This window comes from Triturus cristatus, chromosome 1_2, assembly GCF_964204655.1.
Source record: "Triturus cristatus chromosome 1_2, aTriCri1.1, whole genome shotgun sequence".
Taxonomy (NCBI): domain Eukaryota; kingdom Metazoa; phylum Chordata; class Amphibia; order Caudata; family Salamandridae; genus Triturus; species Triturus cristatus.
The window spans coordinates 1,171,521,696-1,171,593,784 of NC_140580.1; positions in this window are offsets into that span (position 1 = coordinate 1,171,521,696).

Sequence of the window (72,089 nt, forward strand, 5' to 3'; positions counted from 1 at the left end):
TACGTAACTTAATTTCTCTAAAATAAACTCTTACAGAATCACGCTAAGCGAGCGCAAACGCAAAGTTGCAAACAAGTAAGATTAGTAGTAGCGCAGAAGAGCACCTGTGTAAAAAAAAATCACAGACTTTCAAACGTAATTAACCTGGAATGTAAGCAGCAACATTCTAGCTGGTTGGAAGAAAAAAAAGATATTCGCAATATATAACACAGAGCAGAAGAACAAACACAAAGTAGTAATAATTAAATAGTTACTCACCAAGCCCCGGGACCTCCACTCCTAGCAGGTCCAGCAGGTCCTGCTCACGGTCTAGGATGTCGGACCACCAGTGCGTCAGCTGCGCCTGGGTGCGCCGGATCCCAGAGAAGCGCGACACTGCCCGGCGCACCTTCCCCCACCGCTGCCGACGCTCCCGGAGGCCGTACCCGGACCCAGGCCTGCCACCTGCTGCCAGGGTTGAGGGGAGGTGGCGCTGCACAAAGAAAATTAGTGCAGCCAACTCCACCTCCCCAAATAAGGCCCGTGCCTGCACCCCTTGTGGGCACCGCCTTCCGCAAGGCGGTCGCGGCTCTGGCTGCGACGGCGACCAGCCCTAACCTTAGACATGGTTCTGGGGTAAGAAAAGGTAATAAAATTAAAGAAGTAAAGGAAATAAATAATAGCAGGCAATAGAAAGAGAAAAAGTAGCTAAAAAACAAAAATATAAAAGCAGGAAAATAGTTTGAGAAATAATAAATAAGAATGATCAAAAAAATGTGGGTTTAAACAAAGGATTGAAAAGATGTAGGGAGGATTCAAAATCAGGCCCCAGAACCATGCAATAGAGTGAAAAACAAGATGGCTGCGCCCATTGCGACCACGTGCATAAGTTTGCGCGATATTTTCTCCCCGAGCAAGCAAAATGCAACGCGATCAAGTAAAAGCGGTTGCGAACAGGAAATATCTACCGCGAACGGGCGCGAACATGCATTGTGCGACCCGGAACAGGAAGTAAGCATCGGGCGGGACAAGTGAAAACAAGATGGCCACGCCCTTGAGCAACCGCATGGGTAAGTTGGCGACCCGCGATCACGCAAAAATTACCGCGAACAGGCGGGAAAAAAGCTTGCGCGTCTTCGCGATATTTCTCGGCGTGTTTGCGGAGATTTTTAGCATTTTCGCAATAATTTGCAAAAGTTAATTTCGCAAATTCCGCCCACCCCTATCCAAAACCACTCTTGTCCCAGGTCATTGACAAGACAGCAGCCCCCTGGTTTAAAGTGCACCCCAGCCCCGAGGGCGGTCTTTGAAGAAGGCTTTGGTTCAGTTGCCCTTCAGGCATCCTATCGACCAAGGGTTACCCCTGGGTGTATGGGGGCGAACTCATTCCCTCAGTGCTTGCCTTTCAAATGACGCATTCCCACGCGTCCAAGCTCTGCTTTACTTCCTGACAGTTGTTTCCACAGCCCCATACAAGCTACAGTCCAGCATTCAAGGCAATGTTTTGTTGTCGAGTTTCACGTGTGGTACAAAGTGCAGCACGTAATGGAAGCCACTCCGGGGTCCCCCGCGACTCGCTTTGTCAAAAGCACCACGTGCTCACAGCAGACCTGAAACAGCCCAGGATCCGTCCATCTTTGCATGAGTGTGGCTGAAATAACAACACACACTGAGGCCCTGATGCTTTCAGAAGGATGCACAGATGAGGCTGGAGACCGACGGAGGGGGGTCTAGGGCACTAGGGGGGCCCCGGGAGTTATGTCAGAGAGAAGAACAGAACCGCTGCAGAATGCACCGGCGGCACAGACCGCTCTTCCTGTGTGTGTTTCACACTGCGGTGCCAAAGCAGGCGCAGACAACACCATCATGTTTGGGAATTCACTGACCAACCGCTAAATCCACCGAAGAGGGCGAAACACAAACATCTCTCCGGAGCCAAGAGCCAGAAACGTTCCAAGACATCAAAGAATCGAGGATATTACTCGAGATGGTTCGTTCTTCCTAAAAAAAGAAAACGGGGCTTGGAGCCCCTTCCTAGACCTCAGCGGTCTAAACAACTTCCTTGAAAAAGCCATGACTGTAAGAGAAGCGCCCAAGAGACCCTGTCGCTTACACAAAAGGGCAAACATTGGTCTTGAGTAGACTGAAGGTCGCCCCCCCCCCCCGCCCCCCCACACACATCCACAAACTGTCCATTCCTGAGCTCACAGGAGATGGAGGGCAGTGCCAGCTCAAGCGGCTTCCATTTGACCCTCCCACCCCTCAGGAACTCATGAAGTGCATGGCGCCAGGGGCAGCATACCGCCAGTAGAGAGGGTGCACAATTGACCCATACTGACACACCTGGATAGTGACGATGCAATATTTCAATCAAGCTTCACAAGATCTGCAACTGACGTCAACAACTTCATCGACTCTGAACCTGGTCGTGAAAGTAAACAAATCAATAATTTGCCCTTTGACAGACATTATAATTCCAGGTGCACAAATCGCAAACCTCGAAGCGAAGATGTAGGCATCCAAGGAAAGAGGGTAAAAGCCCACGGTGCAAACATCTCTTAGATGTTGTTGAGATGTCATAACTGCAATGGAGCCCAAAACGCTCTCAGGCTACACGCGTTGTGCCAGCTACTCCCAGAAACGCGCCTCCGCGGGAGACCAATGCAGGCGAACCAAACAAGCAATGGATTCAGACTCAGGGGCACTGGGGCAAAACACTGAGACCTCTCAGCGCACTGAGACAAATGTGACATGATGGGCTAAGAGGGACAACATCTCTGCGGGTTTCCCCCGAGACCTCCTGCTCAGCCAGTTGCATCCATTACAGGTTGGGAAGCACAGCTGATGCGACTGCATCAAAGCGGACACTGGAGGTGACCACACACACGTTGTTCTGGCGCTAAGGCTAACACGACTTGTGATAAAGACCTTTCTGCCTCAGTTACAGGACCACAGAAGTTCTAATTCCCACCCACAAGGCCCTGCACCAGGAGACAAGGTGGAGTGAAGTGTCTATCCCAGGAGACGCTCTGTCTGCGCACTGGCTGGACATGGCTGTAGCGCCGGGTTGGACATGCGCGGCACACTCTCAGCAGTAAATCACAAACGGAAGCGGAACAAGGGTCTGTAATATCCTCCGACGTGGGGTAGCGGTATAGTCTACCCGCGTCGGAGGTGAGGTGCGAGCGCTGACGCATGACGTCAGGCGCTCAGTATAAATAAAGGGGCGTGGCCCGCAAACGGCAGTCGGGACCACGCTGGAAACTATGTCGTGTGTCCTGTAATTCACTGCGCGTTGCAGCGCGCTAGCCACGTGGCCTCTGGCTTATAGGCCATCACACTGGCGACGAGGGGCAGAAACGACCCCATGCTATGGTGCTGACAGCCATCTCTTCGTGCACCACTGCTGTGCCCTCGACCCTGGCTCCTTGCTGTCTCGCCTGGGTGCAGCTCGCCTGCGATGTGCCCTAGGCAGGTTGTGAGACCCCACGCTCGGCCCCTTTACTCGGGGGTGTGCCTGCTGATGGGTGTGTGCATCGCACGTGGCCGGCGGAGCCTGCAGAGGTACGCGCCCGGCACCCTGGTGAGCGGAGGACCCCGCTGCGAGGCCTAACACGACCAGGCCGCTGGAGAAGCCCTAAGGGTGTCCATCCTGACCTCAGCCAAGCGGCTGTCACTGTCCCAGGAAGGTAGGCGGCGCACGTGCTGCGGAGTGTCTTTGCGACTGCACCAAGATGGCGTCGATTCCCGCCATCGAGCCATTTGTGGTCGACGGAGCTTCCTCCTCTCTTGCCCCACGATGGAGAGACTGGACCGATCGTCTCCAGATCTACTTCGAAGGGGCGGGCATAGCCCGAGAGCGGCGCAGGGCCCTGCTCCTCCACCTGGGAGGCAAGGACATCCATCGCATTTACAAGACGTTGGTGGAAGCTACACCTAAGACCTACGTCACGCTTCTCAATGCCCTGAATGCGCACTTCGAGCCGATGGCGAACAGAGACTACGAACGGTTCATATTTCGCCAGGCCAAGCAGGAAGCAGAAGAATCGCTGGACGCATTCCATGGGCGCCTGAAGGAACTGGCCAGCATGTGTGGCTTCCGCGACGAACAGGAGGAGATCCGAGGTCAGATTATTCAAGGATGCTACTCGTCCAAACTCAGAGTCAACATTCTTCAGGAGGACGGAAAGCCCCTGGCGGACATCCTCACTCTGGGCCGGTCGAAAGAATTGTCGCAAGCCAGGGCGTCGCACATGGAGGCGGCGCTCCACCGCCCTGTCAAGACGGAGCAGGTCAATGCGGTGGACACGACCAACGTGGTAAGGCCCAAGTCTCGCCAAAACGCAGGGAGAAAGCCGCAAGACAGGAAGAAGGAATGCGGATACTGCGGAGGCATGCCATATCGCCTGCAAGACTGCCCGGCAAGAGGGAAAGGATGCAGTGCATGCGGGTGGATGAACCATTTTGCGGCAGTCTGCCGGTCCACAAAGTCACGGAAGGAGGCAGCCCAGACGGTGGCGGAAGAGCAAGATGGAGAGGACATGGATGATGACGCAGGGGACTACCCGGTCCACTACGTGTTCGCGGTAGACCAGCCACGACGGAAGAGACGACTACTCCCAAGGTGCAAGGTCAAGATCCACAACCAGGACGTGAGAGCCACCATAGACACGGGGGCGTCGATCGAGCTCATGGCGGCCAATGTGTATGAACAATTGAATCCCAGCCCCCCACTGAGCAAAGCAAGAATCAGAGTATTCGCGTATGGGCAGAAGACACCTATCCCGCTCTTGGGGTGTTTCAAGACGGAGATGTGCCACAATGACATCAAGATACCCACCACAGTGTACGTGACCCCTGAGGGAAATGGGATGCTGATCAGTGGGCAGTCAGCGGAAGAGCTGAGGCTGATATCGTTCGCCCTGGCGGTGCAAGAGGAAGAGTTAGAGGCCATCCTGGAGGAGTTCGAAGACGTCTTCAAGGGCATCGGATGCCTCAAAGGTAAAGAAGTATCCCTCCACATCGACCAGTCGGTCCAACCGGTGGCGCTGAGGCACAGGCGCATTGCATTCCATTTGCGCAAGAAGGTGGAGGACGAGCTAGAGGCACTGGAGAGGCAGGGGATTATTGAGAAGGTCAGCGGACCCACCCCGTGGGTGTCCCCGATCGTAGTGGCGAGAAAACCGAAGCAGCCGGGGCAGGTCCGCATCTGTGTGGACATGCGCCTCCCCAACGCCGCGGTGAAGAGGGAGCGTCACCTAACTCCCACCATTGACGACATCCTGGGAGAACTGAACGGCGCAAGATGGTTTTCGAAGATGGACCTTCGGTCCGGATATCACCAACTGCCGCTGCACCCAGAATCTCGCTACGTCACTACGTTCTCGACACATGTCGGCCTCAGGCGGTACCGACGCCTCAACTTCGGAATCTCAAGCGCCGCGGAGGTGTTCCAAAACGCTATCCGAGAAGTCCTCAGCGGGCTGCCAGGGGTCCTGAACGTAAGCGAATATCTCCTGGTGTACGCCTCATCGATAGAAGATCACCACCGGAGGCTGCGAGGGGTCCTCCAGAGGATCAAAGAATCCGGACTGACCCTACACAGGGAGAAGTGCCAATTCCTAAAGAAGAAGATCAGTTTCTTTGGGTACACATTCTCTGACCAAGGAGTCGCCCCGGACCCGGACAAGGTCAAAGATGTGCAGGACGCTCCAGCACCTTCCAACATCTCGGAAATCAGGAGTTTTCTGGGGATGGTGAACTTCTGCGGCCGATTTGTCCCGGACTTGTCAAACCTCACGAAGCCCCTCAGGGAACTGACAAAGTCCACCACCCCGTGGCAATGGGGACCAGAACAGGAACAAGCCTTTAAGGACACCAAGGCGGCGTTGTCGGCTGACACCACCCTATCATACTTTAATCCGGCCCGGTCCACCAATGTGGCAGTGGATGCCAGCCCATATGGGCTAGGGGCAGTGCTCGCGCAGCTGCAGGAGAATGGTGAGTGGGCCCCGATAGCCTATGCAAGCCGCTCTTTGACGGACACAGAACAGAGGTACTCGCAGATCGAGCGAGAAGCGATTGCCATCCATTGGGCCTGCCGACATTTTCACGTCTATGTGTACGGCAATCCATTCACCGTGTCCACGGACCACAAACCCCTCATCCCCCTGTTTCAGGGATCGGCGTCAAAACCCCCGCCGCGGATCGAAAAGTGGATCCTTCAGCTACAGGAGTACGACTACACAGTGGAGTACAAGCCAGGCTCCTCGAATCCCACGGACTATCTCTCGAGACATCCCAGAGTAGCCACTAAAGCGGAAGAAGAGGATACTGAAGACACGGAAGAATATGTCCGGATGGTATCAGAGAGGTCCCGGCCGTTGCCCATGAGCCTCGACACGATCGTAGCAGCCACCCAGGGGGACGAATGTCTGCAACTGGTCCTGACGGCCGTCCAGTCACATGACTGGCGCCCCATCCAGTCCTCCATGGCCAGACGAACGCTGCAAGCCAAGGCCATCCTGGAGTCGCTTATGCGGGTCAAGGATGAACTCTCGGTCGACACCAGTGGGTGTCTTCTTCGGAGCCCGCGACTGGTAATCCCCTCCCGTCTGACCCAGCAAGCGGTGGACCTGGCACACCGGGGCCATCAAGGCATGGTGAAAACAAAGAGTCGGCTGAGGGCCAAGGTATGGTTCCCGGGGATGGACCCCATGGTGGAGCGAACGGTCCGAACATGCTCCTGGTGTCAGGCGTCGGGTCAGTCGGATCACCCCCACCCCGTCATCACCGAGGAAAACCCGCAGCGACCATGGGAGAAGGTGAGCGCAGATTTTGGGCACCTCCCAGATGGGCGCTATGCCCTGGTGATCATCGACGACTACACAAAGTACCCGGAGGTCGAGGTGGTGGGAAGCCAGACCGCCGCGGAGGTCATCACAAAGTTCGAGAAGACGATCGCCACGCACGGAATATTCGAAGTGGTCAAGACAGACAACGGCCCACCCTTCCAAGGGCAAGAATTTGCGGACTATCTAAAGGAGTGGGGAATCCACCACCGGAAAGTGACCCCGCGCTGGCCTCAAGCCAATGGGGAAGCGGAGAGGTTCATGCGGACCCTCAACAAAGTGGTACGCATTGTGCACGCTGAAGGGTCGCCGCTCGAGAGGGCCATCTACAGCTTCCTGAGAGAATATAGGCTGACGCCTCACCTCACGACAGAGACAGCCCCTGGACCGGCGAGCATGGGCAGAGTAGTGCGAGACACCATCCCGCATCACCCAAGCTGGATTCTGCCTCAGATAGACGCGGGGAAGATCCTAGCCAACAGGACCCACTCCAATGAACAGGCCAGTGCCGACCGGGGAGCCCGGATGTCAAACATTCAAGTAAGAGACAGAGTCTATCTCAAGGACCGGTATCCTGGGAGCAAATTCCGGCTCCCCTTTGAACACAAACCTTGGACAGTAGTCCGCCGAACTGGAACTCTGGTCACCGCGAGGAGAGGGACCGAGGAGGTCACCAGGAACATATCGTTCTTCAAAAGAGTGCACACCGGGACCTCAGACCAGCGTCCGTCAGAACGCCAGGGCGACTGGCCGAGTCAGCCGCCAGCGGATGGAGGTCCAGAAGGGAGTCAGGGGTCCACCCCCACCGATTACGAGAGTCAACCAGACCAGAGTGCAACGTCGCCGCCAGGAACACCATGCGGGAGGTCGCCCAGCCCTCAGGAGAGATCCCCAGGGAGCGCAGCCTCGCAAGGAGTGGTCCCGACAACACCATCAGCGCGGGGACAGCAGTCCGGATACAGCCTGAGAAGAAATCCGGCGCCATCCTCCCAGCTGGCTGACTTCCTAGTGTGACGGACCTGGGACTGGAATTCCAGTGACTGGTAACAGACCTACAAGGTCAAAATGTTTATTGTTTGTTTTGATAAAGGTTAGAAGGAATGTAATATCCTCCGACGTGGGGTAGCGGTATAGTCTACCCGCGTCGGAGGTGAGGTGCGAGCGCTGACGCATGACGTCAGGCGCTCAGTATAAATAAAGGGGCGTGGCCTAGAAACGGCAGTCGGGACCAAGCTGGAAACTATGTTGTGTGTCCTGTAATTCACTGCGCGTTGCAGCGCGCTAGCCACGTGGCCTCTGGCTTATAGGCCATCACAGGGTCAAGTGCAAATGGCATCTCAACGAGGGGGAGGCCAGACTGGGACCTCCTCGCAGGGCATTGCAACCAGAAATACCCAATGTTTATGAGCAGGTGGCCATGGCCAGGGTTCCAAGGAGGGAACTGGAATGGAAAGTTCCTTATAGCCTTTCTGATCCCAAGATAAGAAAGGAGCCAGATCTAATGCTATTAATGCCCATGGGGTGCCCCTGGCAGCATTGGCTCCCGTAGTTTTAGAACATGTCGCTTGGCAGGCTGATTCAATTGATGGCAGAGCCAAGACTTTTGTCTATGAACGAAGCTTAAACTGTCCATCCACGTGGGGGTGGATTGCATCAGACAGCCTAGGTGCTGAGGACTTAGAGTTTAGGACTCTGACATTGTAGAGAGGAGGCAGCAAGATTCCTTCTATGCTCCAGGAATATCCTTGCAAATGGGCCAAGACTAACAAACTAAAGTCTTTTACACTGCGGTGGCCGGCACAGGTAAACATGGTGGGGCATTGGGGCACTGGGAAGTCGACAGATGTCGGAGTAGGAATAATAAATAAATAAATAATACTTATTCTGTCATCTGTCGGTTTCCCCTCTGCGCACCCTGCCCCGCCCCACCCTACCGCCCTTACCTGAGCTGGCTGCAGCTGCTTTTACAATGGCACCACACTCCCATTTCTTGCTCTCTTCCTTACTTGATGCTGTTAGCTAATTCGGGCCTTAAATATCTGTTCATCAAAGTACATTTAGGGGGTGTGGCTACGGAGCCGAACATGGTGGACGCGTCTTCTTAGAGCTTCGCAGATCGCTCCTTCTCAGGGCCAGAATCCTGCGCTATCCTTGACCCCAGCTGTTGTTTTGTTCTCGTGGGTCACCCGCCGCGGAGCACATCGTGACCCTGCTGACAAGGTTTGGTGGCGGTAGAGGGCTGGGAAAGCCTCGACCTGCTCCCGACCGGCGGCGGCCACACACGAAGCCAAGAGCGGAGGAGGCTGTGCTGCGGCTGTCGTTTACTTTCATCGCCGGTGAGACAGCTGCGACCGCGGTGGCCCTGTCTAGTGTGGCCCCTGGGGAGCACGAGAAGCAGGACAGATCTGGAGAACGATTGCTGCATGCAGGCTGAGCAGACGGCCGGCATTACCACCGCGGCGTCTTCGTGGTGCCAATCTCCCACCTCCCTGGGCATCGGTGCCTGCGACGTCTACGCTCCGGGCCTGGCGGGGCTCCACACGAGGCCTGGAGCTCTCAGACCGCCGCATTGCCTGGCCTGCCCCGGATACCATCAGGGACTGATCGTCCTATCTGGAGCTGCGGAGTCCACCACTGGGGGTGCACCTACGTGAGGGTGCACCAGGAGACCCGGATTGGGGGTGACTGATATCTGCACCCGGCCTGGGTCGTTGTACAGGGGAGACCGCCTTGCTGCTGAGGTGTTGGCGTCACCTGTGGCCCTGAGTCTCACCGGTGAGTGGCCCGACCTGTGTCCAGTGCCTGCTGTGCAGCGCCCCGCTGCTGCCTCCCGCGCCAGCTTCCCGGAGGAGGGGGGTGCGACGTGAGGCCTGTGAACCTGAGACTGCCCGATTGGCGGCGCATGTGTGCGGCCAGGCTGTGTCATCTGTGGTCGGCCCTCTCCCCGGGACGGGAGCTGCCCTGCTGCGCCTGGGTTTTTCTGGTGGCGGGCCCTTTTCGGCTCGCCAGAGACATCAAGGAGCTGGTCTCGTGCATCCACCGGGGGCCTCTGTGTGTGTGACTGCTGGAGACGCCGGAGCGGTGCCCTGCGATTAGATCCGGGGTGGGGTGACACTTCCCGCTGATTGCCGCACACCTTTCTCTTGCTGCCTCCCCCTTCATTCCTGCCTGTGGTGGGGGCCGACCTGTGAATTCCGAGGTGTTGTTTGTCTGCCAGGATCTCCGAAAGGTGGTTGACACTGAAGCGGAGACAAGGGTCTGCACTGTGGAGGACACTGTATCCACCCTCCAGAAGAAGGTATACAAACTGGCCATGGTCTCGCAGGAGCTGGCAGCGTGGGTTGAGGATGCGGAAGGTCGGGCACGGCGCAACAATATCCGCCTGGTGGGTTTCCCGGAGGGCTGCGAGGGGACATCGATGGAAAATTTCCTTTCGGGCTGGCTTAAGGCGCTGCTGCCCCCGGAGGATATGTCTTCTTGCTTTGTGATCGAGAGGGCCCACCGTGCTCTAACCAAGAAGTCGCCGCCCGGGGAGCGTCCAAGGCCAGTGATCGCCCGGCTCCTCAATTATGCTGATCGGGATGCCATCCTCCGCTACGCCTGGCTCCATAAAGATAAAATGACCTTTGAGTCCCATCCCAGCATGGTCTTCCCTGACTATACCAGGTTGGTCCAGCAGCAGCGCCAGTCCTTCGTGGCGGCCAAGCGACGATTACGAGAATTTAACCTATCCTACGCGCTGCTGTTCCCTGCCCGGATGAAGGTGATCTACAATGCTAAGACATTTTTCTTTGATACCCCAGAGGAGGAACTTCGTGTGGACAGATGAGAGACGCAACCTCAAACCTCACTCACCTCTCCATATAGACCCGGACTCCTCCCAGGGCTCACACCAGAGCAGGCGGCAGGGCAGAGATATGGGTACGAGGCGCAATAGATCCCGCTCCAATTGGCGTGCCCAGAGTCAGACGGGCACCAAGGATTGAGGTAGCTTTGGGCGTATAGACATATCTTATCCTGTTCTTCTTCACTAGATGGGCAAGGTCGCTGGCGGTGGCCCCATGCTGGGTTGCTTCAGATCCTATGGGTTGGGGTCTCTCCTATCAGCCCTGGAAGGTACTGGACATAGTACGCCCTAAACGTTTTGGGTAATGTTGGGTGATGTTGGGTGGGGGCGATCCATTGGAGGAACCGCTTGGGTCATCCTGTTTTGGGCCTGGGACGGGATTCCACCACGACAGATACTCCTTGTTCCTGGAAGTATGGGGGTGGGGGAGGCGGGAAGGTCTGGGGGGGCCGTTTGTTGTTAGTTTTATGTTTTACGCACCATGCACGCACTTCTATACGCCGTCATTCACACATCGGTTATCACTATACACTTTGAGGACTGGGAATGGCCCACACAGCGGGTGATTCTCTGTTGGGGGAACTCAACATTCTTGCCTGGAATGTGTGGGGTTTACTGAACAAGGTCAAACGGGGGGCAGTGCTCCATCTAGCGAAGCGCTATTTGGCTGACAACCTACTGCTACAGGAGACGCATCTTCTGGGCACTAAAGCCCCTTGCCTCTCCCGTCTCCCGATATGGGTTCGCTACAGTGTACCACTCCGGTTTCACAAGGGGGACCCGTGGCACAGCAATGCTTATTCACCGCAGAGTGCCACTCCAGGTTAGAAAGCACTGGTTAGATCCGTGTGGCCATTTTACGGTGATCTCTGGCATCAAAGCTGGTGAACAGATCACATTCCGAAGTGTCTATGCCCCTCCACCGCTAGACCAGACATTTATACATAAACTAACACAGCTATGGGGAGATCTCCCGGGTGGCCTGACAATACTGGATGGTGACTGGAATGACATAATGGACGCGTGGATAGGTGGCGGACTACACCACCAGATGTACCCCCTTCTAGATCCAAACTGAACATACTAGCACATACACTGGGCTAGGCAGACTCTTGGCAGGCCTTTCACCCTTCCGAAGCCGCTTTCACATATGCATCATCAGTCCACCCCACTCTTTAATGCCTGGACTATCTGTTCCTCCCACACAGCAATATACACCGAGTGACACATGCATCCATCATGCCCCGGGGTCTTTCCGATCATTCGCTGGCCCAACTCAAGCTGCGCCTGCAGACCCGTCGAGCCCCCTATCAGTGGCGTATGTCCCCCTAGCTGCTCCGAGGCGCCAAGTATCAGGAGATGTTACATCGGGCAATTGCCGATTACCTTAGCTTTAATGTTGGAACTTCCCCATCCTCGATCATCCTCTGGTAGGCTTTCAAGTCCACAATTCGAGGGGCAGACATAAGCTATCGCACGGGGGAGAAGCAGCGCCGCCTGGCACAGATACAGGAACTGGAAGACTGACAGGTCGAATTGCAATCCCCAATGGTGGAGGGCTCTGACTCCAATGCCCGTCGTGATATGCTGCATGTTCAGCAGCAGCTCCATCAGCTGCATACTGACAGCGCCAAAGAGGCCTGGTTAGCAACCCAATATAGGATTTATCAAGGGGACGACAAGTCCAGCCAGATGCTCCACAGGCTCTGCCAGGCCAGAGCGTCCCGATGCAGGTTCCCCTATTGAGGTCCCCGGACGGTGATATGTGTGCCTCCCCCGAGACGGTGGTTTAGGACTTTGCCAATTTCTACGCGGCACTCTATGAGGAACGCGAGGTAATTGCCGAACCCCTTATAGATGACTTCTTCACAGATATCCCTCCTCGCCGCCTTTCAGATGAGCAACACGACGCCCTGGACAAACCCATTTCCCTGAATGAGCTGCGGACGGCGCTATCCAACACCCACCCAGGACGTGCACTGGGCCCAAACGGGTTCCCGTGCCACTTCATGCACCCACATATGGGGACTCTCAGACCTCATCTGCTCAAGGTGCTACACGAGGCCTCAGAGCAGTGCATTCTGCCTACAGATTGGCTACACGCTGAAATCGTAGTCTTCCTCAAGCCGGGCCGCCCTCCCGAAAATCTGGGTTCGTAGCGCCCCATTTCCTTGTTGAATTTCAAGCCTAAATTGATGGGGAAGGTCCTGGCTGACCGCCTCCGCACATGTATCCAGGATCTGGCGCATCCAGATCAGTCTGGTTTCATGCCACAACGCCCCACCAGACACAACATCAGACGTGCCTACAACTCTATGGCGGAGGCTCATCGTCTGGGGTGCCCCGCAGCGGTCTTGTTGGCAGACATAGATAAGGCGTTCGATTCGCTGAGCTGGACTTACCTTTTTAAGCTCTTAGAGGCTGTCAACCTGGGACCTCGCTTTAGGGCCTATATGAAATTATTATATACAGATCTCACCGCTTCGGTTTGTGTGGCCGAATATTGCTCGGCTCCCTTCCCCATTCGCAGGAGCACAAGACAGGGGTGCCCCCTTTCCCCGCTTTTATTCGCCTTAGCTATCGAGCCATTAGCCGCGTGGGTGCGCCTGGACTCTGTCTTCCATGGACTGGACTGGTCGCCAGAGTGCTCGGACAGGATCGCGCTATGTGCAGATGACACTCTGTTCTTCATATCAGATCCTTGGGCCTCTGGGCCACGGGTGCTCTAGATCCTGTGGATCTTTGGGAAGACTTCTGGGCTCTGCGCTAACCCGTCCAAAACTATCCTGTTCCCCATATGCAGCGAGCAGAGGAGTCAGACTTGGGCCTCGCAACTGATCGTCGCTGATGCGGGTTTCAAGTGCCTAGGGGTATATATCACGCGATGTCCTAACGAAGCTTGGTCGCGTAATATCGCTCTGCTGCTCCCCGCGACGAAACTACGGCATGGTCCCACCTGCCCCTTTCTCTATATGGCAGGTCCACCATTTTCATAATGGTGTCTTTGCCGTGCTTGCTTTATCGGCTGCAGAATTACCCATATCCTATCCCCCCGTCGTGGTTTCTCCAAATAAATGCGCTCCTGAATAGGTTCCTCTGGGAAGGGGGGGGCGGGGCGCGGTTCAGGTGGCACTTGCAACGTGTATCCAGTCTACGTACTGCGGTGGGATTGCGGCGGCTGGCGTTCGGGCATATTACTGGGCTCCACACCTCCTGGTGATCAATGAATGGTGGTTTGGCTCTCAGGTAGACCCGGTCTATGCGGTGGAAAGGCTCTTCATGGCAGATAACCCGCTGCTCCACCTCTTGTACAGCTCCTCGTCCCTGGTGGCGCTTCCCCCGGCCTGTCGGACTGTTATTCAGATATGGAGGCGGGTGGTCCGGTCTATGGGTTGGTGGGGCATGCTGACCAGTGCAACGCCCCTCTGGCAGGGCTCACACCTCCGGCCTGTTTCGACACTAGTGAGGTTCCGTAGGTGGGATGATATTGGGATATCCACATTCGGAGATATAATGCAGGGGTCCATGCTTAAGTCCTCCCAGAGGTTGCAGGAGGATTTCGACCTTCACAAATCACATGTCCATGGGTACCTACAGCTCCGTCATGCTTTGTCCCCCCTGATACGGCATCTCACGTCTTCACCCGAGTTTCACCCGTTAGAGGGTCGGTTGTTGATGGGGCATCTGGGGGCCCACAAAATCCGGCGTATTTATCAAACCCTGATTACACACTCAAAAACCACTATTCATCGGACCCGAGCGGCGTGGGAGGCGGACTTGTCCACCCTGATGGATGATGACTGGGCCGAGGCGCAGGCCAACCTCAGGTACTCCACTGTTTCCACTAGATATAGGCTGATCCAATTTAAATATCTCCACAGAATATATTACACACGCCTCCGCCTCTGGAAGATGGTGGCTATTCAGCCCCCCGCATATCTCTGCTGTGACTCGGATGAGGGGTTGTTTCTCCATACGGTGTGGAGTTGCGGGGCACTGTAACACTTCTGGTCGGGCGTTTTGTCTTGCATGGGGCGGGTATTGGCATGGGACGTTCCAGCAGACCCTAGATTGACACTCCTACACAGCACAGAAGACATTGGGGAGAGCAGATATAAAAGACACCTCCTGTTCTTGGGCCTCACATTGGCTAAGCGAGACATTGCACAGCACTGGAAGGCTACATCCCCACCCTGTATAGTGTATTGGAAAAAGGCCATGGATAGGTGCATGTCTGCCGAGATTGCGGTGTTTCAGGCAAGGGGCTGTCCACAGAAGCACGGGAAGATCTGGGCCAGGTGGGCCAAATACCGAGGCATTGACTTGTCCCTCATAACACAGCCAGTAAACCGGGACCCTCTTGAACAGCTAGTAGTGAATGACTTGCCAGTTTAATGTGATAGAGTTACACAGATGTAGACGGGAACTCATTCGATGTGTTTTTATCATGTTTTTTATGGTATGTATGGTGTGTGGTTGGGGGAGGGGCATGGGGGGCGGTTTCTGGTCTGATGTTCCGCAGACCTCTGGGGTGTAAAAGTTTCAGTACCTACAACTTTTACAATATGCCTTTCAACGGTACGTTGCTTGCCGGGCCCGGCCCATCTGGTACTACGGAAAATCAATAAAATCTGTTGTTAAAAAAAAGTACATTTATCTGCCATATCTAAATACCAAAAAAAGGCAGTAAAGCCTTCTTTAAGAAGTCCCTGAAGGCCTCTTCTGCACCTTCTCACTGGTCAGAAGTTTAGCCCTTGGTTGGGAATTAAGTACTGTTTTGGCAGCTCCAATGAAATACCCCTTCAAACCTATTCACAAATCAAAAATTCTGTATTATTTGGAAAACTGCTTTTCTATTTGTAATCACCTTGGCCAGAAAAGTGAGTGAAATGTAGTTGTTCTCCACACAAGAACCCTACCCATGTTCACTTGAGGATACAGTTATCCTCAGAACTCACCCTAAGTTCATGACCAAAGTAACGTCATCCTTTGAGTTGAATGAGCAAGTATGTCCAACACTTAGTTTACAAGCCGTCAACATCAGCGGACATAGACTACCCCTGCTAGACCTTAAGCCATGCCAGAAGTTCTACTTGGATAGAACAAGACAATCCGTAAATTTGACCATGTTATACAGCTTTTCGACGCTCTCATAAGAGTACATCCTTCTCAAAACAAGGGATCTCTAGATGGCTTGCATCTTGCATTGAGACGGCTTCTGCTAGAGCAGGTAACCAATTCCAGGCAACATGAGGATTCCTTCCCCCGCGACGTGGCAGCACACCAGCCCGCTCTGCATGAACATGTCTCAGCCTCATTTGCAAAGCAGCGAGTTGCAGTCCCACCTTCTCTTCCTCTGTGCACTGCTGCCTGGATATGCACTTGAGAGTCGAGGTGTCCCACAATCCATTTCGTGTTCTTTGACTGCTTTGTTCTCAAGCATGTAAATCTATGAGCGATCCCATGATGGTGAAGAAAAAAGTTACTTCCCAGTTGAAGTCTCAGGTCAGAGGAAGTGGGGTCTCTGTCACTCCACCTCCTTATTCCGGATTCAGGCTAGGTACTGGGATGGACAGACTGTGTGAAGTCTACAGAGATGTTTAATGTTAGTTGGGGCAGTAGAGAGACGACAATCTACCGTTACTGTACTGAGGGCTCCCAGCCTGACAAGAGGGACTCTTCAAGCAGAGTAATCTATGAAAGCTACGAACACAGGGGAACTGTGCTCACTGGTCAGGATTCTCCTAGAACATTGTTTGAGGGGAATCAGAAGAAGTAACTAGTGTTATCTCTTCACTCTTACCTCCAAGAGCTTTGAAAAGTAGAAATAAAACTACCATTATTGAGACCTGCACTCACACTCATGACCTATGACACATTGCTGTAAATCAGAAGCACCATTATGTCCCACAGACAGTTCCTGGCCTATTGAATACTGCGCCTTCCTTGATCCTTGTTCGCAGGGCACTTTAATATCTTCATCACTAGTTCATGAACTAAATGCCGACAAGATTGATGCTCATCAAGTCCAAGTGTGGGCCATGACTCAGACCATCAGCGACCTTGACGAGGATCGGACTGAGGTCGCAGGGACAGCTGATCTGGAACTTGAGATTGGCCACCTTACATCCTGGTGTCCCTTTGCTGCACACAGCTGCCATGTAACTGCGACTCCGCCCCTCATCCTGATTGGCCACCTTACACTTTTTCATCCAGTGACCACCGCCAAATCCCTGGTCTTCCATTATTGTGAGGGGCTGACTGCAATCAGAGGTGCCCCCATCAATGGACCGTCTCAATAATATTCTACGACTCAAACCAGACATCCCACAAGATATGCAAAGGCAATCAACCACATTAGCACAGTGACTGAAAAGTCCAATGTCACTGGGATTATTTTCAGAAGCATTGAGTTCTAACATCACAACTGTAGCATCAACTGATAGCCCTCACCCTCACACTCCTTTCAATAAACATGGAGATCTTGTTAAACACAATCATGTGTTGAGTTTGGTGTTAGTGGGACATTTTTTACATTTTCCAAAAAGGTAGTCGCTGAAGTCGATTTGCCTAAAGAAGCATCAAAAATCTCTCAAATTAAAGAAAGTCAGGGTCAGTTTTATGCTCCCGCCCCACTGAACTCCGCATTCAGTACCTGCTGTGGAGATCCCTCAGTTTTTTTTTTTTTTTGAAAAACCTTTATTGCACCGAAAAATTCAATACAAACATGGGCCTACAACCACCAGGGCCGGCCGCTAATATATACATGTTCAACAACATCAAGGAAGCAATGGGCCCCCTGGGGCTCAGCCGAATTGACAAAGTACTGAGTGCACCTCAGAAGTTATCCGGATACATAAATTTTTAGAAATACAAACAAAAAAGGAAAAATAAAATAACACATAAAGACAGGGCAGAAACCATCGAAAAAGAGGCGTCTAACCACGGCTGGGGGACCACACAGTACCAACTCCACCCTCGGGTGGTCAATGAGGATGATCAAGGGGGAGGTGGGGGCGACGGGAGAGCCTCAACCATCTATAGGTGAAATGCAATAGTCTGGGAACCTCAGAATCAGGGGGACAAGGCAGCATCAGATGAGTCCACGAGGGGGGGTGTGCAGATGTTGGATGTATGACGTTACAACGCACACTTTTACAACGCATGCACTTACAACGCATTTTTTACAACGCATAATCCATTACAACGCATGACATTACAACGCAGGACACTACAACGCATTTAAAAAAAATACCTTTACAACGCATTACCATTACAACGCATACTACCTTTACAACGCATACCATTACAACGCATAATATTAAATTACATTTAAGGTAAGTATTAGATAGTATAGGGGTAAAAATTACTATTCTAACTCCAGGGGGTGCATCAGTAGGGTAAGTGTTGGATAGTATAGGGGTAAAAATTACTATTCTAACTCCAGGGGGTGCATCAGTAGGGTAAGTGTTGGATAGTATAGGGGTAAAAATTACTATTCTAACTCCAGGGGGTGCATCAGTAGGGTAAGTGTTGGATAGTATAGGGGTAAAAATTACTATTCTAACTCCAGGGGGTGCAACAGTAGGGTAAGTGTTGGATAGTATAGGGGTAAAAATTACTATTCTAACTCCAGGGGGTGCATCAGTAGGGTAAGTGTTGGATAGTATAGGGGTAAAAATTACTATTCTAACTCCAGGGGGTGCAACAGTAGGGTAAGTGTTGGATAGTGTAGTGTAATATTATGCGTTGTAATGGTATGCGTTGTAATGGTAGTATGCGTTGTAATGGAATGCGTTGTAAAGGTAGTTTTTAAAAATGCGTTGTAATGGTATGCGTTGTAATGTCATGCGTTGTAATGGATTATGCGTTGTAAAAAATGCGTTGTAAAGGTAGTGCGTTGTAAAAGTTGCGTTGTAAAGGTTGTTCCCCGCAGATGTTCCCACGGTACGCGTTCCACTGTCCCCAAATTCTACCCCACGCCCCCGGCTTACCCCGGGCCACATACACAGACTTCTCTCTGCACATGCACCAGTCAATGTTCTCCTTCCATACTGACACGGTGGGAGGCCGCCGGGAGCCCCAAAGCTGTGCGATGTCCCTCTTAGCAACCATGTTCCCAAGGGCCGCCCACCGAGTCTGAGCCGCATTAATAATCGTTAGGCTCCCACACGTTCAGCACACAGCGGCGAACCTCAGGCAACAGGGCGACCCCAGTGACACATTCCATGACAGCATGCACCCGGCGCCAATACTCCGCAACCTTACGGCACTCCCAGAGAACATGGAGAAAAGTGGCGCTGAGCCCACAGCCGCGCCTACAGAGTCCGTCTTCAGAGAAACCCATCAGAACTAAAAGAGGGCCCGTCACGTAGACACGGTGGAGAATTTTAAGCTGGACAAGACGGAGACGCGCGGGTATGGCCACCTCCTTAGGGGAGGACAGCGCAGACTGCCAGTCCTCGTCGTCCAGTTCCACCCCATCCCCGATCCACGCCTCCCGCAGACGCACGAGGAGATCCGCCCGAATGTTTATTCGTTTTTTATAGATAAGGGAAATAGTACTGTCGGGCAAGTGACCGTCGAGTATGCGGTCCTCGAGTGGCGAAGACACAGGGACTGCAGTCCCCGCCCGATGGCCGAGAGCAATGCGTGGCGAACCTGAACGTACCGAAAGAACTCCCTCTCACTCAATTCGTACTCACTCTGCAGCGCCGCGAAGGATTTAACCGCACCCTTCACCCAAAGGTCACCTACTCTGCTGATGCCAATCGTGTCCCAACGCTCGAACCCCTTCGTCGTCCAGAGGCTTCCCAATCTTTCAGATGCAAACAAGGGGGTCGCGCCCGTCAAGCGATCATTCCAGCCCATGGCCACATTCGCAGCCTTCCACAAGCGTATTGCAATCTTGGTGGGACCGGTTAAGGTCCTCCCAGCCGATCGAGAGTAAAGCGCTCTGTTAAAGTTGCCGCCAGGCAACAAAAATCTATCCATTTCGAAAGCCGGATTCGGACCAGGTGAGTACGTTGCATGGTTAATAGCAGATAGCTGGGAAGCCCAATAGTACCTCCTGATGTCCGGGAGCGCGATGCCCCCGTCGTACCAGGGGAGAGTCAGCTTTGCAAGAGCAATACGTGCACGACCGCCCCAAACAAGTCTCCTTTGTAAGCTCTCCACTTCCCGGAAGTAAGCCGCCGGAATAATATCAAAGGAGTTCTGAAGTGCGTAAAGAAATCGGGGAAGAGACATCATTTTTAAAAGTGCCGCACGACCGAGGGGAGACAAGGGAAGCTTACGCCAACGGGCCACGTCTAACCTCAATCTCCGAAGTGGAGAAAGGAGATTATGCTCGTAGCGGACAGCAGGATCCAATGAGACATACACCCCCAGGTACGTAAAGCCGGAGCTGGACGCCTTAATGGGAAAACGAGAAGGCAAGAGAGGAAAGCCACCGGATATAGCATAGACACAAGATTTGGACCAGTTAATGATCAAACCAGAGTTCTTGCCGAAGGAAGTGAGGATGTCAAAGAGCACATTGAGTGACTTACGTGGTGAGGTGAGTGAGGTACAAGAGAATGTCGTCCGCGTACAACGAAACACGATCCTCGAAGCCAGGGGCCCACTGGATCCCTCTTATCGACGGTTCCCAACGGAGCCAAGCAGCGAGCGGTTCCAAAGCTAACGCGAAGAGCAGAGGAGACAACGGACACCCCTGTCTAGTGCCCCTCCCAAGAACGAAGGGCCGGGAAACCCTCCCGTTAATGACCAACTGTGCCAGCGGGGCAGCGTATAAGAGTTTAACCCAATTAATAAATCCCGCCCCGAAGCCAAACTTTGCCACGGCGGCCCAAAGATACGGCCATTCTATCGTATCAAAGGCCATCGTGGCGTCCAAGGAAACCAAGATGGCCGGCTCTGAAAGATATTCCGCCCTTGCAAGTACGCCATGTAGGCGCCGCAAGTTAAGGGCCGTATTCCGGTGCGGGATAAAACCGGATTGGTCCGGATGCACCAGATCGCAAATAACAGTAAGCAGGCGGTTCGTAAGAACCTTGGCAAGGATTTTCGGCTCTGCATTCAGCAGAGAAATAGGCCTATACGAGGCGCAACGGTCCCGAGGCTTACCGTCCTTGGGAATCACGACTATAGTGGCCAGGCGTTGGTCATCAGGGAGAGAGCCGAGTTCAAGTGACTCCGAGAACATACGACGGAGAAATGGCGCAAGTTTATCCGGTTGCAGTTTATAGAGTTCAATCGGGAGTCCGTTGGGACCCATAGCCTTGCCTGAGCGAAGGGAACGAATCGCGGTTGCAATCTCATCGACCGAAAGTGGGGCATCCATCTGCTCACGCTCCTCCACCGACAAGCAGGGCAAAGCAATATCCTTCAACAAGTGACGAGAGTCAGCCTCATCTCTAGTAGACACCGGGGAGTACACAGCACAGAAGTAGTCCGCAAAACACTCCACAATCTCACCAGGGTCAGTCACACTCACTCCCTCCGACGTCTGAAGCATGGGGACCACTCGATTCACTCTCTCCTTCTTATCAAGCCAAGCAATCAATTTACCCGCCTTATCCCCAGCATCATACAGTCTACCCTGCTGTTCCCTATACAGTGTCCGAGCAGCATCCGTAACAAGGGACTTATATTCGAACTGCTTCAAGTTGAGGGCATGGAGCCCGTCCTGAGTGACACCCGTCTCCAAGGCAGCCTCCAACCCCGATATCTCAGCCTCCAACGCAACCACCTCCCCGTTCTTAGCTTTCTTGGCCTCCACGATCAGGGATAGGGCGTGTCCTCGGAGGACCGTTTTGAAGGCCTCCCACAGGGACACTGAGGACAAGGCGGACCCCTCATTCTCCAGAAAATACTGATCAAGCGACTTAATGAGACCCTTGAGAATCTTGGGGTCACGCAAGTACCAGGGGTTAATGGGGGCGATCCGCCCGGCGGATCGCATCCCGGTATCGAAGAGGAGCCACAATGGGGAATGATCGGAAATGCCCCGGGCCAGGTGCTTAACCTCCCGGACCCGGGTTGTCTGGGCCGCGGGCATTAGAAAATAATCTAGTCTGGAGAGACTCCCGTGGGCCCCGGAGTGGAATGTGTACTGACTTTGTGTCGGATGTATCAACCTCCAGCAGTCCACCAGACCGAAAGTGTCCAAGAACCCGCCGAGCCACGCCTGGGCGGCAGAGAGGGCCCTGGGAGGGTAACGATCTAACTCGCCAGAAATCACGGAATTAAAATCCCCACCCACAATCAGGAGACTATCAGGAAGTTCAAGTAACATACGACCCACATCAGAGAAAGTGGAGGTCTGGAGGCCCGGGGGAACATAGACCGAAACCAATGAAAGAGTTTGCCCCTCCCACCGCCCAGTCAAAGACGCATAGCGCCCTCTATCATCAAGAGTAACTTTGTCAATCTCAAGTGGAAGGGAAGAGCGCAGCAAGATGCCCACCCCTCTGGAGCCAGTGGTGAAGCCAGAGTGTGCGACCAGTCGGTAGCCCCCCCTGTTCATAGCATGACATACATTTCCCACCAAGTGCGTCTCTTGAAGAAATACCACATCAGGGGCCAATCGACGCAAATATTGCAACACAACCCCACGTTTGATACGGTCCCCCAATCCGTTGACGTTCCAAGACATCAGTTTCAACCCGTCCCCCCCATCCCAACACAAGAAGCTGGAGTCCCCGGGCACGCAGCCAGACACCTGAAACTGAAGGAAAACAATAACACCGCCTTGAAAAGAAAAAACACACAACCCATCTACCACTGCCACCCTCCCACCCCCACACCATTGCCACCCCCCCCACCCTGCACCCCTGCGGACTATACAGCCCCCCCAACTTGCAGTGTGCCTGTCGCCCTAACAATCCCATGCTACAAAAAGACCCTAGAGGAGGAAAGGGACCCGTCCCCGCCCGCACCCAGACGAAACATTAATAGACAAAATATACAATTGAAGTAGAACCTGGCTGAGCACAGAAGGAAATGTCAAAGTGGAGAGCCAAGAATTATTCCTGCAGAGGCCCACCGCCCTCGGCACCGCCAGTACGCCCAGTTCGGTCTCCCGGTTCCGGCAGGGAATCCAACCAGTCACTCACTGTGTCGGGGCGTTCAAAAAAGAGAGTCCGATCTTCATATTCCACACGAAGCCTGGCAGGGAAAAGCATAGAGTATTTGATGTCCAGATCTCGAAGACGACGCTTCACCCCCTGAAAGCTCATTCTCTGTTTCTGAACGAGTTGGGTGAAGTCCGGGAAGAGGTTCTCATATTTAACTGGGCCGTGCACCCTCGAGGCCTGCAAGATCGCATCCCGGTCTCTGTAATGAAAAAGTTTTGCAATGATAGGCCTCGGGGGAGCGCCTGGTCGAGGCCTACCGCCCGGGACACGATGGGCACGCTCCACGGCGAAGAACTTGCTCAGGCCTGAAGGAGCAAGATGATTGAGGATGAGGTCCTCGACCATAAGGTCCACCGGACGATTGTTGGAAGTCTCCGGTACACCTATGACACGGATATTATTGCGCCGTGCCCGACCTTCGAAATCCTCCAGCCGCCGGGACATCGTGTCGTTTGCAGACTTTAGATCGCCAAGAGTTGCCTGGAGGTCTGGTACATCCGTGACAAGAGTGGATGTCCTCAAGGCCAGCGATTGAACCCTCTCGTTAATCTTAGAGAGATCCGCCCGGATTAACGTAACATCAATGGCAACCATGTCAATTTTACGGGCCAGAGCCTCGTACTGCTGGGCGATGGTCTCCCTTATGCCGTTGATGGCGCCCATAATGTCCTGCAGCGACAATTCCGTGGGGACAGACGGACCCCCGCCGGAGTCCTCCATGACGGCACCTGCCGGCCCGGGGGTCCCTTTACCCTGGGTATAGCGATCCATGATGTTACTCTGGACTGGTCCTCCACGCAGGGATGTCTTGGCCTTCCGTTTCTCGGGATCCCCCTTGCCCCCCATGTTGGGCGATGCTCGCCGGTGGGGTCCGCCCGGACCGATAGCAAAGGGGCACCAGCAGATCAGACACAGACTGTCCGAGAGCCCGCTCGGGAGAGTTGAGAAAAAGGCACAAATCAGTCCAGTACCAAGGCCGGAGGACGCCCCAGCCGTGCAAAGTAGCTCCTCGATCAGGACATGCAGAAGTGCAAAAGCGAAACTGAAAGTGGGTGCGCGGTCATTGGCAAGGCTCCGATGCCGTTGTTGTTCAACTACTCCCCGGCCCCACGGTTCACCAAAGCACCGGGCACAGCTTCCAGGTGGGCCTCCAAAATGCAAGACGCTGTATTTCAGGTCTCCCCAGTCCGATTTTCGTTCTGAGAAGAGTTATGGATTCAGCCAAGGTTCATCTTCCAGAATCCGTCCACAAATCCAGGATAATGTCAGGATAAGTTGCGAGGAGCGGCAAGGGTCCGTGGAGCCCTGTGCTCACGCGACCATCTTGGATGCGCGCGAAGCTCCTCCCCCCATCCCTCAGTTTCTTGAAGTGAGACCTGGGATGATATCTTTTAAATTGATGGATGTGAACCCATACTCCTTTCCTTACTTTCCTCTAGCGTGACAATCGTATATACTACAGGGGAAATACTGACAATGGACAAAAGAATCTTCTCGCCCTTGGGAGCAACTTATGCTCCTTTCTCTCTGAAATATGGACACAAAACTTGTCATGCCGCGCCTGTAAAATTGGGACGGGACGCTGCTTGCCCGCGACTTCAGGATTGACTAACTTTCTGTACAGTCCCAGATTTACAAGGACTGCTTCAGCATTTTGGGAACTTAGATGCCTCTTTCACCACTTTTAAATATTATATCCAGAGCCCTGATGAAGGTGGCTAAATTAGTCTGAGCTTCTTTTCACCAAAACGCACATCGGCGCAATTCTGATTTCTCTATCTAATTGTTTACAATTTTGTGGCCGATTACGATGCGGTCGGAAATCGTAATCAGCCGGTTGGATTAGTTTCCGACTGACCCATTATGATGGAGTCGGTTGGAAAGGAATGCAACCAGTCATTCCGACTGGCCTCGAATGGGCTCGGAGAGTCCGTCCGCCAGTCGGAATGCTTTCAGTAATCCCAAGGGCGGCTCTTTCCACCCGAGGGATTACGATGTCGGAACTTGACTTTGTCGCCCCAGCAGGTCCCCATGGGTGCACGGCCTCCAGTTGTAGGCCGAGGGAGCACCCATTGTGTCCCCCTGTTGATCCCTGCACCCCGTAGCAGGCACCATGATGTGTCTGCCACGGGGTGCAGGGATGAACTGCATCTCGAATTTTTACAATGGGTGCATGCATTCTGGTTAGAATGCATGCTCCCATTGTAAAGTATAGGAGTGCAACCGAACAGTGTTCAGTTGCATCCTAGTTAGTCGGTCGGGACCGCCGACCGGGTGTCGGTTGGTCCCTTGACCGAGACGTGTCGGGCGGAGGAAACTCCGCCCAACATCGTAATGATGCCCTTAATGTTGGTACAAAAGGGGGTGGTGATGGACGGAGCATCAGAACCAATCAAACATTCACACCCAGTCAACAGATCTGGGTTTGATCCATCACCGTTCTTTAGCCCACTCTGCCACCCCAGTTCAGAAATGGCCATATGCAAATCAGTCTGACCCTGTGCCTCATGGGAACAGTCCAGCCCGAACTGCCAAGCCATGCCTTCCCTGGACCGGAAACAAGCTTCCTAGGACCGGTTTCTGGCATTTCAGCCGTCTTCAGCCAGGCTTGCTTGAATCCAGTGGCAAAGTGAGCGAGGGACTCACGTCTGAGCATACCCTGCCAACTTATGGCGAACAAAGCGGTACAAAAGGGGGCGATGATGGACGGAGCATCAGAACCAATCAAACACTCACACCCAGTCAACAGATCTGGGTTTGATCCATCACCGTTCTTTAGCCCACTCTGCCACCCCAGTTCATACATGGCCATATGCAAATCAGTCTGACCCTGTGGCTCATGGGAACAGTCCAGCCCGAACTGCCAAGCCATGCCTTCCCTGAATCGGAAACAAGCTTCCTAGGACCGGTTTCTGGCATTTCAGCCGTCTTCAGCCAGGCTTGCTTGAATCCAGTGGCAAAGTGAGCAAGGGACTCACGTCTGAGCATACCCTCCCAACTTATGGCGAACAAAGCGGTACAAAAGGGGGTGGTGATGGACGGACCATCAGAACCAATCAAACACTCACACCCAGTCAACAGATCTGGGTTTGATCCATCATCATTCTTTAGCCCACTCTACCACCCCAGTTCAGACATGGCCATATGCAAATCAGTCTGACCCTGTGCCTCATAGGAACAGTCCAGCCCGAACTGCCAAGCCATGCCTTCCCTGGACCGGAAACAAGCTTCCTAGGACCGGTTTCTGACATTTCAGCCGTCTTCAGCCAGGCTTGCTTGAATCCAGTGGCAAAGTGTGCACATAGTTACCTTATGGTTAATACTATTTCAAACCGATATCCTCGGCAGGCACAACTTTTTAAAGAGACACCGATGAGGCGACGAGAGAGGCCAATAGCTTCTGAAGCAATCTATAATTATATATGAGTTATTAGAAAGATGTAATCTTTTGCAATATAGTGTCTAGTTCGTATCAGACTTAGGAAAACAGGTGGTATTACCTACCTAATTATGATCGCGAAGAATGTCGATTTATATTCTTATTATTATGTATTGTTTGTTGCACTGATAACGGGGCGTATTATCTTCTTCGCCACAAAGTAATTTTTGGTCTGCAAATAATAAAATAGAAATGACATAATTTCAATATGAAGATAATAACCTAATGTTGCGATAGTTGGCAAGGGTTTTTTTTAAAATACGAAATAGGGAGTACTATAGTATATGCTGGCCACTAATATGTTTACGATACAAAGGGATTCGGTAAAGCTCACCTAATGATGAAAGACCTTCATGGAGAAAGGACTTGCCTCGCCGTGCTCTCTTTTTCTACGGAACGATTTCCTCCATATGTGCGAACCGGCGTTTGATTAGGAATTTAAGTCGGTACGACGATACGTGACTCAGTCAGGTGGTTACGACGTAATGACGTAGTTACGTCTAAGGAAAACAGATCAGGTGACAAAGACCACAAAGATGCGGTTATGTATAAAGTAAAAAAACGTGAATACGGGGGCGTGACAATATATTTGAAGAAAACTTAGGAAGTATCCCGTAGGGATGGGACTTTCTTTGGAATCAAATAAAACTTTATTGTTTAAATAACGGGACTTTTTTTGGGACCAAATAAAACTTTATTGTTTAAATAACACTATTTTATCAACCCTGCATTATTTGCATATAATAAATACGTACAATGAATATCTCGTTTAGGTTTACAGCTACAACTATGTAGTATGGAAAGGAATAGAAATATCACCATGATGTTCTGTTTCGTATGGAATAAACTTTATTTATAATGGTATGGGAAGAACTGGACCTTCCAACAATGGCTATAAATACATGTAACTTCTAAAAAGATTGGAGTAGAACCGTTTACCTTTTGTCAGTTTTTCTGTTTTGCGTTTATTCAAATATTCGGCAAAAGATGCTAACTCTCTTTCAGATTCTTCCAATTTCTTTTTTCGTTTAGCATGGACCGTACTCTGAATACCCAAGAGGGAGATGTGGGGAAAACAGAGGAGGAATGGTATTGCCCACTGACTGGGAAGACTTGAAGAGAAAAATATTTTAAGAGGAAGAAAGGTGAGACAAAAGTAGGAAATGTCCCTAAAACTGATATAGAATTGTTTTAAAGTGGGAAATTTGTCATGTACTGCTTTTAAAACCTCCATGGAGAAGTTCCTTTCAGGATGTCAGAGATAGCACCCTCCGCAGCACCTAGAGTTGAGGAGGCAGTATAAAACGATACCAAGAAACGAAGCTGCGAAAACCATGCAATAAAATGACAGTCAAATCAGCTGTAGTTGATGATGTCAGATAATAATAATATTAACCCAGTATTTGTAAAGTGTGAACTAATCACCCCTAAGGGTCTCAAGGTGCTGGGGGCCATCGGGAAAATTAAGCAAGCTATTGCCCATAGTCACATGGTGCTGAGTTGAGCTGCCACCGGAGCCGAGGATCGAACCGTCAGCCCCGTGCTCCGGAGTCAGCTGTCCTGGCTGCTGCCCCACACCTGGTGTGGGCTGATGCACAGGGGATCAGAAGTTATAAGCAGTTACAGAAGGCCCTTTTAGGGTCACTGTGTGGTTTCCTTTGTTTGATCATAGTTTCCAGGATGAAAGCTTTGGTCTCTCCACAGCTTTGCACAGTACACATTTTCTTTCTTCTACCTTTCCTGTGTTGTGCATTGAGGTGCACAATTGGGAGTGCTGCATTGGGGTGCACCTCCATGGACACTCCGCTGGAGTTCGGCATTTAAGGACACTCCTTAGATGCAGCATTAGGATGCACCATCAAGAGTGTTGCATTAGGGTGTGCCTCTGTGGACTCTCTCCTGGACTTCTGCATTTAAGTACATACCTTAGTTGCAGCATTGGGATGCACTATTGAGAGGACTGCATTGGCGTACGCCTCCGCGGACTATCTGTCAGAGATCTGCATTTAATGACACACCTTAGATGCAGCATCGGGATGCATCATCAAGAGTGCTGCATTGGGGTGAGCCTCGATGGACTCTTCGCTAGAGTTCGGCATTTAAGGACACACCTCAGATGCAGCATCGGGATGCATCATCGAGAGTGCTACATCGGGGTGAGCCTCGATGGACTCTTCGTTGGAGTTCGGCATTTAAGGACACACCTCAGATGCAGCATCGGGATGCATCATCGAGAGTGCTACATCGGGGTGAGCCTCGATGGACTCTTCGTTGGAGTTCTGCATTTAAGTACATACCTTAGTTGCAGGATTGGGATGCACCATTGAGAATGCTGCATTGGGGTACACCAACGCGGACAGTCTGCCAGTGTTCTGCATTTAATGACACACCTTAGATCCAGCATCAGGCTGCATCATCGGGAATGTTGCATTGGGGTGAGCCCTGATGGACTCGTCGCTGGAGTTCTAGTTCTGCATTTAAGTACACACCTTAGATGCAGCATTGGGATGACCCATGGAGAGTGCTGCATCAGAATCCGCCTCCATGGCTTCTACTGTGGGTGAACGTTCATGACTTCTGCATTTGGTGTAGCTTGCAAGCCTCCTCTTACTCCAGAGGATGACAAGATGGATGGGATTCTTCAGCCTCTCCAGGACTCTGAGGCAGCCTTCGAATATAAGATAGATACAGTGGCGATGAAGATCAGCTTATTGAGAGAAGATCAGCACAAGCTGGGTAGGCAAATCAAGGACACTGAAGGTTCAATCACATAGCTAACTCCTGAGATTGCAATACATGAAACTGCCACGGAGGAGGGCGACCACCGTACCCTCATCAGCACCGCCTTAAACCACCGCCACCTGACCCTAACCATAGACATCCTAACCAACACCTCTTCACCCTGATCACTGCCACTCTAACTACAACACTATACATCACCACAACCCTAAACACCATCACCCTAACCACCACCACCTCTCCACCCTGACCACCACCACTCTAACCACCACTCTAAGCATCACCACAACCCTAAACACCACCACACTAATCACCACTGCCACAGCCTAACTACAACCCCCACCACCGTAGAACGAATCACCAATAAACCCTAACCACTACCATCACTACGCTACCACCACCGTTACCACCATTATAATTTAACCATCAACCTCCATTTTAACTACCGACATCCCAACAACCACCACCGTAACCACCAAAAACCTCTCCACCCTGACCACCACCACCCTAACCACCACTCTAAGCATCACCACAGCCCTAAACACCACCACCAACAACTTCACTACAACCACCACCACCCTAACCACAATCGCTAATCTACCCTCACCATCGCCATCACTACCCTACCACCACCCTTACCACCACTATACCCTAACCATCACCACCATCCTAACAACCATTATCCCAACTACCTCCACCACTCTAACCATCACCACCTCTCCACCCTGACCACCACCCTAACCACCACTCTAAGCATCAGCACAACCCAAAATACCACCACAGTAATCACCACCACCACCACCAACTTAACTACAACCACCACCACCCTAACCACAATCACCAATCTACCCCAACCACCGCCATCACTACCCTGCCACCCTTACCACCACTATACCTTAACCATCACCACCCTCCTAACAACCATCATCCCAACTACCTCCACCACCCTAACTACCACCACCTCTCCACCCAGACCACCACTCTAAGCATCACCACAACCCTAAACACCACCACACTTATCATCACCGCCACCAACCTAACTACAACCACCACCACCCTAAACACAATGGAGAGGGGATCAGCACAAGCTGGGTAGGCAAATAAAGGACACTGAAGGCTCAATCACACAGCTAACTCCTGAGATTGGAATACCTGAAACTGACACGGAGGAGGGTGACCACCGTAGCCTTATCCGCACAACTTTAAACACCACCACCACCTGACCCTAACCACAGCCCTCCTAATAACCACCTCTCCACCCTGAACACCACCACTCTATGCATCACCACAACCCAAAACACCACCACACAAATCACCAACACTTCCAACCTAACTACAAACACCACCACTATAAACACAATCACTAATCTACCATAACCACATCCATCATTACCCTATCACCACCCTTACCACCACTATACCCTGACCATCACCACAATTCTATCAACCATCATCCCAACCACCATCACCCTACCCACCAACACCTCTCCACCCTGACCACCACCACCCTAACCACCATTCTAAGTATCAACACAACCCTAAACACCCCCACACTAATCACCTCCACCAACTTAACTACAACCAACACCACCCTAAACACACTTGAGAGGAGATCAACACAAGCTGGGTAGGCAAACCAAGGACACTGAAGGCTCAGTCACACAGTTAACTGAGATTGCAAATCTGCACAAATAAGCGGGTGACCTCATGCAGCAGATATCATGATTAGAATGCTATGGATGCAGGGGGCCACTCCAGATGTAACAGTATCTACATTGTTGTCTTTCAGAGTAAACTGAGTGGCCCTAGTACAGAATGTACTTTGAAGAACTTAGTTACCACAGAGGTGGCCCCTCAATGGCCTTTCTATTTTTTTCTGGCTGATCCAGCTGCCCCCACCTGGGGCAAGAACTAGACCAGTATTTGCTTGGCTTCTTAATGACAGAGATCCTTATCTTTCAAGGAGCAAAGCGCCTGAATCCATCCTGGGTCCTGGGTTCGAAAACACTACTGTTCAGACCTGTTTAACTTATAAAGGACACAGGGAGAAACTCAGCACATCCGTGTCTGTCAAGGACGCCTCAGAGACCTTCAAATCAAATGCATGCGGCTCTTGCCTGCCATACCCCTGAGAATTGTAAAACCCACTTCTCTGAGGATGCTACTGCTATGGAAGAGTGGCTAGATGAAGGCAGGGTCCCAGCGAGGCTACTGACCCGAAATGCATAGGATTGTAAAGTCCTATCAAGAGCTCGTGGGCAAGTCCTAAGAAGCTATTTTCACTGTGACTGTGAGAAGGAGCAGAAAAAAATCTGAAAAAATAGTTACCTGGACGCTCCAGGGGGCTTCTCTCCGCACCTGCCGGTCAGCTCAGGAAGGACCTGGAAAAAGACAGAGGACAGGGTAAGTGAAGAACAGAAAGGAACAAAACATCAATACAGGAAGAGGAGGGGAGAAAACAGACGGAAGGACAGACAACAGCAACAACAATAAGACAGACTATGCTTTGAAGCAGAGAGCAAGAGAAGAAGGTGAAGCTCCTGATGACCCAACACAGGGAAGCAGGCTGGAAGCAGAGAATGATGCAAGAGGACGATGTAAGAGGATGATGTAAGAGGACGATGTAAGACTATGATCTAAGAGGACGATGTAAGAGGATGATGTAAGAGCAGCAGATTAGAGCCAAGGTAAGAGAGCCTGTCGATGCTGAGGAGCAGAGGAAACATGAGGAGACTGAATGGCAAATACCAGAAGATGATCCGGAGGAGGGCGACCACCATACTCTTATCAGCACCACCTTAAACACCACCACCACCTGACCCTCACCACAGCCATCTTAACCACCACCGCTCCACCCTGATTGTGAGAAGGTGGCCTGGTATATGATGTCAACTAATTAAAGTGGGCACCGTATACCAGTCCACATGACCCTCATGAAGTATGAGGTCATAGATAACATTTAAAAAGCTATCCCAGTGGTAGCTGTAGAGAGCAGCCTTCAGGCTTAATCTTGAAGGAATGTAAAGCAGCTTGATTTACCAGAATATCACCTCCTAAATGATTAAATGACAGGAGAACCGCACAGTGTTGTATAAAAATATGTATTTATTAACATAACACTCTCTACTAGTCTATATACGAGACTAGGGCACAAAGTACACAATACTGGATCAATAGAACATTCGTAAATAACACAATACACAGCGGGCTCCAGGAGGAGGCCAAACCATATACTAAAAAAATGGTATAACAACAACGACTTGACTAGACACAGTGCCTAGAGCACGTAGAATCGCTGGGACCCCAAGGAACCACCCAGAGGAGTGACACAGGGAGCCCCCTGAGGACGGGTGCAGTGAGGAAACAAAAACGGGTGCTCCGTACAACTCTATGGGAAAAAGTCGCCGTTGTAAAGTTACAGTTTAAGAACACTTCTATGAGGACTTCAAGCAAACCCTTTGGAACATAGAAGGTTCTAAGGACAACCCACCAGTGAGTACCGAGGTACCCGTGTTACCTATCCGCGAGGAGCCGGGTGCACAGGGGTCAAGTGGTGTCGGAAAGCTTTGTCGTTTTCAATGGAGAGTTGCAATGAAGTACTGCTGCCAGGAGGGCGAAGACTGTCCGGTGGAATCCAAGCCTTGAATCGAGGTGAGAAGAACCTGAAAGCAGAGGGGACAGAGTCTGGATCACTTCAGGTGACCAGGGGCTCAGTAGTCGAATTCCCACTGATGTTGATTGCTTCAGGAGTGAAGAAGGGTTGCTTGACTCTGCAGCCACGGGGCCCAGGAGACATTGAGGATGACCAGGATCCGGAAGTTATCTGTCCCATGAAAGATGTCGAGTGCTGAGGGGTCGATGTCCGGCTGGAACACCAACAAGCCTTGTCAAATGCAACCCATGCAGTCAGAGTAAATAGGTTACAGTGTGGACCAGCAAGGTCCAGGGGACTCCCCAAGCAATGGAGAGTCAGAGCACATCTGGAACAACCAGGTAAGCCCAAGAACAAACAAGGTGACCCTTGCCAGGACCTACAGGCCAACAGACCAGAGATCGCGAGGAGACCTCAAGCAATTTTGCAAAGTACGAGCCCAGAGGACACTCGGTTAGTGGAGGTCAGATATCTTCAGTGCAAATACTGCTCAGGGTCAGGACTACATGAAGCCCAATGCACAAGCTCGGGATTTGTCAACAAGCACATGCAATTGCAAATGTAAACAGTGCACAGGGGTTCAGGTTGCACGGTCCCCACGAGGGATACTGGTCTCAGAATCGCTGAGAGAGCAGATCTACCTCAAGGACCTTCGGGGACCCACCTCCTTTGTCGGTGAAATCTTCAGAGTCCTCAGGAGCTCAGGAGAAGCAAACCGGTCAGATGCGTTTAGGTGCCTGCTTTTGCAGGGGAGTAACTTCTTTACTCCAAGGGGAGATTCTTCAGTCGTCCAGCATCGTGCAGGCAGTCAAAGTACTTGGTTTCTTCTTAGAAGAATCTTGTCCAGGTAAAATATAAAGTCCTGTAGTCAGGTAACCCACTTTATACCCACGGGAAGGTGTTGGAAAGATTCTGTGGACCCTCCCAGGGGAGGGCCAGGACAGAGGGGTGGCTACACCCATGTCTTTTGTCCAGTTTTGCACCAGAGCAGGAGTCAATGGCTCCCAGAACTGGTTTGAACTAGACTATGCACAGGGACACCAAATGTGCCCCCCCGGTGCAGACTTTCTGGCACTCTCAGAGTGCACCCACCCAGCCCCAATACACTAAACCCTGTCTGGGAGGTGGTCACACCTCCAAGTGACAGGATGTCTATTGTCATGCCTTCCTCTGCTCGAGCTTGGCTCAGCAGCAGGGGAGCAGAATCGTGTCTGTGGCTGGCAGCGTCCATTTTATGCTGCCCGGGTCGAAAAAGCTGGTATCGGGTAGACCGGTGACCCACATATGTCCCTTTGGAAGGGTGGAATCATACCTCCCATACCAGTTGCTGTTGTGGAGGTATGATTCCAAGGTGTTTGACACCAAACACGTCATGTTTCTAAGCAGGCGTTTTAAAGTTAGCATTTACCGCGAGGTTGTAATGCACTTAAACGTATATTTGTGGCGGCATCACAGACAACCCCGGAGAATGGTTTCTGAAGGCTGCAGAGGGGCTCTGCTCTTGCAGGGGCACCCTCTCACGTAAAACCCAGCACCCTGCCTTCAGGATTGATAAGGCCTGCCATAGGGGTGACTGATAGGTTTATATGTGCAGTGATTTAGATAGATATAGTGAACCTATAACTTAAGTAAGTGGTGCAAGCACCAGCTTACACAGTCTGCTGTAGCAGGCGTGTCGTGTCAATATGAATGGTCGCTCAGGAGTGGCATAATACATGCTTCAGCCCATGGGAGGCCTCTGGGGTACCTATGCCCTAAGTACATGGTGTACCATATACTAGGGACTGATAAGGGTACCCCAGTATCCAATCTGGAGTGTACCTAAAGTACATACTTAGCAATTTAAGGGAGAAAGCAGATAGACTGGGGTCCTGAATAGCAGGATCCCAGTGAGAGTAGTCCAAAAATAGTGTGACATCAGCAAAACGCGGGGGTAACCATAAGTGTGAGAAGGTGGCCTGGTATATGCTGTCCACTAGTTCTAGTGGGCACCTTGTATCAGTCCAAACAACCCCTTATGGTGATAGGTTAAAGACAACCTTTATTGAAAGCTATCCTAGTGGTAGCTATGGAGAGCAGCCTTCAGGCTAAGTCTTGAAGGAATGTAAAGCAGCTTGTTTTACCAGTCTATAATCTCTTGAATGATCAAATGAAAAGACAACCACACCAGGTATATATTCAAAATATATGTATTTAAGATAAAACACACCCCTCTATTCTCTTTATGAGACTGGAGTTCAAAGTACTTAAGTTACAAGTCAGTATTCAACAAGTGTTTAAGCATCAGTAAAAGCACAAATATACGTTTGGGCCCTAGGGGCGTACCAAACCATATACTAAAAAAGTGGTATAAGAACCACGACTGTAATAGGCCCGAGGCCTATTGCCTCTAGAATCGCTGGGACCCCAAGGAACCGCCCAAGGTAGTGACACAGGGGACCCACGGGAGCCGTATGCAGTGTGAAAACACAACCATGGGTTCCTATTATCTTCTATGGGGAATGTCGCGGTTGGAATTTTAAAGATTAGGGACACTTCTAATCGAGTCAGGACCAAACCCTTTTAGACTTAGACAGTTCTAGGGTTAGCACCCACGAGACCACCGGAGTACTCGAGTTACCTCACCCAGGGAAGCCGGGTGCATAGGTGTCTTTTGGTGTCGGGTCGCGTCGTCGATTCCAATGGAAGCCTGCAAAGAACTGCGGCTGCCGTGAAGAGGAGAAGTGTCCGGAGAGATCCAAGCCTGGATCTAGGATGTAAGCAACCTGAAAGCAGAGGGGACAGAGTCTGGGTCACTTGCCAGTGACCTAGGGCAGGATGGACCAATGCCCATAGATGTCGGGTGCTTCAGGTGAGTTGATGGGTGTCTTGACTCTTCAACCACGAGGTCTAGGAGGTGTTGACGAAGTCCACGAGCCGGATTTGAGCTGTCCCACGAGGTCTGTCGAGTGCTGCGGTATCGGCGACCAGAAAGGACTCAATAAGCCTTGGCAACGGCAAGTCACAGGAATGCAGAGAAAGAACTGCAGTGCAGACCAGCAAGGTCTGACAGACTCACCCAGCGCGGGTAAGTAAGAGCAACCAGAAAAGCCCAAGCAGAAGTGGAGTTGCCTTCGTGGGGACCTGCTAGCCAATGGGCTAGTGATCGCGAAGGAGCCTCGAGTGGTCGCACTTGAAGCTGGCCCACGGGTCACTCATGGTGTGGAGGCCAACAATCTTCGGTACAGGAGGTGCTCAAGGCTGGGGCTACCCGGTGGAGGAGCCAAGATGGCGACCGGAGCAGACGCTTGAGCGCCCGGCTCCGTCGGCCCTTGGCCTCGGACTATTATCCTGATGCCCATCCTCGCCGATTCTCGAGGTGCAACGTGTGCGAAGACGCGCTGACCGTGCCGCCGCTTTCCCGGAGTCTAAGCCCGCCCGGATGCCGGAGTTCTGGGTGCTTTTGTTCTCTGCACTGGACCCCTGTGCCATTGTGGCCTTTGCCGGCCCCCTGGAAGCTCCGCAGTTACCAGACCCGCTAGCGCAAACCTGAGCCCCGCGGTCCCGATCTCACCTCGCACCACGGATCGTCGCCGGATGAGCCCGGGGAGGGACGGCCGGACACCTTCTGCACCCTGAGCCTGACGGGCTGGAGCTGTGGGGTGGGCCCCGGTGCGGCGGGTCTCCTGCCCCGCTCTGAGGACCGCGCTGTGGGAGGCTGCTGACCCCCTTCTTCTATTGCCTAGCCGGCGGCAAAGAGAACCCGCGGGAAGAGAAGCGACTGTCGGCCTTCCCTGTTGCGGCGCAGACCTGAGGGGAATTGACTCCTTGCCACGACCCCCCCCCCTGGCCATTACACCGTACAGCGGTAAAACATGGCGTTGATTGCCTGCTCGCGGCTGGGGGGTGATGCTCCGGTCTCGCCCGCTGTCCATTTCGCCCTCCCTCTTCCGGACACCAGCTCCACAGTGCCGTCCCGGATTGCTGCCGATGTGGGGGCCCAGCTTCCGCTGACATGCGGCTCCGTTCTGGCTGTCCTGCGGGACTTTCGACTACAAATGTGTGCTGGTCTGCAGGCGCTGAGTGAGCGGTTTGACTCCATACTGTCGGCTGCGGGTCGTGAGCGCTCTGTTTGTCATCAACAAGGCGTGGGTCTACCAGTGCTTTTGTCCTCTTGCGGGGACGCAACGGCGGTGTATGATTGTGCTACACTGGTGCCTGCATCCGGCGTTCCCGGCACCCAGGATCAACCGCTCTCCAGCTCAACTGCGGATACTTTGTTCCCCTGGTCATGGCTACCTGCTTCATTGTTGCCTGCCTCACCGCGTCCGCAAGAGTATCCTGCTGAGCGATACCTGACAGCCTCGAGGAATCGTCCGCGGTGGCCTACTGCTTCTTTTCTGTGGAACTCCTGTACTCTACTTGCCAGGTCTGGATTTTATGTGGTGCAAAGAGGGACCTCAATAGATGGTCGGCGGCCATTTCGTGATCCTACTTCACCATCTTCTCACAACCGGCCATCTTGTCTTTGTCTGCTCGGGATGCGGGGCCTTCATGTAGGGGCTGGCTTACTCCCAAGCCCCCGATCGGGCCAGGGCTAGAATGACTTATATCGCCATGGTTCATGGACGGGCTGGACTGGGACTGGAACTGTATGTATGTGTTGTGTGCACTCGTCGCGACTTGTCTTCCTTCGCCTAAATTGTTGTGACACGTTATTTTCGCACGTAGTTTTTTGGCGTAGTGGGTTCTCAGTGTGTGGAGGCCATAGCTGGCTGATGGTTTGGGGCGCTCAGGTGTTCCGTGGGCTCCTCCCCACCTTCTTTTCTGTTTTCTTATTTTCTTTACTCTATTCCTACTTTCTCTCTTGTCTATATTTCGGGTTCATTGGGCGACAGGCACTATGCTGGGGGGGGGGCAGGCCGTAGCCTCCGCATTGGTGTAGGGTGGGGGGGTAATACTCTGTTCTTAATTAGTTCTATGGGCCTTTTTCTTTTATGTCTCTGCGCTATACTTGCTTCGATTCGGGGTCCGGGTGTGGGGTGGATTGAGTGGGGGCGGCTCTGGAGGGGTGCGTAATTGCTCATGTGACTATCCTGTTATATCACTGCACCGCCTCACTGCTTGAGATTTTACTTCCATTGTTGTTTTAATGATGCTGCTGCTCTCCCGTGTGGTGAAGCTATCTGGCGGACTCGAATCTCTTTTGTTCTTATCCTTCACTGACTTTTTTCCCTGATAAAATTACCTTAAAAACTTAAAATTAACCTTCACTTCTCCTTCCCCTGGTGTCAAGGATCTCTCCAGTATATAACTCATAACTCGTTGTTAATCTTGACCGTTGAAGCACAGGGGATGTAATGTTGGTATCAGTGCTTAACCGTATCGTGGCCGGCCTGACGGTTGTAGGCCCGTATTTGTTCTATTAAGATGCACGAATAAAGGTTTTAAAAAAAAAAATAAAAAATAAAAAAAAAAAAAAAAAAGGCTGGGGCTACCCGGTCCCCAAAGTACAACTTTGAGGATGACCAGGAAGGTAGTGTTGCTGCAAAAGTTTATGGTGTCCAGGGGTCACGGTTCCACGTTACCCAAGATAGCCGCGGGCCTCACCTTTGCTGTGGACCCAGGGTAGCCTCGGGGAAGTCTGGAAATCTACCTCTGGGGATGCAGAAACTTCGGCGTCTGGCGGGAGCTTCAGAATTGCAGACCGGTCAGTTGCTTCTTTGGTGCCTGCCAAGCAGGGGAGTCACTCCTTGACCCCAAGGGAGATTTCTTCCGTCTTCTAGTCGTGATAGAAAGTCAAAGGTCCAGGATATATGTTACAGAGGTTCGTCCAGGGTAATCTAAAGTCCTAGGGACTGGATTCCAATACTTATACTAAGTTTAGGGGATGGACTAACTCTAAGGCCCCACCTATGGGTGGGCCTGGGGTGGGAGAAGTTACACCCCTTCCCCTTTGTCCAGTTCCGTGCCAGAGCAGGGGCTGAGTGCCCCTGCAACCGGTTTGAACTGGGCTATGCACAGGAACACCTTGTGTGCCCCAGGCAGTGTCTCAAAAGCATTCTCTGAATGCACCCACCCGACCCCAATACACATCTGCCTGTCTGGGGAGGTGGTTACACCTCCCTCGACAGGAAACCTATTGTCCAGGTCTCCCCTGCCGGAGTTTCAGTCAGCAGCAGGAGGCCAGACCCGTGTCTGTGGCATCCATTTTGTGATGGCAGGGCTTTGGAAAGTTTTAACCAGGTTTAGCCAGTGTGAACATGTCTCTCCCTCTAGAAGGGTGGAATGCTACCCCCGCCACCAGAACTGGCGGGGGGGGTAGTATTCCAAAGCGTTTGACACCAAACACAACATGTTTTGATGCAGCCATCCCAAAGTTTGCAGTTAAAGCGTGGTTATAATGCACTTAAGCGTATATGGTATGGCTGTATCACAGAACATTTGAGTTAATGACAAGCTCTGGACTTGTGATAAGCTGTGCACTATTCACCTGGTGTCTACTGCGACACTATATTTAAATTCCAATTGTGTTCAAGTTACTCAATTTATTTCTTGAAATGACAACATAAATTCATTCAATAGTAACAATGTCAAGCGGTGCTGCTCAATAAAGTTTTTACATGTTGAATGATATCACATACATAATACATTTGTATTACATGATCATTTGTTTTAAACAATACATTTGACAATCACTGAATTGCGCATGCCCAATGCATTTCGGAACCAAACGGTTCCTTCATCAGGGGAAAATCTGATATGAAAATAAACATATGTGTAAGAAATTGTGTATCCGGTGGCTCAAAACCATTGATTATGGATGAATTCTATTTAAATGTACTCAATCCTACCTGTGATGGGTTTCTGTTTGGTTTGGAAGAGGGAGCCCCGGAGATGCCGCGCTTCAGGTAAGTCTCTTTACTTTTAATTATTTAACATGCAGGGTATTATTTAAAAGGAGGGTGGGCGGGAGGCGGGAGGCGGGCGGCGTGTAGTGGGGCTACGCGGTGCGCGCGAGTGTGCGTAGATTTGGGCACACTACGCGCTGCTTCACGTAGCCCCACTACGCCCACCCTTACTGTGGTACTTTGGAATTTGGGACCGCGTAGGAGGCAGGGCCCTACCCCTGTCTATTCCGGTATTAGCGAACCGCGAATGGCCAATGCGGTATGTACAAGTGCTTTGCATAACATTTCATCGATAAATGCACTATGTATACAATGTTACACATTGACTTCGTGGGTTCCATCTTGGAGCGGTGGCCATCTTATGGTTGCCCTCACATAGGCTACACATTACGAACAAGTATGGGCCTTTAGAACACATGTGCCTTCCTTTGTCTTCTCTGTGACCTGTGCAGCTTGGCTCCGCTGCCCCAGGTCAGTCCGGTCCCACGAGCTGCCCGTCCTGCGGCCACCTGTGATTAGCATCAGGGTTTGACACACCATAAAGCCTTTTCATCCCACACAAGCCTCCGGCTAATCTCTTTCACACCTGACTCTTCCTGCTTTATGGCTTGTTTTACAAACAGGAGATGCCCGTGTTTATTGGGGCCTGTTGATATCTGATATGGGATCTGAGCCTCGCTGGGTAAATAATTGTGGGCTGGCTTAACTGGAATGTGGGATGGTCATCATGACTCTGCCTTTTCGTTTGTAATGAATACATGTAAATGACCATATCGTAAAACAAGGAATGTGTGCCTGAAGCATGATATTTTGTATTTAAGGAGAAGCCCGTTTCTGTAACTTTAAGCAGTCTCCTGAGAACATATATTGTGTTGTACTTCTCGGATACCTGTAATTGGTCTGCAGCCAATAAATCGATCTTTGACTTCACCCAGAAGACTCTGTGTTTCTGTAGGTCTGAAACAGGAAGAACCCGAAGTCTTAGGGTGTGTTCCCCTGCACCGCTGGGCTTTAAATTCCCAGTACTTCATTACTGTAGATGAGTGTTTCAGGGATTGTGGTCTTCGGGCTGGGCTGGATCTGGAAATTTAATTGTTCAACGGATGGGAAGGTTTCACTGAAGGTGGTGAGGCAGAGGGTGCTTTTGTGGGTGATGGCGAGGCCTGCTCCCGGGTGGTTAGGGTGGTCCTTCCTCTGGATCTAGTATCCATCCGGAATGGAGGTGTTGATGTCGGAGGCGGAGGTGGCGTTGGTCCAGGTCTCTGTGAAGAAGGCGATGTGGGGCGAGAGAGAGTCGAGTAGGTTCCAGATTTCCATGGCGTGTTTGTGTACGGCGCGCACATTGCGGAGGATGTATCTGAGGGCGTCGTTGGTGCTGGCTATGGTGGTGTTGAGGGTCGGGTGGTGGTGAAGGTCCGGCGGCAATGGAGGCAGGAGAACTGGCCGTGGGTCGTATTCGGTGAGGCCTGTTGGCAGTCTATGGGCCTTCCGGGGTTGAGTGCGAGGAGGGCGGCGGATTCGTAGCGATGGAAGGTCGTTGATACAGGGTTACTGGCGCTGGCCGCGGTCGGGTGGTGGAAGTGCTTACCTTAAGTGCGCCTTCGGTGTAGGGGAGGGACAAGCAGCTGGGTGGCGGGAGGCGGGAGCAGTAGTGGGCAGGGGGGGCGGGGCCTCAGGGGCTGCAGGAGATGGGAGCGGGGAAAAATGGCACAAAAAGAGCACACAAGTGTAAGGAAATGAAAAAACCAAGACAATACCAGGAATGAAAAATAAACAAGACAATGCCAGGAGTGAAGAATTACATGATACAACAATACCAGATTTACGGGCCCCAAGGGGAGGAGTCAGGCAGGGGCAGCCTGCAAAGGAACTCGGAGGAGCACTGGCTGGCAGGTGTCTTGAACACCTCCCAGGAGGAGGCTCAAGGCTCAGGGGCGGTGAAGTAGGCGCGGAGCTGCTGGGGAGAGAGTATGCATTCGCCATCACTATCCTCTCACCACCCTTACCACCACAATACCCTAACCATCACCACCATCCTAACAACCATCATCCTAACATCCACCACCCTAACCACCACCACCTCTCCACACTGAAAACCACCACCCTAACCAACACCCTAAGCATCACTACAACCTTAAACACCACCACACTAATCACCACCGCCAGCAACTTAACTACAACCACCACCACCCTAAACACAATCACCAATCTACCCTAACCACAATTGCCACCATACCCTAAGCACTACCACCCTAACCACTACTATACCCTAACCATCACCACCATCCTAACAACCATCATCCCAACCACCATCACCACCCTAACCACCACCAATCAGCCCTAACCAAAACCCCTAGCCTAGTCTAACCACCACCAACCTACCCTTACAACTACTATCTCAACTACCACTACCCTAACCACCACCACAACCCGAACCTAACCACTGTAACCATCACCACATTAATTTACCACCCTAACCACCACACACTACCTTAACTACCACCACTCTACCATAACTACCACCACTCTACCATAACCATCACCCTAGCCACCAGCACCCAAACCACCCTACCCACCAACACCACCCTACTTAACCACTGCCCTACACTAATCACAATCACACTAACCACAACCACCCAAACAACCACCACCACCTTAGCAACCTCCACCACCCTAACCACCACCACCTTCATCCTAACCACCACCACCTTCATTCTACCCACCACCACCACCAGGCAAAGTTATGCCAGAGATTAAGAAACATTTACACATTGTTTATATCTATGTAGCGACTGGCAGCAAGATAGAGTCTCTACAGATAAGGTGTTACCGAGAGTATGTAACTTGTTCATCTAATAGAGACTTTTAACTGCAGATTCCTTACATTAGAATAGATACCCAAGCAATGCCTTCCCCAGAGGTGGGTCTGCATTCTAAATCAAAAAGTCCCATAGGACTGAATAGGAAAAGTGCTTGTCTTGACGAACCTGAATGTCCAGGCAGGAGTGTTTGGTAAACGTTTGCAAGGATGCCCACGTTGCTGCCTGACAGATACCCAGGACAGGAACTCTGCCGGCTAACACAGTGGTCACAGCCTCAGCTCTGGTGGAATGAGCATGCAAACACTCAGGGGGTTGCTTCTTGGCCAATGCGTAGCAGATCTTAATGCAGAGCATGATCCATCTGGAGATGGTCCGTTCCTACACAGCCTTTCCCTTCTTACCCCTTACGTACATCACAAAGAGTTGATCATCCATCTGAAAGTCTTTGGTACGGTCTAGGTAGAACAACAATGCTCCTTTTGGATCCATATTGTCTCTCCTCTTCCTTAGAGGGATGAGGCGGAGCAAAGAAGGCAGGCAGGATGATGTTTTGGCCTAGCTGGAAGAGAGCCACAATCTTTAGAAGGAAGGAGGCACGTGTCGAGAGGACCAACTTGTCCAGGTAGAAGGTGGTGTATGGAGGGTGTGCTGAGCGCGCCTGTAGTTCACTGACCCTCCTGGCCAATGTTATGGCCACTAGAAAGACAGTTTTGATTGTCAAGAGTGTAAGAAGGCAAATGGTGCACACATCAAGAAGGTGAGAACCAGATTCTGATCCCACTGGGTCATGATGAATGGCCTGGGGGGGAAGCATGTGCTGGAATCCTTTAAGAAACCTCGCCACAACAGGTGACTTAAATAACCAAGGTTGGTCTGGCAACCTCAAAAAAGGCAAAATGGCTAAAACATAACCTTTAACTGTGTCCAGAGCAGGGCCTGCTGGGCTAAAGAGAGAACAAATAGAAGAACCTGGGCTAGAGGTGCAGAAAGGGGTCGATTTTGTGGAAATCACACCATGTCTCAAACGTATCCCAATTGCAGGCGTATACCGCCTTGGTGGAGGGATGCCTGGCGGCCAGAAGAATATCACAGCCTTTAGGAGGAAGGTCAAAAGCTGTCAACTCTTGTTGCTCAATCTCCATGCATGAAGGTGAAGGATGCACAGGTTCGAGTGCAGAAGCCTCCCCTGTTGCTGTGATAGAAGATCCTTTCGAAAGGACAGCCTGATCAGTGGACCAATGGACATACTCAACAGCTCAGGATACAAGTCTCTCTGTGCCCAACCCGGAGCCACAAGAATAGCTTGGGTCCGGTTGTTCCTGATCTTCTTAAGAACTCTAGGCAGTAGTGGTATTAGTGGCTGAAAGGCATACAGGAAACTGGAGCTTCACTCGATACGAAAAGCGTCTTTGAGCGAGAGTCGCCTTGGAAACTCCAGCACGCAAAACTGCTGACATTGTGTACTCTCAACTGTGGCAAATAGGATCTTGCCAAGGTTCTGTCATGTAGTTCCTAGGAGTACCCCAGGAACTGCGTGTTTTGGAAGACCTAAACTGAGGGCTTGGTGTCCCAACCGCTTCCGGACACTCCCACTGGATCTGTCAGCCGTTAGACCAGCTAGCTCTACAGTGCCACTACCACCCCTCTGTATTCTACAGTGGTGTATATAGTCTCTGGTAACCACTGAACATGACTACCCTGATTCCTCAGGGATCATGGAAAACAGTACAGTATGTTTCGCTCAGACACTCATGCTTGCTTTCTATCAGGATGGCGATTAGAACATTCAATAAGAATGTATTGGTCCAGCGACAGTCTTGTGTAAAACCTATGTGCTGCGATAATCAGGAGACAGAAGCATACAAAAGAGATTGCTAGTTTTGACATAGTAAATAGTAGATACATTTATACCATAGTGCTAATAAGATGAACAGAAGCAGGGCCGATAAAAACAGTAGCATTTGCATATTCCTAAAATGCGCGCCTAAATGTATCTAGCCTAATCTGGATGTGTAGGTTTATGTAGGGGCAGCCAAGAAACCCTTAAGGATGAACCAGCCCCCTCACCTGATGGTTTAGAACTAAGGACTCCGTCTCTGCGTCGAGGATGACAACCCGCAAGGCATGCAGGACCCCAGTCTGAGCTCGGAAGGAATTCTCCTCTAATTTGTAGGGGGGAGTGAGGGTCTTTTATACTAAAGTGGTCTCTCCAGGGTTTTTTCTAGAATCAGTATGTTTCTAAAACAACCATAGATGTTCTTGAGATAATCATAAATGTCTTTAAAACAATCACCGATGCTTTTCTAAACAAGTGTGATCTTGCACAGTTGGCTGTTGGCCAAGGATAAAATAAAGCAGTGACCCTTATACAGAATAAATCTGCCGTGTCTGGGGACATGTTTAGGTACGTCAGGTACAGGGATTAAGATAGAAAACTAAGAGCCTGGTGTCGAAGAGAGAGGGGCAATCTATTAGGTAAAAGGTCACCTGTTTAGAATCGTTATAGTTGTGTGGATGGGATGATGTATGTAAAATGGTGAACCACCTTTACAATGCGGTCGTTACACCACGATATATTTACATTGCGTCATTACAATGCAAGTCGTTACAACGACTTGCGCTGGATGGCACTATACACTAAGGAATAGTATGATTTACTATTCCAACACCTTCCCTACTGTTACGTAGGCTGGAGTTGGAATAGTAAATCATACTATTCCTAACTCCAGCACCCTCCAGCGCAAGTCGTTGTAACAACTTTGTGAGAAGTTGGCCTGATATATGCTGTCCACTAGTTATAGTGGGCACCTTGTATCAGTCCAAACAACCCCTTATGGTGATAGGTTAAAGACAACCTTTATTGAAAGCTATCCTAGTGGTAGCTATGGAGAGCAGCCTTCAGGCTAAGTGTTGAAGGAATGTAAAGCAGCTTGTTTTACCAGTCTATAATCTCTTGAATGATCAAATGAAAGGCCAACCACACCAGGTATATATTTAAAATATATGTATTTAAGATAAAACACACCCCTCTAGTCTCTTTATGAGACTAGAGTTCGAAGTACTTAAGTTACAAGTCAGTATTCAACAGTAAAAGCACAAATACATGTTTGGGCCCTAGGGGCGTACCAAACCATATACTAATAAAGTGGTATAAGAACCACGACTGAACTAGACACAAGGCCTAGAGCCTGTAGAAGTGCTTGGATCACAAGTAACCACCCAAGGTAGTGACACAGGGGACCCACGGGGGATGCGTGCAGTGTGAGAACACAGCCGCGAATCGCCGTTAACTTCTATGGGGAAAGTCGCGGTTGGAAATTAAGAGTTTAAGGACACTTGGAGGATGACTACGAGCGAACACTTAGCGGTGTCTAGGGCCAACACCCACGGGAGCACCGGAGTACTCGAGTTACCTCACCCAGGGAAGCCGGGTGCATAGGTGTCAAATGGTGTCGGGTCGCGGCGTCGTTTTCAATGGAAGATGCTGAAGAAATGCTGCTGCTGTGAAGAGGAGAAGTGTCCGTAGCAATCCAAGCCCGGATCGAGGATGGAAGGAACCTGAAAGCAGAGGGGACAGAGTCTGGGTCACTTACCAGTGACCATTGGCACGATAGTCCAATGCCCACAGATGTCAGGTGCTTCAGGTGAGTTGACGGGTGTCTTGACTCTTCAGCCATGAGGTCCAGGAGGCATCAACGACAACCAGGATATGGATTCGAGCTGTCCCACGAAGTCTGTCGAGTGCTGCAGTGTCGGCGACCAGATTGGACCCAACAAACCTTGGCAACGGCAAGTCACTTGGAAACAGAGAAAGGTCGGTGCAGACCAGCAAGGTCTGGGGGACTCACCCAGCGAGGGTAAGTTGGGGCAAGTCTGGAGCAATCAGGAAAGTCCAATTAGAAGAGGAGTTGCCTTCGTGGGGACCCACTAGCCAACTGGCTAGCGATCGCGAAGGAGCCTCGAGCGGTCGCACTTGAAACTGGCCCACGGGTCACTCAAGGAGTGAAGGCCAGAAATCTTCGGTGCAGGAGGTGCTCAAGGCTGGGGCTACTAGGAGCCCAAAGCACAACTTCGAAGAAGACCAGGAAGATGATGGATCAGCAAAAGATCACGGTGTCCACGGGTCACAGTTCCACGTCACCCCCGATAGCCATGGGCCTCAACTTTGCTGTGGACTCAGGGTAGCCTCGGGGAAGTCTGGAAACCTACTTCTGGGGATGCAGAGAATTCGGCGTCCGGCGGGAGCTTCAGAATTGCAGAGTTGCTTCTTTGGTGCCTGCCAAGCAGGGGAGTCACTCCTTGACCCCAAGGGAGATTTCTTCAGTCTTCTAGTTGAAATAAAACATCGAAGATCCAGGATATATGTTGCAGAGTTTCGTCCAGGGTAATCTAAAGTCGCAAGGACTGGGTTCTCATACTTATACAAAGTTTGGGGGTTGGACATACTCTAGGGACCCACCTATGGGAGGGTTTGGAAAGAGGGGTGGTTACACCGATTTCCTTTGTCCAGTTTCGCTCCGGGACAGTTAGTCCCTGCAACCAGTTTGAACTGGACTATGCACAGGGACACCAAGTGTGCCTCCAGTGCAGGACTTCAAAGCACCAGAGAGTGCTCCTGCCCAGCCCCAATACACATCTGCCTGTCTGGGGAGGTGGTTACACCTCCCTGGGACAGGAAACCTATTGTCCAGGCCTACCCTGCCGGAGCTTCGGTCCGCAGCAGGAGGCCAGACCCGTGTCTGTGGCAGTGGCATCCATTTTGTGATGCCAGGGCTGTAGAAAGTCTTTACCGGGTAGACCAGTGTGAACATGTCTCTCCCTCTAGAAGGATGAAATGCTACCCCTGCCGCCAGAACTGGCAGGGGGGTAGTATTCCAAAGCGTTTGACACCAAACACGACATGTTTCCGTACAGCCGGTCCAAAGTTAGCATTTACCGCGAGGTTATAATGCACTTAAGAGTATATGGTCAGGCTGCACCACAAACAGCATCAGAGGAGGTACTCCGAATGCTGCTGAAGGGCTCTGCTCATGCAAGCGCACCCTCTCACACAAAAACCAAGAACTCTGCCTTCAGGATTGTTAAGGCCTGCCATAGGAGTGACTTATAGTTTTTATATGTGTGTGCAATGGTAGTGATATAGGTAGCCTATACCACAGTAAGAGGTGCAGGCACCACCTTACCCAGGCTGCAGTAGCAGACCTGTGGTGTCATTTTGGTGTGCTTCCCAGGGGTGGCATAATACATGCTTCAGCCCCTGGTAGGTCTCTGAGGTACCTATGCCCTAGGTACATAGTATACAATATACTAGGGACTTATAAGGCACTCTAGAATCCAATTAGATATGTACCTAATGTACATGGAAACCATTTTAGAGAGGAAGCAGCTAGGCTGTGGTCCTGATTAGCAGGGCCACAGCCGGACTAAGGTCGAAAAACAGTGAAACACCAGCAAAAAGTGGGGGTACCCATGTGAAGCATATCCTACTCTCCTACAATCATGATCTCTGGCGGTGCCGGAACCGGCGTCGGGCGACGCTCTTACAGATCTATGTTGGAATCAGGATTGAGGATGGTGCCGATGTGGGGTGTCGGCGACACCAGGGGTGTCAGCAATGGAACGGGTGTTGAGGAAGGTCTAGTTCTCACCAGTGGCTCCAGTCTGGATCCAGCAAGGGATCCATGAAGCCCCAGTGGTGCTGAGGATATACCCACAGGCAGGGATCCAATAGGGGCCCTTGTCAAACCTGTGGGGCCAGAAGGCGCTCCACAGGAGAAGGGCACCCATATATGAGATGCATGGCCTAATAAAATTCTTTGAGCTAGGCAGGGGTCACTTCATCACCCAGAAAGTCAGGGAAGCGTGGAGAGGACCTTGACTCAGGCTTTGGCGAAGCATGAGGCCTGAAGGGCTGACGCTCCCGCGCTTCGTCAAATGACTTTGATGGGTGCGGTAAAGTCAAAGACCTCTTTGACTTCTAGGAGCTTTTCTGCTTATGGGACTTATCTGACTTACAATTATTTGGAGTGCGCCGACGATCGCTAGGTGAGGCTCAGGGAACGATCTGTACCCACCCGACTGAGTTCTTGTGGACTCGTCCGTCATCAGGCAGCGATGAGCTTGAGGGATCGCTTCCTCAGCACCTTTGGTTGCATGGCACGGCAGTCCTCACAGGTCTTGGAGTCGTGGTCATGCTCCAAGCACCACAAACACACCACAAAGTGGCTCCACATGGCTTGAAACCAGCCAGTTTCTTGGGTGCCATTCCTCACACCAGGACAGAAAAACTCTCAAAAATAGTTGACAAAATGTTGCCAAAAGTCAGTTAAAAAATGGCTGACCGTAGGTCAGACTGAATCTAGCCATTAAGGAAAGACCTGATGGCAAGCACTGGGGTGGTGCCAATATAGGTAACGCACACGTCACTTCGGGTATGGATCTGAATGATGACACCTACGGGCACACAGGGCTACTGCTCAAAAATCTCCTGGATCCAGTCTGATGCCTGGGGATATTCTAAGGTAAGGAATTGGCAGCTAGCAGATCCCTGGTTTCTGCCTTGAAGTACGCTGCCTTTGGTTTTACATTGGGTTAAACATTCCAGGGTTATGGGATGAGGTGCACTTACATGGACAGTGCACAGTTCACTTATGCACATTATTTGGTTTCGCACTGGGGGGACACCATACCATCAGATGTATCGTGCACAGAGGTATGTACTCAACATCAACCCGATGATAAGTTGCATACTCCTTTTCAATTCCATGCAGAGGGGCACACACCATGTCTCTCAAAGAATCGCATACCCCCATCCATCCCTTGCATAGCCACATATTCCATTGCCTTGTCATGTAGAGTTGTGCATCACCCAGTCCATCTCTTGCAAAGGCACATATGTTCATCTCCATCTGTACAGATATACAAACGAGTTTATTCATTCCATGTAGATGTGCACATTCCATATCCATCCACAAAAAGGTGCGAGCCGGCTGTGCCTGACATGCAGAAGGGCACACTCTATCCATGCCATGAAGAGGTGGCTGGTCCCTTTCCCAGACATGCAGAGGGGCACCGAGGAGGAGCGCGCTCCCTATCCAAGAATGCGAAGGGGCACCAAGGAGGAGCACGTTCCCTATCGTAGACATGTAGAGGTGCACAGTTGTGTAGGAGAGCAGGATCTGCTTCACATGGGTACCCCCACACTTTGCTGGTGTTTCACTGTTTTTTTCGACCTTTGTCTGGCTGTGGCCCTGCTAATCAGGACCACAGCCTAGCTGCTTCCTCTCTAAAATGGTTTCCATGTACATTAGGTACATACCTAATTGGATTCTGGAGTGCCTTATAAGCCCCTAGTATATGGTATACTATGTACCTAGGGCATAGGTACCTCTGAGGCCTACCAGGGGCTGCAGCATATATTATGCCACCCCAGGGAAGCACTCCAAAATGACACCACAGGTCTGCTACTGCAGCCTGGGTCAGAGTGTGCTTGCACCCCTTACTGTGGTATAGCCTACCTATATCACTACCCTATACAGACAAATATAAACCAATAAGCCACTCCTATGGCAGGCCTTGACAATCCTGAAGGCAAAGTGCTTAGTTTTATGTGAGAGGGTGCGCTTGCATGAGATGAGCCCCTCTGCAGCTTTCGGAAATACTTCCTTATGGCTGTTCTGTGATACAGCCATACCATATACTCTTAAGAGCATTATAACCTTGCGGTAAATGCTAACTTTGGGATGGCTGCATCAAAACATGTCGTGTTTGGTGTCAAAAACTTTGGAATACTACCCCCGCCAATTCTGGTGGTGGGGGTAGCATTCCACCCTTCTAGAGGGGGAGACATGTTCACACTGGCTAAACCCGGTAGGACTTTCCTGAGCCCTGGCAGTGCATTACACCACACCACATTAGTAATGTGTAACCAGCCAGGAACCAGTGGGTCCCTGCCAGGAGCCAGTGAGCTCCTTCCCTATAAATATGAGGATCTCTCCTTTGCTTAGCTTAGGGCCTTATGTTCCATTAGGAAGCTGAAGACAGGCAAAAGTCCATCCACCCAGCATCTCATAAAGATACTGAAACTGGATGATATCACAGGGCCTAGTGGGCCTGATGATTTAGACAGTGTGGGTGGGGCAGCACCTGAGGGTGGGTCCAGGGGTGGAACCCCCCTGACCCTAACTCTAATGCTGACCAGACTGATGACAATGACCAGACTCTGGTGAACACAGACCATCAGGATGAGGAGGAGAAGGATGGCAACAATGCCACTTCCTTCATTCCTCCTGGTAGGCCTGACAACAGGGCTAGAAGGAGATCGATCTATGTCAAGGGGATCTATCCAGTCTAACTCCTCTATTGGAACCTCTGTTTCTTCTCACAGAGGGAGGGAAACCTCCCAGGAGAGAGAGACTGCTGAAATATGAGCAAGACGAGTTCAACCTCAGAAAGCAGCAGATGGCCTTAGATAGGGAAGCCCTGGAGCTCTACAGAGCTAGCAAAAAGGAGGGACTAGAGTCCCTTGGTGACAGCAATTTCCCTAGAGATAGGGAGAGGTCTTATGACCATAGAAACCTAAGTAAGATTGTCCCTACATACCAGAGTGGGGATGACATCCACAAATGGATAACTGCCTTGGAGAGGGCCTGTAAAGTACAGAAGGCCCCTCGAGGTCAGTGGGCAGCAATCTTATGGCTCTCCTTTGCAGACAAAGGTAGAGACAAACTCCTCACTGTAAGAGAAGAGGATGCTGATGTGAGAAAGTGGCTCTGTATATACTGTTCCCTAATAGGTACAGGGTGTACAGAATCCACAGTCCCCAGAGGCTTGGCAGAGGCTAAAGTTAGATATAACCTTACTCTCTAAAGTGGTAGCTTGGTCGAGCAGTAAGGCAGTATCAGAGAACAGTGTAAAGCATTTGTTGTCAGCAAATGGTCTCACACACTTAATAAATGAACTCTAGGCCAATGGTTTATATATAAAAAAATATATGCTTGTTTTATTTTAGAACCAACAATTCGAATTAAAATATACTTTCTCAGAATGAGATGCTTTATATAAATACTTTTGCAATATGCAATTGACTTTTGTAAACAGTTACAAGTGGTTGCAATAGGCAACACTATTTTAAACACAATAATGCATTGAGTTCAATGGAAGTTTCATGTTATTTGCCACAGATTACTTTTAGGATTACTTTTGGAATTCCAGGACAGGATCCTAGATTCAGTCCTGGGTCAGTACTTAGAATCAAGTGATGCCAGTCAACTTAATTACTGTGATGATTTTTAAACAGTATTTAGCTACTTTAAAAGTTGACACTTAGAAAATATTTCAAAGAAAACAGTCAATGATTCCCTATGGAAGAAAATTCAAGTTGCAGGTACAGTATGTTCTCGTTACTTTTGTAATCCAGTACTGGGTGCCTAGACTCAGTACTGGGACCTTTATCCAAACCAGGTAAGTAATTACGTTTTCAGATATTATACGATTCTTAAAGAATATTTAAAGATTGCAGAAATTGACAGAAGAAATTTCACAGAAAAACAGTCAATGATTTCCTATGGGAGAAAATTGGGTTACTGGTAAGTATAGTTGTAAGCCTTTTGCAGGGTCAGTTCTGGGCACCAAGATCCAGCACTTGGAGCTCACCTAAGAGCAGGTGAGTATTTTCGTTTTCGTTACTCGGCTGATTTTTGGTGAATATTTTAAGATTTGAAAAGTCCACACTTAGAAGAAATTTCAGGAAAAAGCCAGTCAATGTAACCCTATGAAGAATATAGAGTTATCGGTTTAAAGGTAAGTACTCGAATGGCAGAGTTGAGGTTCTGGGCATAGACTCAGGGGTCCCCCAGGGTCAGGTAGGTACAGTTGGTTCACCCTCAGCGACTCTAGGGCAGCCGGGTGCAGAGAGAGTTATAGGGATAGGGGGGCCTTCGTTGGTGGCTGCTGACTAGCAAGCCACGCGGCAGTGGGAGCTGGGCTCCTGGTCACTTACTCAGGGCAAGTGGGGAAGTAGGTAGGTGTAGAGGTTGCACTGCCAGGGCCACTCGGACGGCTGGGTGCAGGGTGCTTTTGAGCCTTCGAGCGCTCAATTGGTTTCAATGGGAAATCTCCGGTTCAGAAAAAGACTGCAAGCTCGGGGACGAGGATTCTTCAGGTGCCACCACCACTTCGAGAGGTAAGTTTGGTAGTTGGAGGATAGGTAGGTACCCCGGGATTGAGCACAGGGGGCCGCGGGGCGCCGCGTGCAGGGGTGCCTTTTGGTGTCGGGAAATCTTACCCTCTGTTGATCACGGTAGGGGGGGCACCTCGGACTCGGGGTCACAGTCGCCGTGGGGTCGTCCTCGTGGTCTTTGTTTACTCGGCACTGGCCAGGCTTCGCTGGTGCAGAGTGTGCTGGGTTCGCGGTTCCGGGCTGCTGCCAGGGATTAGAAGTAGGTTTTGAGTAGAGCCTCTACTCCTGGGAGTCCCAGGGGCTTAGAGCCTAAAGGTAGCCAGGTCCTCTGGGGTTTGTGAGGTTGCTGGCCACAAGAGATGCCGGGTTGGAGCAGGAGCAGGTTCGAGGGTCGACAGGCCGGTAGGGCTGGGGCCAAAGCAGTTGGTGTCTTCCTCTTCTTAGCAGCTGCAGGGCAGGTCTTCTTTCTTCTTGCTCTTTTTTGTATGTTGGAATCTGGAATCTGGGGAAGGAAGGTTCAGGGTGCCCCTAAATACTAGATGTAGGGGCGTTACAGGTAGGTGAAGGGCAGGGGCCAATGGGTCCCTGTCCTGGGTACACCCCCTATCCTGCCTCTCTCCTGTGGGAGGGGGGCAGGAGCCTAGTCCTGATTGGGCAGGGCTTCCCATCTTCAAGATGGTGAGAGCCCGGAGATGTGCTTCACCTCGCCTCCCCCACCTGAGGGGTGGGGTTGGCAGGCTGGCACATCCCCTGTCCTTATTTGGGGTTTCCGGCCAAGCTTCCCGCCAGAGTGGGGGGTTGCAGTGGCCTGGGGAAGCTCACAGAGGCGGCATGCCTTTGAAGCTTCCCATGCCCATCCTGGAGGAGGAGATTTAGCACCTCGACCAGGATGTGCATTGTTGCAGACCCAGGAGAGCAGGGGCTCTCCTACCCAGGGGTCCAGCAACATGTCTGCTGTGTGGCAGCCGAGGCAGCCTCAGAACAGAGGTGGATTGTAGGTTTAGGTTTCAGGGGGCCTCTCTAAGATGCCCTCTGTGGTGCTTGGTACATTAAATCCCACACTGGCATCAGTGTGGATTTAATGTGCTGAGCAGTTTGATACCAAACTTCTCAGTCTTCAGTGCTGCCCTTATGGTGCTGTGGAGTTCGTGTTTGACAAGCTCCCAGCACCATATACTCTTAGATGGCAGCACTGCACTTACAGGACCCAGGAATGGACCTGGGTACTGTAGGGGCACAGGGCTCCTGCCTCTGTGCCCACACCACTGGCATAGGGCACCCAGCTAGAGGGGTGGCTGATGTATGCCAGGGCAGTGTAGGTTGTGTGCATGGCACACAGGGATGTGTGCCATGTCGACTCTCTGTTTTGTCTTGTATCCAGACACTCAGCCTGCAAGAGCAGTGTGTGTGTGTTAGGGTACAGGGCCTCTAAGGGTGGCACAATGAGTGCTGCAGCCCTTAGAGGCCTTGCCTGGTCACAAGGCCCTGGGTACCTAGGGTACCATTTACCAGGGGCTGACATGTGGCCAGGGTTTGCCAATTTGGGTTTTGGCTGTTAGGCAATTTTTGGGAAGGAACACAGGCCCTGGGCACCTGATTGGCAGGAACCCAGGGCACAACAAGGAAAAGTGCATCAGCTATTAGGCAAAAAAGGGGGGGTTACTGCAACAGAAACCCACTTTCTTACAGCTGATGACTACAAAGTCTTGAAAAGTGCTCTGATAGATGGGTTTGGCCTAACCACTGAACAATACAGGTTAAAGTTCAGAGATACCCAAAAGGCATAACATCAGGACTGGGTTGACTTTGTTGACTGTGCTGCTAAGGCTCTGGAAGGTTGGTAATTGGGCAGTAAAGTGTGTGACTTCAAAGGATTGTACAATCTGATAATGAGGGAGCAGATTCTTAATAACTGTCAAAATCAGCTGTTGCACCAGTACCTGGTAGACTCTGATCTGACCTCTCCCCAAGAATTGGGAAAGAAGGCAGACAAATGGGTCAGAACCAGGGTGAGGCAGAAAGTATAGAACCAAGGTGGTGACCCTAAGAAGCAAGATTCCAAAAACTCTGATAAGGATGGGGACAAGGGTAAAGACCAGAAGTCTTCACAAGGGCCCCAAAAATCTTCTTCAGGTGGGGATTCACAGGCTAACAAAGGGAAAGGCCAAAAGAAGCCCTGGTGCAAAATCTGTAAACAGAAAACTCATTGGACTAGTGACTGCACCAAGGCCAAAGAAAATACTCCAACCACCACCAATGCCCCTAATAAACCTGTTCCCCCTAGTACAGTTACAATTGGTGGTGGGAATACACAGAATAAGGGTGTAGTAGGGTTGACCCTGGGTTCTGAGATGGACTCTGGCCTAGTCAGAGTACCAACTCAGGCTGTGCTTGTCAGTGATGGGGGCATGGATATGTCCCCCTTTGTGAGCCCCAGTAACCTTGGCAAATACAGACAGCAACCTTTAATAAATGGAGTAGAAGCTTGGGCATTCAGGGACACAGGAGCAAGCGTCACAATGGTGACAAAAGATCTTGTCAATCCTGGGCAGATTATACTTGGTGAAATGTACCAAATGACCAATGCTAGCAATGTCAGAACAGACCATTCTCTGGCAGTTGTTAACTTCTCCTGGGGAGGGGTAACTGGCCTTAAGAAGGTTGTAGTAAGTGCGGACCTACCAGTACAGTGCTTGCTTGGCAATGATCTGGAAACTTCAGCTTGGGCTGAAGTGGAGCTCAGGACACATGCAGAAATGTTAGGGATCCCTGCACATGTCTTTGCTGTGATCAGGTCACAGGCAAAAATATCAAAATCTGGACAGGCCCTGGATTCTGGAATAATGGACCAGATGTCTCACAAGAGGAGGAGCAGGAGGGTTAAGGCAGAGCCTTCCCACCTGTCTCAGGATACTGATCAATCTCCTCAGGGAGATGATCTTGAGCCTGCAGAAGGAACTGTCCCAGAGGAGCTTGAACCTGACCAGGATGAGTTCTTAGGGACAGGGGACCCTTCCAGGTCTGATCTGAGCCAGGAGCAGAAAACCTGCCCCTCTCTTGAAACCCTCAGACAGCAAGCTGCTGATGAGGCTGCTGGGAATGCTAGTGGCACCCATAAAGTTTATTGGGATGATGGACTCCTATACTCAGAGAGTAGAGACCCCAAGCCTGGTGTATCCAGGAGGTTGGTTATACCTCTGAAGTTTAGGGGCTTCCTATTGACACTAGCCCATAATATTCCCCTAGCAGGACACTTAGGCCAGAACAAGACTTGGGACAGAATTGTTCCTCACTTTCACTGGCCACACATGTCTGAAGACACAAAGGATTTTTCTCGCTCCAGTGTAACCTGCCACGCCAGTGGCAAAGCAGGTGGCACTACAAAGCCCCCCCTGATACCACTCCCTGTGGTGGGTGTGCCCTTTGAAAGGGTAGGGATTGACATTGTTGGTCCCATGGATCCCCAAACAGCATCTGAGCACAGATTTTTAATGGTGGTAGGATCATGCCACCAGGTATCCAGAAGCAATTCCCCTAAGGACCACTACAGCACCTGTAGTGGCAAGAGCTCTCTTGAGTGTGTTTTCAAGGGTAGGTTTTCCAAAGGAGGTAGTATCTGACAGAGATGCAAACTTCATGTCTAGTTACTGGACTGCTATGTGGAAGGAGTGTGGAGTGAACTACAAGTTCACCACCCCCTATCACCTACAATGCAATGGTTTAGTTGAAAGATTCAACAAAACCTTAAAGGGCATGATCAAAGGACTCCCAGAGAAGCTTAGGCGAAAATGGGACCTTCTCTTGTCCTGCCTTTTGTTTGCATATAGGCAGGTGCCTAAGAAGGGGGTTGGCTACAGCCCATTTGAACTTCTGTTTGGTAACCCTGTCAGGGGTCCATTGTGTTTGGTGAAGGAAGAATGGGAGTTACCTCTCAAGCCCCCAAAGCAAGACATAGTGGACTATGTACTTGGTCTCCGCTCCAGGATGGCTGAGTACATGCAAAAGGCAAAAAAAAACCTTGAGCTAGCCAGGAACTGCAAAAAGCCTGTCATGACCAAAAGGCTGTACTGACTGTTTACCAGCCAGGACAGAAAGTGTGGGTGTTGGACCCTGTGGCTCAGCAAACTGATTGCTGACAGGTTCTCAATCGGTACAGACACATGTTCTCACTGACCCCAAGTCACACTACCTGGTTCACTCATGAAGTGGACACTGCGGACAGTCTGCCTATTAAAAATAAGATTTATAGGCAACCTGACAATGTCAGGGACTGTATCAGGACAGAAGTCCAGAAAATGTTGGATTTGGTCGTGATTGAACCCTCAGATAGCCCTTGGATTAGTCCAGTGGTCCTTGTGCCAAAACCTCACACCAGTGGTGGAAAAAGAGAGATGAGGTTTTGTGTGGACTACAGGGGTCTCAATGCAGTCACTAGGACTGATGCCCATCCATTACCAAGGGCAGATGAGCTTATAGATACTTTGGCCTCGGTCAAGTACCTTAGCACATTTGACAGCTGGCTACTGGCAGACCAGACTAGCTGATGATGCAAACCCAAAAACAGCATTTTCTACCCCTAGTGGGCACTATCAATTTGTGGTGATGTCCTTTGGTTTGAAGAATGCACCTGCCACTTTCCAAAGGTCGGTGAATACAGTTCTCACAGGCCTGGAAGCCTTTAGCGCAGCATATCTAGATGATATTGCTGTCTTTAGCTCCACCTGGGAGGATCATCTGGTCCACCTAAGGAATGTTTTGGAGGCCCTACAAAAAGCAGGCCTATCTATCAAGGCTACTAAGTGCCAGATAGGGCAGAGTCAGGTTGTGTACCTGGGCCACCTTGTAGGTGGACGCCAGGTTCAACCATTGCAGAGCAAAATCCAGACCATACTGGAATGGACTGCTCCAACTACCCAGTCTCAGGTGAGAGCCTTCTTAGGCCAGACTAGGTACTATAGGAGATTTGATAAAGGGTATGGATCAATAGTGACACCCTTGAATGAATTAACTTTTAAGAAAATGCCCAAAAAGGTTCAGTGGACAGATAGCTGTCAAAAGGCATTTGATGAACTGAAGCAGGCCATGTGTACTGCTCCCATTCTGCAGAGTCCTGACTACTCCAAAAAGTTCATTGTTCAAACTGATGCATCTGAATTGGGGGTAGGGGCTGTACTATCACAATTGAATGAAGAAGGTCAGGATCAGCCAGTAGCTTTCATAAGCAGTAGGCTGACCCCTAGAGAGAAACGTTGATCAGCCATTGAGAGGGAGGCCTTTGCTGTGGTTTGGGCTCTGAAGAAGTTGAGGCCATACTTGTTTGGTACTCACTTCCTTGTTCAGACAGACCATAAGCCCCTCTTATGGCTAAAACAAAGGAAGGGTGAAAACCCCAAACTGCTTAGGTGGTCCATTTCCCTACAGGGGATGGACATTACAGTGGAACATAGACCTGGGAGTAACCATGCCAATGCACATGGACTCTCTAGGTATTTCCACTTAGAACATGAAGACTCAACTGGTCAAGGTTAGTTTAATGTCCCTGCGTTTGGGGAGAGGGGGGGGAGGTTGTGTAGAAGAGCAGGATCTGCTTCACATGGGTACCCCCACATTTTGCTGGTGTTTCACTGTTTTTCGACCTTTGTCTGGCTGTGGCCCTGCTAATCAGGACCACAGCCTAGCTGCTTCCCCTCTAAAATGGTTTCCATGTACATTAGGTACATATCTAATTGGCTTCTGGAGTGCCGTATAAGCCCCTAGTATATGGTATACTACCCTTTGGCCAATTCTGGCGGCAGGGGTAGCATTCCACCCTTCTAGAAGGAGAGACATGTTCACACTGGCTAAACCCGGTAGGACTTTCCTGAGCCCTGGCATCACGGAATGGATCCCTCTGCCACAGACACGGGTCTGGCCTCCTGCTGCTGACCGAAACTCCGGCAGGGGAGGCCTGGACAATAGGTTTCCTGTCGAGGGGAGGTGTAACCACCTCCCCGGACAGGCTGATGTGTATTGGGGCTGGGCGGGAGCACTCTCTGGTGCTTTGAAGTCCTGCACTGGGGGCACACTTGGTGTCCCTGTGCATACTCCAGTTCAAACCGGTTGTACGGGCTACCTGCCCCTGCTCTGGCGCGAGACTGGACAAAGGAAATGGGTGTAACCACCCCTCTTTCCTGGCCCACCCATAGGTGGGGCCTTAGAGTTAGTCCATCCCCTAAACTAACTATAAGTATAGGAATCCAGTCCCTAGGACTTTAGATTACCCTGGACGAAACTCTGCAAAGTACATCCTGGACCTTCGACGTTCTATCCTGACTAGAAGACTGAAGAGATCTCCCTTGGGGTCAAGAAGTGACTCCCCTGCTTGGCAGGCACCAAAGACGCAACTGTCTGGTCTGCAATTCCGAAGCTCCCGCTGGACACCAAAGTCTCTGCATCCCCAGAGGTGGATTTCCAGACTTCCCAGAGGCTACCCTGAGTCCACAGCAAAGCTCAAGCCAGGGGCTATCGTGGGTGACGTGGAACCGTGACCCCTGGACACCGTGAACCTTTGCAGCAACACTATCTTCCTGGTCCTCCTCGAAGTTGTGCTTTGGGCTTCGAGTAGCCCCAGCCTTGAGCATCTCCTGCACCGAAGATTGTTGGCCTCCACTCCACGAGTGACCTGTGGGCCAGCTTCAAGTGCGACCAATCAAGGCTCCTTCGCGATCACTAGCCCGTTGGCTAGCAGGTTCCCACGAAGGCAACTCCTTCTCTGTTTGGGCTTTCCTGGTTGCTCCAGATGTGCCCTTACTTACCCTCGCTGGGTGAGTCCATCAGACCTTGCTGGTCTGCACTGCAGTCCTTTCTCTGATTTCCAGTGACTTGCCGTTGCCAATGCTTGTTGGGTCCAATCTGGTCGCCGACACCGCAGCACTCGACAGACTTCTTAGGACAGCTCGAATCCAGCTCGTGGACTTTGTCGATGCCTCCTGGACCTCGTGGCTGAAGAGTCAAGACACCCATCAACTCACCTGAAGCACCCGACATCTGTGGGCATTGGTCCATCCTGCTCTTGGTCACTGGCTAGTGACCCAGACTCTGTCCCCTCTGCTTTCAGGTTCCTTACATCCTAGATCCAGGCTTGGATCACTTCGGACACTTCTCCTCTTCACGGCAGCAGCAGTTCTTTGCAGGCTTCCATTGAAATCGACAACGTGACCCGACACCAAAAGACACCTATGCACCCGGCTTCCCTGGGTGAGGTAACTCGAGTTCTCCGGTGCTCTCGTGGGTGCTAGCCCTAGGACTTCTTAAGTCCAAAAGGGTTTGGTCCAGACTCGATTAGAAGTGTCCCTAATCTTTAAAATTCCAACCGCGACATTGCCCATAGAAGATAACGGGAACCCGCGGGTGTGTTTTCACACTGCATGCAGCTCCCGTGGGTCCACTGTGTCACTACCTTGGGTGGTTCTCTGGGGTCCCAGCGATTCTAGAGGCAATAGGCCTAGTGCCTATTCAAGTCGTGGTTCTTATACCACTTTTTGGTATATGGTTTGGTACGCCCCTAGGGCCCAAACGTGTATTTGTGCTTTTACTGATGCTCAATCATTGTAACTTAAGTAATTCGAACTCCAGTCTCATAAAGAGACTAGAGGGGTGTGTGTTATCTTAAAACATATATTTTAAATATATACCTGGTGTGGTTGTCTTTTCATTTGATCATTCAAGAGATTATAGACTGGTAAAACAAGTTGCTTTACATTCCTTCAAGACTTAGCCTGAAGGCTGCTCTCCATAGCTAACACTAGGATAGCTTTCATATAAGGTTGTCTTTAACCTATCACCATAAGGGGTTGTTTGGACTGATACAAGGTGCCCACTAGAACTAGGGGACAGCATATATTAGGCCACCTTCTCACAAGTATCCCTCCCGCGAAGGGGTGTAGCCTTCCTGTCCCTGGCATGCAGAGGGGCTCACTCAATCCATCCCAAGAAAAGGAGCGCACTTTCTATCCTAGACATGCAGAGGGGCTCACCCTATCCACCCCACAAAAAGGAGCGCGCTCCCTATTCTAGACATGCACAGGGGCTCACTCTATCCATCCCACGAAGAGGAGGGCTCTCTCTATTCTAGACATGCACAGGGGCACACTCTATCCATCCGACGAAGAGGAGGGCTCTCTCTATTCTAGACATGCACAGGGGCACACTCTATCCATCCGACGAAGAGGAGGGCTCTCTCTATTCTAGACATGCACAGGGGCACACTCTATCCATCCGACGAAGAGGAGGGCTCTCTCTATTCTAGACATACACAGGGGCTCACTCTATCCATCCGACGAAGAGGAGCGCGCTCTCTTTCCTAGACATGCACAGGGGTTCACTCTATCCATCCGACGAAGAGGAGCGCACTCTCTATTCTAGACATACAGAGGGGTTCACTCTATCCACCCCACAAAGAGGAGCGCGCTCTCTTTCCTAGACATGCACAGGGGCACACTCTATCCACCCCACGAAGAGGAGCGCGCTCTCTTTCCTAGACATGCACAGGGGCACACTCTATCCACCCCACGAAGAGGAGGGCACTCTCTATTCTAGACATGCACAGGGACACACTCTATCCACCCCACGAAGAGGAGCGCGCTCTCTTGCCTAGACATGCAGAGGGGCACACTCTATCCATCCCACGAAGAGGAGCGCGCTCCCTATTCTAGACATGCACAGAGCACACTCTATCCATCCCACGAAGAGGAGCGCACTCTCTTTCCTAGACATGCAGAGGGGCACACTCTATCCATCCCACGAAGAGGAGCGCGCTCTCTTTCCTAGACATGCACAGGGGTTCACTCTATCCATCCGACGAAGAGGAGCGCGCTCTCTTTCCTAGACATGCACAGGGGCACACTCTATCCACCCCACGAAGAGGAGCGCGCTCTCTTTCCTAGACATGCACAGGGGTTCACTCTATCCATCCGACGAAGAGGAGCGCGCTCTCTTTCCTAGACATGCACAGGGGCACACTCTATCCATCCCACGAAGAGGAGCGCACTCTCTTTCCTAGACATGCACAGGGGCACACTCTATCCATCCGACGAAGAGGAGCGCGCTCTCTTTCCTAGACATACAGAGGGGCTCACTCTATCCAACCCACGTAGAGGAGCGCGCTCTCTTGCCTAGACATGCAGAGGGGCTCACTCTATCCACCCCACGAAGAGGAGCGCGCTCTCTTGCCTAGACATGCAGAGGGGCACACTCTATCCATCCGACGAAGAGGAGCGCGCTCTCTTTCCTAGACATACAGAGGGGCTCACTCTATCCATCCCACGAAGAGGAGCGCGCTCTCTATTCTAGACATGCACAGGGGCTCACTCTAGCCATCCCACGAAGAGGAGCGCGCTCTCTTGCCTAGACATGCAGAGGGGCACACTCTATCCACCCCACGAAGAGGAGCACGCTCTCTTTCCTAGACATGCACAGGGGTTCACTCTATCCATCCGACGAAGAGGAGCGCGCTCTCTTTCCTAGACATGCACAGGGGCACACTCTATCCATCCCACGAAGAGGAGCGCGCTCTCTTTCCTAGACATGCACAGGGGCACACTCTATCCATCCGACGAAGAGGAGCGCGCTCTCTTTCCTAGACATACAGAGGGGCTCACTCTATCCATCCCACGAAGAGGAGCGCGCTCTCTTGCCTAGACATGCAGAGGGGCTCACTCTATCCATCCCACGAAGAGGAGCGCGCTCTCTTTCCTAGACATACAGAGGGGCTCACTCTATCCATCCCACGAAGAGGAGCGCGCTCTCTTTCCTGGACATGCACAGGGGTTCACTCTATCCACCCCACGAAGAGGAGGCCACTCTCTTTCCTAGACATGCACAGGGGCTCACTCTATCCACCCCACGAAGAGGAGCGCGCTCTCTATTCTAGACATGCACAGGGGCACACTCTATCCATCCCACGAAGAGGAGCGCGCTCTCTTGCCTAGACATGCAGAGGGGCTCACTCTATCCACCCCACGAAGAGGAGCGCGCTCTCTTTCCTAGACATGCACAGGGGTTCACTCTATCCACCCCACGAAGAGGAGCGCGCTCTCTTGCCTAGACATGCAGAGGGGCACACTCTATCCATCCCACGAAGAGGAGCGCGCTCTCTTTCCTAGACATGCACAGGGGCTCACTCTATCCATCCCACGAAGAGGAGCGCGCTCTCTTTCCTAGACATACAGAGGGGTTCACTCTATCCACCCCACGAAGAGGAGCGCGCTCTCTTTCCTAGACATACAGAGGGGTTCACTCTATCCACCCCACGAAGAGGAGCGCGCTCTCTTTCCTAGACATACAGAGGGGTTCACTCTATCCACCCCACGAAGAGGAGCGTGCTCTCTTTCCAAGACATGCAGAGGGGCTCACTCTATCCACCCCACGAAGAGGAGCGTGCTCTCTTTCCAAGACATACAGAGGGGTTCACTCTATCCACCCCACGAAGAGGAGCGCGCTCTCTTTCCTAGACATACAGAGGGGTTCACTCTATCCACCCCACGAAGAGGAGCGCGCTCTCTTTCCTAGACATACAGAGGGGTTCACTCTATCCACCCCACGAAGAGGAGCGCGCTCTCTTTCCTAGACATACAGAGGGGTTCACTCTATCCACCCCACGAAGAGGAGCGCGCTCTCTTTCCTAGACATGCACAGGGGTTCACTCTATCCACCCCACGAAGAGGAGCGCGCTCTCTTTCCTAGACATGCACAGGGGCACACTCTATCCACCCCACGAAGAGGAGCGCGCTCTCTTTCCTAGACATACAGAGGGGCACACTCTACCCACCCCACGAAGAGGAGCGCGCTCCCTGACTCCGAATCTTGACCCTTGGTATTGGTACCCATCCTCACACTTGTTACCCCCTCCGGCCCTTCTCCGATCCCTCTCTCTCACACCACGGTGGAGGATTGAAAGATGAAAGACATGGAGCGTGCACCCAGCACGTGCCGAAGAGCCATTGATTCCTCAGTACGTTTCTTCAGGGAACAGATGTGTTATTGCCGTCAGGTTTTGTATTTAAAGACTGTGGGATCACCTTCACTCGGTCTCTTGCAGACCTCATTCCAAACACCCACCTACAGCTGAGCGCTGGGTTGCATCCCAGACAGCCAATCAGCTGTCAGGCTGACGGATACCGATCTCTCTTTATTTTTAGCTCTGTGCTTCCCCCTCCAGATGCAAAGAGAAATCTGTTTGTTCTGCGTACAGCAGAAGCTGCTGCCTGGCCCTCATCTGACAGAGTGGAGCCCACTGCATAGCGGCGAGAGGCCCACCGCGGAGCGGAGAACTCTGCGGCGTGCACCACTGCAGAGAAAGCACTGCGGAGCAGGGGCCACTTAAAGCCATGACTGCAGAGAGCGGGGACCCTGAGAGGCACTGACTGCGGAGAGAGGGGGCCCCCAGAGGCACTGACTGTAGAGAGAGAGGGCCCCGAGAGGCACTGACTGCAGAGAGAGAGGGCCCCGAGAGCCACTGACTGCAGAGAGAGAGAGCCCTGAGAGCCACTGACTGTAGAGAGAAGGGGCCCGAGAGACACTGACTGCAGAGACAGGGGGCCCGAGAGGCACTGACTGCAGAAAGAGAGGGCCCTGAGAGCCACTGACTGTAGAGAGAAGGGGCCCCGAGAGGCACTGACTGCAGAGAGAGGGGGCCCCGAGAGGCACTGACTGTAGAGAGAGGGGGCCCCGAGAGGCACTGACTGCAGAGAGAGGGGGCCCCGAGAGGCACTGACTGCAGAGAGAGAGGGCCCCGAGAGGCACTGACTGCAGAGAGAGAGGGCCCGAGAGCCACTGACTGCAGAGAGAGAGAGCCCCGAGAGGCACTGACTGTAAATAGAGGGGGCCCCGAGAGGCACTGACTGCAGAGACAGGGGGCCCCGAGAGGCACTGACTGCAGAGAGAGGGGGCCCCGAGAGGCACTGACTGTAGAGAGAGAGGGCCCCGAGAGGCACTGACTGCAGAGAGAGAGGGCCCCGAAAGCCACTGACTGCAGAGAGAGAGAGCCCCGAGAGGCACTGACTGTAGAGAGAGGGGGCCCTGAGAGGCACTGACTGCAGAGACGGGGGGCCCCGAGAGGCACTGACTGCAGAGACAGGGGGCCCTGAGAGGCACTGACTGCGGAGAGAGGGGACCCTGAGAGGCACTAACTGCGGAGAGAGGGGGCCCGAGAGGCACTGACTGTAGAGAGAAGGGGCCCCCGAGAGGAACTGACTGCAGAGACAGGGGGCCCGAGAGGCACTGACTGCAGAGAGCGGGGACCCTGAGAGGCACTGACTGCGGAGAGAGGGGGCCCGAGAGGCACTGACTGCAGAGAGAGAGGCCCCGAGAGGCACTGACTGCAGAGAGAGAGGGCCCCGAGAGGCACTGACTGCAGAGAGCGGGGACCCTGAGAGGCACTGACTGCGGAGAGAGGGGACCCTGAGAGGCACTAACTGTGGAGAGAGGGGGCCCGAGAGGCACTGACTGCAGAGAGCGGGGACCCTGAGAGGCACTAACTGCGGAGAGAGGGGGCCCGAGAGGCACTGACTGCAGAGAGAGAGAGCCCCGAGAGGCACTGACTGTAGAGTGGAGGGGCCCCGAGAGGCACTGACTGCAGAGACAGGGGGCCTGAGAGGCACTGACTGTAGAGAGAGGGGGCCCTGAGAGGCACTGACTGCAGAGACAGAGGGCCCTGAGAGGCACTGACTGTAGAGACAGGGGGCCCTGAGAGGCATGACTGCAGAGAGCGGGGACCCTGAGAGGCACTAACTGCAGAGACATGGGGCCCGAGAGGCACTGACTGCAGAGACAGCAGGCCATGAGAGGCACTGACTGTAGAGAGAGGGGGGCCCTGAGAGGCACTGACTGCAGAGAGCGGGGACCCTGAGAGGCACTAACGGTGGAGAGAGGGGGCCCTGAGAGGCACTGACTGTAGAGAGAAGGGGCCCGAGAGGCACTGACTGCAGAGACAGGGGGCCCGAGAGGCACTGACTGTAGAGAGAGGGGGCCCCGAGAGGCACTGACTGCAGAGACAGGGGGCCATGAGAGGCACTGACTGTAGAGAGAGGGGGCCCGAGAAGCACTGACTGCAGGGACAGGGGTCCCGAGAGGCACTGACTTCAGAGAGCGGGGACCCTGAGAGGCACTGACTGCAGAGAGAGAAGGCCCGAGAGGCACTGACTGCTGAGACAGGGGCCCCGAGAGGCACTGGCTGCAGAGACAGGGGCCCCGAGAGGCACTGGCTGCAGAGACAGCAGGCCATGAGAGGCACTGACTGTAGAGACAGGGGGCCCGTGAGGCACCGACTAAAGAGAGAGGGCGCCCTGAGAGGCACTGACTGCAGAGACAGGGGGCCCGAGAGGCACTGACTGCAGAGACAGCGGGCCATAAGAGGCACTGACTGTAGAGACAGGGGGCCCTGAGAGGAACTGACTGCAGAGAGAGGGGGCCCTGAGAGGCACTGACTGCAGAGTGAGAGGGCCCGAGAGGCACTGACTGCAGAGAGAGAGGGCCCGAGAGGCACTGACTGCAGAGAGAGGGGGCCCGAGAGGCACTCACTGCAGAGACAGCGGGCCATAAGAGGCACTGACTGCAGAGACAGGGGACCCTAAGGGGCACTAACTGCAGAGACAGGGGGCCCTGAGAGGCACTCACTGTAGAGACAGGGGGCCAGAGAGTCACTGACTGCAGAAACAGGGTGGCCTAAGAGGCACTGACTGCTGAAACAGGGGGCGCTGAGAGGCACTGACTGTAGAGGTAGGGGACCCCTAGAGGCACTGACTGTAGAGACAGGGGGCCCCGAGAGGCACTGACTGTAGAGACATCGGGCCCTGGGAGGCACTGGCTGCAGAGACACATGGCCCTGAGAGGCACTGGCTGCATAGAAAGGGGCCCGAGAGGTACTGACTGCAGAGAGAGGGGGCCCTGAGAGACACTGACTTCAGAGACAGGGGGTCTCTGAGAGGCACTGACTGCAGAGACAGGGGGCCCTGAGAGGCACTGACTACAGAGAGAGAGGGCCCTGAGAGGCACTGACTGCTGAGACATGGGGCCCTGAGAGGCACTGACTGCAGAGACAGAGGGCCCGAGAGGCACTGACTGCAGAGACACAGGGCCCTGAGAAGCACTGACTGGAGGGACAGGGGCCCCCGAGAGGCACTGACTGCAGAGAGCTGGGACCCTGAGAGGCCCTGACTGCAGAAAGAGGGGGCCTGAGAGGCACTGACTAGAGAGATAGGGGTCCTGAGAGGCATTGACTGCAGAGACGGGGGCCAGAGAGTCACTGACTGCAGAGAGAAGGGGCCCGAGATGCACTGACTGCAGAGACAGGGGGCCCAGAGAGGCACAGACTGCAGAGACAGGGGACCCTGAGAGGCACTGAGTGCAGAGACGGGGGCCCCAAGAGGCCCTTACTGCAGAGACGGGGGGCCCTGAGAGGCACTGACTACAGAGACAGCTGACCCTGAGAGGCACTGACTGCAGAGACGGAGGCCCCAAGAGGCACTGACTGCAATGACAGGGGGCCATGAGAGGCACTGACTGTAGAGACAGGGGGCCCGAGAGGCACCGACTGCAGAGAGAGAGGGCCTTGAAAGGCACCGACTGCAGAGACGGGGCCCCTGAGAGGAACTGACTGCAGAGACAGCGGGCCCTGAGGGGCACTGACTGCAGACACGGGGCCCCTAGAGGCGCCGACTGCAGAGAGAGAGAGGGCCCCAAGAAGCACTGACTGCAAAGACAGGGGGCCATGAGAGGCATGACTGCAGAGACAGGGTGCCCCAGAGGCACTGACTACAGAGACATGGGGCCCTGAGAGGCACTGACTGTAGGGACAGGGGGCCCAAGAGGCATGTCTGCAGAGACAGGGGGCCCTGAGTGGAACTGACTGCAGAGAGAGAGGGCCCTGAGAGGCACCGACTGTAGAGACAGGGGGCCCTAAGAGGCACTGACTGCAGAGACAGGGAGCCCCGAGAGGCACTTACTGCAGATACGGGGGCACTGAGAGGCACTGACTGCAGAGAGATGGAGCCCCGAGAGGCAGTGACTGCAGCGACAGGGGGCCATGAGAAGCACTGACTGTAGAGACGGGGCCAGAGATGCACTGACTGCAGAGACTGCGGGCCCTGATGGGGCACTGACTGTAGAGACAGGGGGCCCGAGAGGCATGCCTGCAGAGACAGGGGGCCCTGATGGGGCACTGACTGCAGAGACAGGGCCCCTACAGACACCGACTGCCGAGAGAGAGAGGGCCCGAGAGGCACTGACTACAGAGAAAGGGGACCCTGAGAGGCACTGACTGTAGAGACAGGGGGCCCTATGAGGCACCGACTACAAAGAGAGGGGACCCTGAGAGGCACTGACTGCAGAGAGCAGGGACCCTGAGAGGCACCGACTGCAGAGAGAGGGGGACCTGAGAGCCATGACTGCAGAGACAGGGGGCTCCTAGAAGCACCGACTGCAGAGACAGGGGGCCCTGAGAGTCACTTACTGTAGAGATAGGAGGCCCTGAGAGGCACTGACTGCAGAGACAGGGGGCCCTGAGAGGCATGACTGCAGAGACAGGGGGCCCGAGAGGCACTGACTGCAGAGACAGGGGACCCTGAGAGGCACTGACAGTCGAGACAGGGGGCCCTGAGAGGCATGACTGCGGAGATAGGGCGTCCGAGAGGCACTGACGGCAGAGACAGGGGCCCGAGAGGCACTGACGGCAGAGACAGGGGGCCCCTGAGAGCCATGACTGCAGAGACAGGGGGCCCCTAGAAGCACCGACTGCAGAGACAGGGGGCCCTGAGAGTCACTTACTGTAGAGATAGGAGGCCCTGAGAGGCATGTCTGCAGAGACAGGGGGCCCTGAGAGGCACTGACTGCAGAGACAGGGGGCCCGAGAGGCACTGACTGCAGAGACAGGGGGCCCCGAAAAGCACTGACTGCAGAGACAGGTGGCCCCGAGAGGCACTGACTGCAGAGACAGGTGGCCCCGAGAGGCACTGACTTCAGAGACAGTGGGCCCGAGAGACACTGACTGCAGAGACAGGAGTCCCGAGAGGCACTGACTGCAGAGACAGGTGTCCCTGAGAAGCTCTGACTGCAGAGACAGGAGGCCCGAGAGGCACTGACTACAGAGACAGGGGTCCCTGAGAGGCACTGACTGCAGAGACAGAGGGCCCGCGAGGCACTGACTGCAGAGACAGGGGGCCCGAGAGGCACTGACTGTAGAGACCGAGGGCCCGAGAGGCACTGACTACAGAGACTGGGGGACCCGAGAGGCACTGACTGCAGAGACAGCGTCCCCGAGAGGCACTGACTGCAGAGACAGGGGGCCTCGAGAGGCACCGACTGCAGAAAGAGCGGGCTCTGAGAGGTACTGACTGCAGAGACAGAGGACTCTGAGAGGTACTGACTGCAGATACAGGGGACCCTGAGAGGCACTGGCTGCAGAGACAGGGGGCCCTGAGAGCACTGTCTGCACAGACAGGGGACCCTGAGAAGCACTGGCTGCACGGACAGGGGACCCTGAGAGGCACTGGCTGCAGAGACAAGGGACCCTGAGAGGCACTGACTGCAGAGGGATGGAGCCCCAAGAGGCACTGACTGCAGCGACAGGGAGCCATGAGAGGCACTGACTGTAGAGACAGGGGGCCAGAGAGGCACTGACTGCAGAGAGACAGGGCATTAAGAGGCGCCAACTGCAGAGAGAGAGGTCCCCGAGAGGCACTGACTGCAGAGACAGGGGGCCCTGAGAGGCACGACTGCAGAGACAGGGGGCCCGAGAGGCACCGACTGCAGAGACAGCGGGCCCAGCGGGGCACTGACTGGAGAGACGGGGGGCCCGAGAGCCACTGACTGCAGAGACAGGGGGCCCTGAGAGGCACTGACTATAGAGACAGGGGGCCCGAGAGGCATGCCTGCAGAGACAGGGGGCCCTGAGAGGAACTGACTGCAGAGAGAGAGGGCCCTGAGAGGCACCGAATGTAGAGAGAGAGGGACCTAAGAGGCACCGACTGCAGAGAGCGGGGACCCTGAGATGCACTGACTGCAGAGACAGGGGGCCCTCAGAGGCACTGACTGCAGAGATGAGGGCCCCAAGAGGCACCAATTGCAGAGATGGGGGGCCCTGAGAGGCACTGACTACAGAGACAGCTGACCCTGAGAGGCACTGACTGCAGAGAGATGGAGCCCCGAGAGGCACTGACTGCAGACACAGGGGGCCATGAGAGGCACTGACTGTAGAGACAGGGGCCAGAGAAGCACCGACTGCAGAGAGAGAGAGGGCCTTGAGAGGCACCGACTGCAGAGACGGGGGCCCTGAGATATACTGACTGCAGAGACTGTGGGCCCCGAGGGGCACTGACTGCACAGACAGAGCCCCTAGAGACACCGACTGCAGAGAGAGAGAGGGCCCGAGAGGCACTGACTGCAGAGACAGGGCCCCTAGAGACACCGACTGCAGAGAGAGAGAGGGCCCGAGAGGCACTGACTGCAGAGAAAGGGGGTCCTGATAGGCACGGACTGTAGAGACAGGGGGCCCGTGAGGCACCGACTAAAGAGAGAGGGGGCCCTGAGAGGCGCTGACTGCAGAGAGCAGGGACCCTGAGAAGCACCGACAGCAGAGAGAGGGGGCCTGAGAGCCATGACTGCAGAGACTGGGGGCTCCTAGAGGCACCGACTGCAGAGACAGGGGGCCCTGAGAGGCCACGAGGCCCCGTGAGCCATGTCTGCAGAAACACGGGGCCCTGAGAGGAACTGTAGGAGAGTAGGATCTGCTTCACATGGATACCCCCACTTTTTGCTGGTGTTTCACTGTTTTTCGACCTTAGTCTGGCTGTGGCCCTGCTAATCAGGACCCAAGCCTAGCTGCTTCCTCTCTAAAATGGTTTCCATGTACATTAGGTACATCTCTAATTGGATTCTGGAGTGCCCTATCAGTCCCAAGTATATGGTGTACTATGTACCCAGAGTATACGTACCTCAGAGGCCTACCAGGGGCTGAAGCATGTATTATGCCACCCCTGGGGAGCACTCCAAAATGAAACCACAGGTCTGCTACTGCAGCCTGGGTAAGATGGTGCCTGCACCCCTTACTGTGGTATAGGCTACCTAGATCACTACCATTGCACACACATATAAAACCTAGAAGTCACTCCTATGGCAGGCCTTAACAATCCTGAAGGCAGAGTTCTTGGTTTTTGTGTGAGAGTGTGCCCCTGCATGAGCAGAGCCCCTCTGCAGCGTTCGGAGTACCTCCTCTGATGCTGTTTGTGGTGCAGCCTGACCATATACTCTTAAGTGCATTATAACCTTGCGGTAAATGCTAACTTTGGACTGGCTGCACGGAAACATGTTGTCTTTGGTGTCAAACGCTTTGGAATACTACCCTCCCCCGCTAGTGCTGGCGGCAGGGGTAGCAGTCCACCCATCTAGAGGGAGAGACATGTTCACACTAGTCTACCCGGTAAAGACTTTCTACAGCCCTGGCATCACAAAATGGATGCCACTGCCACAGACACTGGTCTGGCCTCCTGCTGCTGACCGAATCTCCGGCAGGGCAAGCCTGGACAATAGGTTCCTTGTCCCAGGGAGGTGTAACCACCTCCCCAGACAGGCAGATGTGTATTGGGGCTGGGCGGGAGCACTCTCTGGTGCTTTGAGGTCCTGCACTGGGGGCACACTTGGTGTCCCTGTGCATAGTCCAGTTCAAACCGGTTGCAGGGGCTACCTGCCCCATCTCTGGCGCAAAACTGGACAATGGAAATGCGTGTAACCACCCCTCTTTCCAAACCCTCCCATAGGTGGGTCCCTAGAGTATGTCCAACCACCAAACTTAGTATAAGTATGGGATCCCAGTCCTTGAGACTTTAGATTACCCTGGACGAAACTCTGCAACATATATCCTGGACCTTCAACTTTCTATTTTTGCTAGAAGACTGAAGAAATCTCCCTTGGGGTCAAGGAGTGACTCCCCTGCTTGGCAGGCACCAAAGAAGCAGCTTTCCGGTCTGCAACTCTGAAGCTCCCGCCGGACGCCGAAGACTTTGCATCACCAGAGGTGGATTTCCAGACTTCCCTGAGGTTACCCTGAGTCCACAGCAAAGCTGAGGCCATGGCTATCGTGGGTGATGTGGAACTGTGACCCCTGGACACTGTGATCTTTTACCAGTCCATCATCTTTCTGGTCTTCCTTGAAGTTGTGCTTTGGGCTTTGAGTAGCCTCAGCCTTGGGCATCTACAACACCGAAGATCTCTGGCCTCCACGAGTGACCCGTGGGCCAGTTTCCAGTACGACTGCTTGAGGCTTCTTTGCGAATGATAGCCCGTTGGCTAGGGGGTCCCCATGAAGGCAACTCCTTTTCTGATTGGGCTTTCCTGGTTGCTCCAGGTGTGCCCTGACTTACCCTCGCTGGGTGAGTCCCCCAGACCTTGTTGGTCTGCACCGACATCTTTCTTCTATTTCCACTTGACTTGCCGTTGCCAAGGCTTGTTGGGTCCATTCTGGTAGCAGACAACGCAGCACTTGACAGACTTCGGGGGACAGCTCGAATCCAGCTCCTGGT